This window comes from Ostrinia furnacalis, unplaced genomic scaffold (assembly GCF_004193835.3).
Source record: "Ostrinia furnacalis isolate ACB-3 unplaced genomic scaffold, ASM419383v2 OfSCF2396, whole genome shotgun sequence".
Taxonomy (NCBI): Eukaryota; Metazoa; Arthropoda; class Insecta; order Lepidoptera; family Crambidae; genus Ostrinia; species Ostrinia furnacalis.
In genome coordinates this window covers 13,587-85,675 of record NW_021132635.1, presented here as the reverse complement: position 1 = coordinate 85,675, position 72,089 = coordinate 13,587, and the positions used below count along the sequence as shown (strand labels likewise).

Sequence of the window (72,089 nt, the reverse complement as noted above, 5' to 3'; positions counted from 1 at the left end):
TCGAATGCGGTCCCACGCGGGGTCACGTTTCAGCATTGTCGCGCGCAGTCCAATCGCAACGCACGCCCCGCCCGCCGCCCGCCCGCCCCGCGCCGTGACAACACGGCTACTGTATGTGGGGCTTATTACAGCAATGGTATAGCTGACCAAATCTTTTGTTACTTTTGACCATTTATTACATCATGAAAGTCTAAAAAGGCCACCCTTATTTTCACACGGCCCGTATAGATACCATCAATTCAGACAGAAATCAAGTATGTATGTGATTTCAAGCTACATATTATTATTTTAGGCTATCAGCGCAAAAGTGGTGTAACCCACAGTTTTTAAAGTTGGCTTACTGCATGGAAACTATTGCATTGGAATATTAATTGTAACGAATGTATTTTACACCAAAAATCCGTACTAAAAAAACTGTGGGTTACACCACTTTTGCGCTGATAGCCTCATTTGAATTTCAGGCTATTCCTAAGTGTAGATCAATAAATTGAGCGTCCTTTCAGAACACATATTGGCCTCGGCTTAACACAACTTGTCGGCCCTAGCTCATTACTGAGTGGCCCTAGACTTGACCCTCACCCTGCCAAGATTAATAAGAAGCGAAACTTCCTAAGGTGTGTAGATCAGGGACCTTTTCACACAATTGTCTGCAGTCCAGGTATAATGAGACTTTAAAGGCCCTTCCTGGTCGTCTCCAAAACGCCTTTTTCAGCGCCTTAACGATCGTTAAGTCGCCACAAAGTGCTTTTTATATGTATACTTATGTATGTGTGCTATCTTTTAGTATTTAGGTATATGAGTAGGTACGTATGTATCCAGAGTAGGTAAGTCGATATTTAAAAAGCAATAAATGCACAAAACAACGAATACACCTCAAAGTTTGGTTGAGACTAACGTTAGCATATTCGCATCTACACTTAACCGTTGCAAAGGCTGCAAACTTTCCGTTAGTTAGAGGAATAGGTTGGTACATACATACACAGCACATCAAACTTCTAAGAGAAGGTACAGATGCAATCTAATTCAGTCAGTCTTACTTATCTCGAGCCGGATAACTGGTGGAATACTAATGAAGAGAAATGCGTTCTCTTGTAACACAGTCACGATTTTTATGACGAATTTGGCAAGTTTTTGATTTAGGACAGTTATGGTTTGGGACGTTTTTTGAATGTTTATTAAACGTTAATAAAGCATTTAAAGATTAAATCTGGTAAATTAACATTTAAATATTTTTATCGGCGTATACACATCTCTTTGCGCAAGATAAACGGACCTAAAAACAGATTCCACTACGCGCCATTTTTTTAAAGTTCAGTCACTATTAGATAATGTCTCTTTCACTTGCTTATTGCTTAAATAGTACAAGGCTTTTAAATGTCTTTGGCTAAACTTCCATAGTGATGGATTAATTAACCCTCCTTCTGGCGCAGTCGGGTAAAAATACCTAAGTAGGTACAATGATTGAATCTCTATCAAAGTTGAAATCAAAATACAGTCACGGAATGAAAAGGTTCGTCAGTTTTCAAATTGATTCCTTCAACGAATCGCGAGCACATATTACCTTTTGAAACTATGTTACAGAATAATCTCGAGTTAGAGAAAATAATCTTTAACTGTTCGTCAGTAAAGTTCAAAATTATTCAGATTAAAGTTGTTTGACGATTTATCTTGTCAAGAAAATTATTATGATTGATAAACTAAAACCTTCTTGTTGGTTCAACCTGCCATTATAATGTCTATTAAATAAAAAAAACTATTGTCAATTGGTCAATGTCATCATTGCATTGCACTGATGGGATAGAAAAATAAACAAGCAAAACCTTATTCGTCAGCAAACGTCATATTTGTTTAAATGTTAGCAGCACTGTTTCTTGCACTGTTATGTTGGCAGGTTTGACTCTTTGGTGCAAGCGAAAACCGACACTAAGGTGACGAACCTTTTCATTCCGCGACTGTACATGCACAGACTTAAACAATTTTGTAGGCCTGTCGTTACCTACTCGTTACGATTTTCGCGTAAAATAACTCAACATACATACCTAATTGAGTTTCTATCGGTTCACGTCTGGCTTTCTAAATCACACCGATAAGTTATTTAAGAATAGAAACGCCTATATTTTTTGCGCTAGTTCAAGCCGAGTCTAGCCTCTGTTTAGACACAAGCGGCCAATTATATTACCAGAGGTCAACGGTCAGAAATGACGATCCACGCGGAGCTGTTCTGAAACTTGACTCAAACTTTTGCACAGTACGAGAATATCGTTTACCTACTTGAAATTTTACGAAGGTATTAGTGAGAAGGGAGAGGTAGAGTCGCAAAATGCAAAATTTACGGAACCACTACCACTAGGTACATAATTTTCCTGCTGATTTCACTTCGTTTTATTTGAAGGATTACAATTGGTTGCTACAAACGTATCAGCAAAGATGAAGTGAACTAACCACGTCGCCAGATGGTACAGGTGCTGGTGGAATTGAGATCGTGAAGCTGCCCAAAACTTTACAATATGGGATGAACGGAAGGAAGCCCAAACCCTTCCAAGTAAGCTTAATATATTATGCTTGTGTGAGGAGTGGGCTTACCTAAATACAACATCTGTAGATTGTACCTTTGGTGTTATTCACTAACGTGTCATTAGAAATTATACAATTATCTTTGCTTTAAGAATCATTGTTCAAAAATAGTAGGTTTACTATCACCAGCGCCCGACCCCCTGATTTGAGATTTGCTTTGGTAATCAATTGATTGCTACTCCTCAGTAATGCTCAGGCCGCGTTCCTCGCTCGTGACTGGCACTCGTCGTATTTCACTGAACACTCGGAGTATCGCGGGGCTACCATGGAAATACATGAGCGACCCCATTCGTGATTCCGGGTTCGATTCCAAATGATTCCGTTAAAAAATATCCTCAAATCGGCATGAAAGTTGAACAAGGAAAACTCGTCACGAAATGTGACACAAGATAAGTTAAATCAAACCCCAAACAAATACATAACAAAATATAGGCGAACTAATAGACTACGTACTAGGAGTTCCAAAAACACTAAAATTGAGGGCTGATAATAATCAAAAGTCTACAAAACCATTAAAACACTAGATTAAACATTTTTCAATTTCTGCATTGCGCATCTCTTTTTAATTAAGTCTGTCGTACACAAAAATAATTAAAAAGAATAAATACTTTATGCCTTCTTGTGTCGTGTTTTGAGTCCATAAAGATTAAAATGAAGAAAATAAAGCACTCCGTCTGAATTACACCTCTGAACAATGATAAATGAACTACTTCAAGCCGCGATAGCATCACGGCAAGATATTTAATTGTAAAAACAGGCCCCATAAATACCTGGATTTGTACAAACGAGAACAGAAGCGTTTTATATTATGAACCATATGACATTAAAAATAAGGGTCATATTAAATAGGGTTGGCCGAGTGTACAGTCGCGCACGTTTGCCAAACTGATTCCCTGCGCGGGCGCAGTAAATTACGCAAACTAGCGCCGCACCTTGCGTGCAGAATACTGCAGCGACCTTATCGCCTTGTGGAAATACAAAGTAGGGCGGGGGTGGTGCAAAATACTTAAACACTTTGTATGCTAAGGACTAGAATTCATTTACAACTTAAATGTATGATGAAAAGCTTGAAATGCAACTTTTGTGGCTAACAGCTATTTTCAGGGATGAACTGAAGCAGCTTGTGCATTGGAGTTACTTCGCTATATTTGTTTTAGGTACAAACTGAATAATTTGAACCAAAAACAGTAGTAGTTAATGTGTGGTGCTTCTGCTCAGCACTTGCCAAATGTTTGTCTGAAAAAGCTCTCTATATAAAAAAGATTTTGATATTAGAAAAGCTGTGTGTATTAATAGTTAATAAGTGCGATATTGTTACAAAAACGAAATCTGATAATAACATGCGATCGACTGGACTTAAAAATCGGATCAAGTATCTACCCTATGTACTCGAGTAAGTACCCACTGCTGTTGTACAGTGCACATCACTAGAGCCCTCACACTGACGGAAGTCTGTTGAACCGTGGTTTACTTTGCCGCGCCGTGACTGCGGGTATCATCGCATCTCAGCAGATCGGTTCATTCGCTCCTCGTGGTGCATCTGATGCGAAGAACATGTTGATACATCGCCGTTATTTGGAGTCATTAATTCAAGTAAGTTTTGTGATTTACTAGTCCAATATGCAGGGTAGAGCCAGTAGAGCGGAGGCTAAAGTGACGGGCTGTTGAAAAGTCGACAATATCTTTATTAGCGTACAAATTGTGTTTGCGCGATGAAGAAGAAGAAGAAGAAGCGTTTATTTGCCAGAATACAGGTTATACCTAAAGTTCTTACAAAAAAATTTAGATGTTCAAATTTCATATCTGATTGATGAATAGACTTTTGCTTTTTCTAGGCTTTGGATTGAAGGTTTTGAACTATGGTTTCTACATAAAATCCGCTTGTTAATGTATCTGTAATATCTAGAAATCTATGCCAATCGAATTCCGTGGCAATGATTGCAATAATTTTGTAATTTATTCATTTGAGTTAAAGGTATTAAACGTTTTCCCTTAGCTGTCCAATTTGTGGCGATCGTTCTCACCCGCTATCACATCATCGCTGCCCTGCTCTTGTAGCAATCAGGGCCTGGCGTAATCGGGCATCGGTGTCGGCGAACACGGTGTCGGTGTACCGTCGGCGAGCGTCGGTGTCGGCATAGTGCGTCGGTATCGCCGATAAATCGCCTCGGACAAACGACTCCGCGGCACGCCAAGCTCTGGCTTGTTTGAACACAAAGGGCTCTGGCAGCGGGTAGCGTTGAAAGTGTTGGAACTAATTAGTACTAAGTAATAGTATCATCAGACAAAGGAAGACTTCACAAAAAGTGGTATTCATTGGCGTCTTCTTTTCTTAGTGTTTGGCTGATGTCTTAATTGTTTTCTATTTCAGCTCTACTAAGTACCTACACCATAAAGGTGCAAGAAAGTATTTTAATCAATCTGGAGAAACGAGATCGAATGTAACTTGAAACATTTTGTTGTTGGATGTGTCAGATATGAAACGCATTCAAATTAGGTTTTTCTTTTACATTTACGAAAAGAAATAGTCGAAAAACTCGAATATACTCGTAGTTCTAAGAACTTCGATGCTTTAGTTTAGACTAAATGTTGTGTAGGTACCTGTATGAGTGTAGGTTCAGGGTATCGTTTCATAACACAGGTCTAAGGATAATCTGTAAACAGATCCAGAACTGTACACCCGGTGCGCCGGCGCACGCTGCTGCGTCACGAGCCTGCGCGTAGGGGCTCTACGTGCAAAGACAAATAAGGAATAACTACTAAAACAAATATTTCCACTGGTGAAAACTTATAAGCCATTTGAAGAAAAGGACAAATAAACTCCGTGGTGCAATGGTTATTCACAGTAAATGGTAATACTTACCTACCATTTACAATTTATTCATAACTAGCTTTCCGCCCGCGTGGAATTTAGTCTGTCACAGAAAAACTTTATCGCGCGCGTCCGTTTCAAAAACCGAGATAAAAACTACTATCCTATGTCCTTTCCAGGGACTCAAACTATCTCTATGCCAAATTTCATCAGAATCGATTCAGTGGTTTAGGCGTGAAAGCAAGACAGACAGACAGACAGAGTTACTTTCGCATTTATAACATTAGTATAGTATAGATCACTAAATTCGTTAAGCTAAGCATATTATACAATAAACGTCTATTGACATTAAACGTCTAATGACCTGGTGTTTAAGAAATAGCCCTGTGTGTACTAAAATAAATAATATTTTTTTATAATACCATATCATCCCGTTCAAAATAGAGTAAAAAGTTGCTACCCTACCGAGTTCTCTGAGGTCGCGCGGGCGCAATCTGTCTGTCACGGGTACTCGCATTTTTCTGCGGAGCGGTATCGACGGTTACTTGGGTGACCACGAATTATGATAAAGCTTATAGATATCTTAATTTTATTCAGTGAAATTAAATAGAGTGTTGACGGTAATAAAAAACATTTAAAGGAACAACTGTAAGTAATTTATCAAAAACATACTGGTGTCACTCTATATGAACCACCAGTCTACGACTTAAAACCGTTGATGAGATAGTCACAAATGTCATAATAAATATATTAAATAAATAAAACACTGTCTATTATTAAAACCCAGGAAAATAAAAGTAAGTAAAGTAAAAGTGTTTTATTTGCCAGCAAAAAATTTACAGTCTGTTTATCTAGCGGCTGCTGCACTAAGCTGTGCTTGTGTCGCGGCAGCCTTAATACATGTTGCTTTAACCCAAGTACTTATCCGAAAATCCTAACAAGAAAATGTCATTCTGGACACATCAAATATTTCCCTGCGAGTCTACTCGTGTATCCCGCAAGTGGTCACACAACGATGGTCACAACAGCAAAACAACGCAACCGGCAGAGGTCGCGGCAATCTATCTGCAGTCCGTGGCATTTTTGCAAAACGACCAGCGCTGCCCGGGCCCGACTAGCCCGCACTATTAGCCGTGCCTGGGCACTCGCGACACGAAATAATAACTGGTACAATCGCAAAGAAAAGCGATCACATCTAAATTAGGCACGCGAAAGTTAAAAAAAGAATGGATGTACTTAATAGATGTCTATCATTCCTCGATGGACAAACTGCTGGCTGAATTTAAGTTCTCGCTAATTACATGGCAACAAACAAAGCAAAAGTATTAGAGCTACTGTATAAGAAAACTAACTGTTACATTTCAAAGGGGATGTTTCAAAGGAAGAGACACGCTGTAAAGTAATTAACTAATTACGTAACCAAAAGATTAAAATTATTGCAAGTGAAGCCGCGGGCAAAAGCTTGAACAAATCAATCTAGATAGCCTTTGGTTCTATAATCAAAACAGAATAACTGGAAGCTCTACATCGAACACTTAGTGAAACCTGTAGTAGAACTTTAGTTCTCCCCTGTACTGGACACGATCTTTCTTGGCATGACAGGGTAATACAGTAAAATATGGCCTCGTGCAGTTTAAAATGCCTTTGGAAGCGCAGTTTTTATTTCAGCCGCGCTTAATTACTGCGCTTTCGGTAATGAAGGACTGCCAATGCTACTGAGGCAACATGTTAATTTTGACAAATTGCCGCGTTCATTGGTCAGGAATATGCCAAGGTCGGGAGGAGGACAATGTATTAATAACACACATTGTGTCAATCACGCTATTATTTTAAACCTACGTTGATCATAAAATGAAAGAATGACGCGCTGCCTGCTTGCACAGTGAGACTATAAAGTTCTCCTTCTCTATCTTATTAATAATGCAGTATTTATAAACAATCATGAACCTGCAACCGCTGTTTGCACTGTTTACTCAACAAAATACTGTTTATATTTTAAAAATTATAACATTCACGGCATTCTAAACCACCAAGATACGGTTATTTTGTGAGATGCTCTACAACAGAGCCACCTTAGAAGCCGTTGATTTCTTTTCCCAGCCATATTTTCGAGTGAATAGAAGTTTGGAAAACGTATGATAATCGAATAAAATGGATCGATTTTCGTCGGTTTGTTGAATGAAAGTCTTTATCGCGTGATTATGGCAATAAAGCGCGGCGAGCAGCGCGGGCGCAGCGAGAACAGCGCATTACAGTATTATCTGGGCCGCTATAAAAATTCCGGCCATCCGAGACGGCTCACTCGCGTGGGCGGTATCGATGTCGTAGTTTATTAGATACGCTCGAAAAGAAAGTCCTGAGCTTGTAAGGATTGTCACAAGGTTATTAAGCAGGTTGGTGCCATAATGACTTTGGCCTATGATAATAAGCTTGATAATCATTACGCTCAGTTCACAATTTAGCAATTTATTATAGCCACGATAGCCGAACGATGAAGGGGTCGAATCCCACCGGGCCGCTCGACTATTGTGGTGAGCCTACTCGTAACACAAGCTCATTTAGCTTAACACGAGGGGCTAACGGGACTATTAGTAATTTGGGTAATACAAATTGCTAACAATCTTTAAAAAAAATTTAGGCAATTAATCTCACGTCATTTTACGAAAAATTACCAAAACGTGAAAAAAATCCAAGATTCTGAGTTGAGTAAAACAAAGTTATGTAATCTTGTTAGAAAAAGTATTATAAATTCACACTTTTGATGTATATTATATCCTCTACATTTTATAACCGTTAGAGAACCGTAACGTTAAAGGTAGACAACCCTGGAATAGAATTAGATTCCCTAATAAACGCCGAGCCCGGCTACATTAGCATACTAGCACCGGTTCCATTCCAATACCTGCCCCATCTCGGCTCAGTTCCAATTACCCATCTTAATTAGCCCAAAACTGACTTATGATTGACCCCGGCTTTCTCCATCGCATAATTCCCCCATCGGAACCAAACTTCTAATCGCTTTTGTTATACTTTTATGATAATACCAGCTTATATTATATGAAACGCGGATGATTTCAACATTTTTGTTGAATATTTATAAATTTTGAAGTCAATAAATAAGTTATTGGATGGTTATCACGGTAATGAGACGAACGCATTCCAAGCGAATAAGAAAATTAAAATAATGTATATCGATTTACATCATAATAATATTATCATCGCATGGTTTCCAATAACATCTCTTTTAACTATAGGTAGCATGCACTATAAAGAATCTTAACGAACGCCTATTATAGGCACTTAATTATATTTTTATAACATAATTTACCTTATTTCTTATTTATACAAAACGACTAAGTATGTATCTCAGAGCAAAAATTATGAATTATAAAATTTATGCACATTTTAAAAAATTATAATAACGTAACGATGAATTTAGTAGTATGTAGGTAGGTACTTATAATGTTCATGAACTATTTTGGATATTATCGTTTCATCTCTATTAAATGAACGCGGATAAAAATCGAAGGAAAAGACAAGTAAAAATTTAACCATTTAACTCGGGTCTTAATACGTTTGGCTCTTAGAATAAGTTTCTGTATTGTTAAGTATATTTATCCCAACAACGTAGCTACTGCAATTCGAATCAAGATGGCGATTTGACAGCCAATAAATTGTATTAGCTAAAACAGCCCGTAGCGATCGTATCTCCAGCCTGCTTCATTTCCACCGCAACAAGTAATGGATGCAGCCAGGAAGTGTTGGTAAGGAATACGAGTAAGTACGTATTGCTTCGTGAAATAGGCGGGGAAACAGTATCCTATCAAAAACAGGACCCATCACGATCACATTGTTCAAAATTAACATGGTAAATAAATAGTTATTAGTTATACCTACCTTAAATTAAAATCCCCCGCTGGCCTAGGCTTTATGAACACAAGCAGAAAAACAGCACGTAATGGCACGTAATAAACCTAGGCACTTACCTGTAAAGAAAAGAGAAACAAGGTTAATATAAAATTATGACACACTAGCTTTCCGCCCGCGTGGAATTTTTCGTTTTTTTTATAACCTATGACACTCAACAATAATGTGGCTTTCTTTTGGTGAAAGAATGTTTAAAATCGGTTCAGTAGATCCCGAGATTACCCCTTACAATTTAACAAATATACAAACACACAATCTTTACCTATTTATAATATTAGTAAAGATTTAGCATTTCGAAGAAGTGAAGGAAAATTGGCGTGAATGAAATAAACAATGAAAAATTATAGGAGCTACAAAATATAGTAGATGTTGGTAGGAAATAAGTAAAAAAATCTAATTTTAAAAATGTTACCTTATATTCAGTCTATCGTCCGCCGAGACTGCGTGAACGCCAGAAAAACAGCACCGATACCGGAACACAGCAAAGAACCTTACCTGTAAAGAAAAAATAAACTTATAGGTAAAACTACAAATAAGATAGGTAATTAGGTAGGTATTATAATTAAAAAATCATTTAAGTAAGTAGTAAACCGGCACATCGTACAAAATTGTGGAGGCGTGCGGTAGGTAGGTCTTGTAAAATATTGAATATGTACTGCAATGTAGTCGTAACACGAATAGGTACTACTACCCCACAATGATTTTCTGTATGACCGTTTCTAAATGTAATTTCTTTTTTATCTTTTCAAAATAGGTACTTTTCTAGTAAAAATGAGCTAAAATAACTGGCAGGATCACATTTCACACTGCAATACGTACCTCAAACATAAATACTTACCTCCAATAAAGTAGATCCAGAATTCACCACTGGAGCCAGCTGGAGCCATCACAAAATTTCACCATCACTGTACCACATTACACAGTAAACTTATGCACAAAGCTACCACCACTAAATTGACCGTTTTCCAAAAATATCAGGAGGTTCGCACGCGACGAACACTGAACGATGAATAGAACTTTTGAACAAAATTAATTTTTATTGCGATTTTAGTTCTACCTTCTTTTTACTTTTTATTGTTTTTTTTTTAATATAAAGTTTTACGGCTCTGGGTACAATCCCTTGCAATGTTTGAGCACAGATAATAAATCCTAAAAATCCATTATTAATTTTATGAAATTATTTTACCTATGTTTTAAGGCTTTTGTTAATGTTTGCACAAATCCATGTTTTTTTGTCATCGTCGTACCCTTTACTTGAAAAACTATAGAGCATTTCGTGATTGCCATAATATTTACTTACTTATCTCGTTACAAACAGTAGGCCTAGGATACGCCACACGATACGCGTTTATCGCACCATTTCATCCATATTGCGCGATAAGCCCATATATTTTGACGTCTAATTTTTGATTTTATCACGGCCCGCGCACCCTAGGCCGGCAGGACAGGTAAGGCTGATTTTCAAACAGGCATCCTGACATGCATTCCTAGTTATACTTATACCTAATAATTGTGGTGCTTAAAATCCATCTTGATTGTTGCAAGTGACAAAAAGCCGTGGAAGTGTGAACCAGCATGAATCATAGATACGTTCCTGACCGAGCGGTCACGAAGTCGTTACATCTGTCCTCACGCGATCTGTCTAACAATGTTCTGCTTGTTAACACTGGAAGCCCTTTACACATATTTACCACAACGTACCCTTCCTGGAACTAGGAATGTCCAAAGCTAACCTCGGAATAACTAATAATACTAAGCTAGCGCTATAGAAATTCTTAGCAGCTATTACCAGGTTCGAGAATCGAGGTTGTTAACCTAGGTACCCGATAAAGGGATCAATATTATACTTACTTATTAAAAATCCAATAGGTACAGTTTGCCTTTTAAGACTCATATTGGCTCTTGAAAACCGTTCTTGCATTATATGTAGGATTTTAAGGTTTTATTTTTATTTATTTTCTTGATCTTATTACAAGTGACAATCGGTCTCATAAAAACTAATAACAATTTCAATGAGCACGGGCAATGCCTTTAAATTTAAATAAATCCATAGACTGCTAAACGCTACCGTAGATTATTCATAGCTAGCTATAAAACGGACGATTATAGTGTAAACCGATTACAAAGCACAGCACAGAAGCAATCATTCAAATCAGCCGATTCGACACGAGTACGCCACGATAACGATTATTCGTTTACGATGGACCCGATAATCGATCAGATTTCACGCCGCGATGCGCGGTTAAACACAACATAATCGTTTTAATGAATAAAAAGATAAATTTCGCGAGGGGGATTCAATGACCCGGCGCACATGTTAAAATACACGCGAATATCTGCTTTATTTTTTATTGCGCGCCGTATGTTAGAGTTTATTAAATTGATCCGAGAGCCCACTACGTAATTTCGATGTATTTTTTCGTCTCTATCTGTCTTTCTCACACACTTTGGGATAGTATACAAGAAAGGGAGACATCAAACTTTAAATGTCGCATTCGTTTGGGCAGTATACCCCTGTTTTCATTGAGGGTAGTCAGACAATAGAGACACTTGTGCAGCTGACGTTATAAAAAACCTGCCAATGCCGGGGTATTATTTCGCCCTCACGGTTATTGTCACGACCCCGGGGATTAGCTAATGAATATGTTTGTTCAACAAGTGGGCAGACTGCTCCAAATGTTTAACTAAACATGTTACGGATTATGCAAATGGCGAATTGATAATTTTTATTCCAAAATTGAACGATCGACGATATTCAATTATGCTTACAAGATATGTAACAAGGATTTTGATTAAATCTTAATTCATGATTCATGGATCCTTCTTAAAATATGTATTTGTACACGTTTGATCCCAGTTAACATAAAAATTAAATCAAAACGTTTATCATGTATTAATAACATGCAAAAACTTTACCAACTTAAATTTTTTCATCACATTTTCATAAATGTCGATGTGGCGCGTTGATTTTCTTTTATACTCGTACATTCGATTTGAAAGAATCTAAGTAAGTTTTACGCGTAACTAAGTTTTACGCGTAGATAAGCAGGATTTTGTATCAAAAATGTAAGTATAGTCTTCTGTGCTGCTGTTGACTTTACTGACTGAGATAGAAAGACCGACTTAGCCGACAGGCCCACCCGGCCCAAAGTTAATAAGCAGAAAAAATATAAAGTTATTATTGACACGGTCATTGATTGATTGATTACTCGAATATGGGGAGATTTTAATCTCACAACACCTCGCAAAATAATTATAAATATCTTTTAATTTAATAGTCTGCAAGGATCAAAAATCCAGGCCCACACACAAGAAAACCTTATAAAGCAGAACAAATTGTTCTCTCAAAGGAAAAGCTCCTTAAATAAGTTCGTGCTTATTGCAGTCCTTTTAGAGCTGGTGCAGAGAAAGGCGCCTACTTAGCAGGAACATTACCGGTGAGCTACGGCACCGGCGCTAATGAAGCGATAGGTCGCGGGTCGCCGCGCGTTACTTATCGCCCGCGGGGACTGTTTCAATTTGAATACTGAAAATGTATAGAACTGATCACGTTTTGATACGAACAAAAGAAATGTCTAGCAAATTGAGAACCTGTTGGTTAGATAGGGGTATTTCTTCGGAGGCAAAATTTTCGATGTCTTTGGGTATAGTTCTGTAACCAACTAACAAAATGGCATGCAATATTTTTTTTCGTATAGCTTAGCTATAGCCCTATCTGGCGCAAATTACATTTTTGACATAATTGCTGTCTTTATACAAAATAAAAATATTTGAAGTGTGATTCTCTGATTCATATGGTGTGTCCGTTAGCCATTTTCCGGAACAAAATGGTTGATGTAGCATTTTCCTTTTGATATATCAATATAAATTAAAATTATTTCGAAAGCTAATGAGTTGTCCTTCTACAAAAAAAATGTGTCATAATTTTAATTAAGTTAGTTTGTTCGCAAAAAAATAAATAAGCAGTGTCCGGCATAAAATACTGATTCATATGGCGTGAGCTGTTCTTGACCATAACTGGTCAGGTTTTAGTCATGAGAGTCTGGTTTCTGGTGTGGAGGCAAGCCCATCTTGCAACGGATGAGCTAGAAGGCAGACGTGGAGCTGGTTGGCTTAGAACCCGGTGTGACGAAGGCAAATACTTGATTCATCTGTGCTTGGTTCAGGTGGCATGCTGATTACAATGCCTACTTTATAAAATTACATTATTGCATTAAAAATCTAATCTGTCTTTCTTGTGATGCTTTTGGGTTATATATTCATGTAGAAAAATGACAACACTGTAGTCTGTATGTATGACGAGTTTTGCTCGATTTTAGGCAAAAAACTGATTTATCTGTGCGTGATTCATATGGTCAGGGCCCTATATGAATCATAAAATAAATTAGTTTTTGGTCTTTCAAGCACCAAAAAAGGGTTTTTTAACTAAGAATGACATCCCAGACTGCATCTCACTTAAGACCAGGTGCGATTGCGGTCTTGTTATGAATAAAAAAAAACCTTATCATTTTTATGTTAATAATAATTTGTGTTTAAACAGTAAATAAGTAGTATATCCGTTAAGCTAGCAACCATAACACAAGCATATTCGTTGCTTATTTTGTAGCTAAATGGCGCTGTATGAAATTGCCCAACGATTTATTTATTTTTATTATTATTTCAGCTACACTTATGGCGTCCATAGCACATAATAATATACTGCTGAGCATAGGCCTCCAATGATTTCGAGATTAACTGATTGCCATTGCCACAACCTCTATAAGCTCATCTCACCTTCTTCACCTTGTAGGTGGACGTCTTAACAACAATAGCTTGGATAAGTGATACAGCTCAGTAGAGTCATCTAAAATACCTTAGTGCCATAAGATGAAAGTCTACATCCAGTGTGTGTTTATCAGTGATGACAAATTGTACTGAAAAGCGGCCTCTCACTGTAGGCTTACGAACCACAAAGTTGCATAGTGTACTATGGAGTGGACTATGCTTGTTTTTTTATGCAATCGAATCTGTAATGAGGAGATCCGTAAACGATCTAAAGTCGCATGGTGGCATAGTCCGATGTTTTAGCAAGCTGAAGTGATAATGGGCAGGACACATAGTATACAGAAATGATGGCTGATGGGATAGCACGTTTCTGGAGTGGAAGCTACGTGCCGGAAAGCTCAGTGTAGAACCTCCTCCCACAGGAAGGCGCAGGATGCAGGCCGCTACCAACCGGTCATTATGGAAATCATTGGGAGAGGCTTATGTTCAGTTGAAATGATTATGATGATGACAAAATATTATGGATGTATACTATAGTTTCAAAAAAATGTTTTTTCACGAATTATTGTGGAATCGTTGCATTTTTTTATAACAACAGATCATTGTTTTTGTTATAATAAGATTATTTTCTTAATTTAAAGCCAATTGTACATAAATATCATAAATTTTATTTCTGTTTTTGATTAATATGTAACAAATTCTGATTCATATGGGCACAAAATATTTGAACGTCGATATCTTGAAAACTACTTTACAAAAACGAGTCCCTTATCCAAATATATGTTATTGGGTGTACCTATTTTCATATGAGTCTATGTTACAAACCTAAAATTGAATTTGAAATTTGTCCATATGAATCAGCCGAAGAATGCGATTTCGAAGAAGTGCCCATAGCAAAATAATAATCCCTTTTGGCTTGGCAGTGTAGAAGGGAAAAAATATTTCCCACGACCACTACTGGTAGTGTTTTGGCACAATTATTTTTTTGTGTTTTTATCCGTTAGAAAGAGGAGACAAACCAGCTTGTCGCTACCTCAGTGCCATCATCATGCCCGTAGATGTAAGCCACTTCTGAAAAATTGCCCAAAAAAGTTTTGCATTCATATCCCTTTTGATGGAAGTTGGTTTTTTTTTAGTGCCCTATAAGTTACCTAGGGATTGCAATCCGGTCCGGCGGATCCGGTAATCCGGCGGATCCGGTGTGTTTTTGGACCTACCGGATCCGGTGAGTCTGCGCCGGATCCAGTGGCGGATCCGGTAAAGCAAAAAATACGCGAACGTGAACTGGGAAAGTCGAGCGCGCGCGCATTTGCCAGATCGCTGGACGTGGTGCGACACTACATTGCATTTTCCTTTGCAAAAAATAAATGCTTCTTGTTTTATTGTTTCTTAGATTAGGGATTTAGGAGTCAGATTATTTCTTAAAAAGAACCGAAGTTGAATTTATAAGTACAAATTTAAAAGACTGTTTTGTTGATTTAAGTCTGTGTAAATTACACTGGTCAACAAAATTTTGTAACAAGAAAGGTGCTTGTTAATTTTAAATTACCTACCTACCCTCAATTTATTCCCATATTTATTTTGATTCCATCAGGTCTAGTTTTCGTGTTACAGCTACTACCCACAAAATTAAAAATTAACCGTTTTTGTTTCACTTTCGCATTCAGAGAATTTGTTTATTTGAAGAGCGTGGTGTTTTGTTCTGTTTTTAGAGTTAAGTGATTCTTAAATAATGTTCAGAAAGTGCAAAAAAGATCCTGATAAGTTTTTTTTTACATTTGTGGTGACATTACTTTCAAAACTCAGCGAAAGAATTTGACACCGTCAGTAACTAAGTTATATGAACAGCATTTTGGCTTTTCCATCGGACAACAAGACAAAGTGAGGGTTCCACACATCTGTTGTGTTACATGTGTGGGTCTTTTCACTGGATGGACGAAAAGATCTCGATCTATGCCTTTTGCAATCCCTATGATTTGGGCGGAATCAACGAACCACTCATCTGATTGTTATTTTTGTTTTACTGATACAAAAAAGGTATTACAATTAAAACAAAAAGTAAAATTAAGTTAATTAAGGGCATATTTGTTGGCCCTCAAATCAGGCAATTGATTAAGTATGATATATTTAAAGAAAAGCTTAGTAATTTAGAAAAATCAGCTTGGGAATCTTTCATAAAAGTAACTTCCAATTTTCTAGGAAATCGCCGATCAAGTGACCTTAAATGTATTATTGCGGAGCTTTTATCTACTTATAAGGCTTTGGCCTGTAATATGTCATTGAAAATACATTTTCTTCATTCACATTTAGACTTCTTCCCTGAAAATTTGGGCGCCATCAGCAATGAACACGGTGAAAGATTCTATCAAGACTTCCACCATAGAAAAACGATATCATAGCAAGTGGAGCCCACGAATGTTAGCGGATTACTGTTGGACATTAAGAGCGTTTACGTCTAGCGTGGCATGTCAAGTTTAGGTAATTTCGATGCTATTTTTATTCACACTAAAATAATTGTGACTGTGTGCGTGTTCTCACGCTCTATAGTCAAACCAAAATACTTTGATCCACCATCGTAAAAGTGTGCCAGGCTGTCAAGTGACAGCTCAAGGAAACTATAAAATCTTCAAATCTTCCAACACCGACTCCATAAATTATAAATCATGGTATACATTAANCAATTAACAATTTAGACGACGAAATTGCCTAACTATTTATGCCTATAACATATTTGTAATATTACTGGTTAATGATTGTAACGAGTTGAAAAAGTACTGTTTTTGCGCCAAACGGCGTAAACGCTCTTAAAACGAGACATTCCTGAAGCAACATACAGGCGAAAATCATAAAAAGAAATTCATATTAATGTTGCAATAAATCGAAATAACTTCTTTTTGTTGATAAAAATTCAAAATTTCTAAAATATTATAAAATGGTATAACAAAAAATCTATTCGTATTTAAAACATTTCAATTGTATTTCTGGTATCCTTATACTTGTCCTAATCATAACCAGACAAAAGTTTTCATGTTACATGCAAAAGTTGTTTTTTTGTTGACTAGTGTTATTAATAAGAGTTTAATAGTATTATTACTTAAGTACTTTCAGATACTTACATACAGCAATAAGTGAGAGTCAGACTGATTACTAACTTTATTATTTAGAATTTTCATAATTTTATTAGTAGAAATAGTAACGTACTTACCAAAAATTACAATTAATACCGAAAAATATAAATAAAAGTGACTTTATTTTCCAAAAATACGTATTTTATTTTTCTTTTATGTACTATTATCAAAACTAAAAATCACTAAATACTAGACCAAGTAACTTTGCAATCCGGCCGGATCCGTCCGGATCCGGCCGGATTAGCGTCAATCCGGTGAAATCCGGCCGGATTGAAAATGATACCGGATTGCAATCCCTAAAGTTACCTATACCTATTCGGTGGGAAACACCAAAAAAAAACTGATGATGTACGGACTTTCTATGCCCATGATGAGATACCTACATAAACAACAAATATTACAATCGACTGTTACGCCTCTTGATCTTGAATACTTTTTCGAACTTAAGAGTACGCTTTAGCGGGACAGTCCATCCCAAAAAAAAAAAGAGTACCCTTCCAAAATGTTCATTACAAAAGACATTTTATTCCTACGTTTTTCCCAACTACCTACAAATTGCCTGGCGAGCCGTTAGCGACGCGCACGCGCAAGCGGCCGTATAAGGCGCGGGCACTAATCCGCGCAATTTGCTCGCGTCCACGCTGCGCCTGCGCGCTCTGTATGCAGCGAGCTGACACATTATCGCTTCGCGCTTTTTGCTGCTGGAATAAAAAGCATGTTCGGGACAAATTGGGTTTTTTCTTTCCTATCATCTGTAGCATATTGTAGAATGGAGTGCTTCATATACGAGTATCTCTAGTAAATTATAGAGGGTCGTTCTCCTGGTGATAATGACGACCATTTACAGTTTTCTGTATAAATTGATTAACTATTATCGAGGGATATAAAAATAAAACCGCCTTGTATAATCTATTTTCATTGATTTTAATAGACATGTAGGATTACATATACATATTTTATTCTCATCATAAAACTATATCATATGCATTAATTTACTCAGCTAAATGTGTCCTAATAGTGATTGTGAACAAACAACATTTAAATAGGAAACGGAGCGGCCAGCGAACTGGTTTGTAGGAAACTCAAGTCAAGTCGCTTCACAGGGCAGCCCCCTCCCCGCCCCCTTTCCTTATGTCATATCCTCTGTGTTAGCTACAATTAATAACACAATCAATTTGAACATTACATACAGACATTTTCAATGTGAGACATATTTTTTATTAGTTAAAATTTAAGTACACACAATAAATATTACCTACGAACTTACATTACTCTCTTAGAATTTATAAATGTTGTGCTTTTGAGGTATCGTTACGTTCGCAACGCCTACTTGATGTCACAATGCAAAACTTGAAATACGAATGGCCACCACCAGATCATCTACATGCTCGTCTGTAAGCGTCGTCAAAATGCGTCTCACACTGCAAAACATCGATCACGCGAACATCACTATCCGCAAATGCTTCCTTCACTAAATACTCCGGGAACCACTGGCAAGATAGTATTCAACTAAACAACAAAATAAGGCTTTAAGCCGTTTTGTACAATATACCATTCTTTGGCTATAACTCCTCTGAGAAGCGTAAAATATATTTTTTATAAAAGCTTTAAAAATGAGTACAAAATAACACACGCGCGTCCGCAATCTTCACAAACGCTTCCAAATAAAGCCACTTACCAAAATTATTATGCAACAAAAACTGCTTACTAAACTATACAATGTAACATTAAAAATCTCAACACATTGCACATTCGATTATTTTAGATTATGATAAACAATACTATAAGACAACGAAAAAAGTGTATAAAATAAATAAGTATACAAATTCACAAAGCACCATCAAAAACCACATACATAAATGAATGAGTCCCAACAACACAATGAACTGTTCAATACAGCATAACTTTGACGCGTGTCTTTGACAAACAATATGAAGACATAGAAACAAACAAGTAAAATTATAATCTGTGAAGATTGCCACGCACCAATATAATAAACCCTAGTGTTGGACACGAACACCTGCGGTACTCGAGTCTGCACGGGAGTAAGCGGCAACAGTATACAAATAAACAACTCAAAAATATAATCACAAAAATATTCCAACAGATCAAACCGTGAGGCATCCTTTCAAAGTCATGGTTCTTAAATAAAATATAACTATTTGTTTTTAAAAATAATGGAAATGAAAAAATATGGAAAGTATTTCGACAGTAAAACATTGATGCAACTTCATGTCATTCAAAATTATTACAAATTGAAAATAAGTATAAAATATCAATTAAATCAACGAGTATGTAAATAATGATAAAAGATGCCTCAGACAGATCCAATTATTCACCAAACCAACTATGATAAAATAAATACATATATTCTGTTTTAAATGATTTTTGTTTTCTAAAAACATAATTTTGTAATCCTTTTACCACATAATAATACTATATTATAAAAAATATATAACAAAAAATAGCGTGATATGTCAAGTTACGGCTAGCGTACATAATGCTTAATTTAATAATGGCATCGTACAGCGAACGGTGCGTTCGGTACTGGACATAGTCTCGGCCGGCTTGCACACGACTTCCAAATGTGGAACAAAAAACCATGATTAGCTATAGAGGGCGCTGGTTACTTTGGAATGACAGCTGTCAACTTTGTTGGCAGTTTCACAACTCACCAGCGCCAATGCCGCAAACGCGGACTACCCTGCTTTTTTGAATCCATAATATTGTTTATTCTTTTATACAGTTTCTTCTACATTTGGACATCGCGTGCTCCCGGACAGACGCAATAGCAAGTTGCAGTGGCCGGCGTTTCGCGACACCGCACAATTGTTTGACGAAATACAGTTTTTACAAGCTTTCATTTTTAAATATTGGCACTATGTGCTTTCGACAAAACCTGCAAAGGGAATTCTTATTGAACTTTATAATCATTCAACAGTTTTTTTATCTATGTACTTTAACATTTTATCACAAACAATTGTGCATTAATTTTCAATTTGATAGTAAAGGGGCGGAAATCGTGGGTTTGTATTTTTTGGACATCACTAAGAAAAATATCGTTGTTTATAAGCATCAAGTTTATGACATAAATCCCAAATAATTTGAAAGTTACATACAACACTTTTAAACCCAAACTTTATCAATTGTAACCAAACTATCGAAAGGAAGACAGTAAGTAAAAGCTTGGAAGAGACAATTGAGTCCAATGAAATAGTATGAATAATATTTTAGTGACAAAAACATTGACAAAACTCCAAAACTGGCGAAAAAATCAATGAAATCATGCTTTCTTTATGTCAAAAACCTTTAGCTTAATGTGTGATATTCTTCAACGATGCCCTATACCGCCGGCACTACGCGCACTAAGCTATGTGTACAAGCTATTTTAACAATCAATGAACGGCTGATGAGGTCGGTTGTGTGAGCTTAACCTTAACCTAAGAATAACCTTTAACTAAGTTAAATTCTGAAACACAAGCAGTATTCTACAGACGAGTAAAACGATGATATTTTCTAACAGTGTTAGTCAGAATCCAGAAAGATCTGAACATAATACAGTGTGAGTCACGTTAAAGTGTACATATGAAAATAGATGGAACTAGATCTATTTTTATCGACAAAAAAGAGGCCAAAAAATTTTTGAGATTTTTTTTCATTTTTTATAGAATTTTTTTTCTTCCAATTACTTGTTGTAAAGAAAACGTAATAACTTTTAAACTAAGCGGTATATCCTGATAAAATGAAAACAGTAATAATGCTAAATAACAGGCGATACTAAAAAAATACATAAAATACACAAAAAATGCCAACAAATAATAAAAAATGATACTTTTTGAAAAAAATCTGCTTTTAAATTCGTGTTTTTTTGGTTATTTGATAAATTTCTTCAAAAAATGCCCCTATAACCGGTGGTTTTTATTACTTTGTATTATTCTCTATCGTATTACCTTCGTAAAACCAAAATTCGAGTGTCCCTATCCCTATCACAACGTTTGCAATGATCGTCACCACCTGCCGTCAATTTCGAGCCCGTGGCAGGCCTTTTTGGAGTCAAATTCTATTGCTTATATCTTAGACGAACTGTCCACTTGCTAACAGCTATCCTACGAACATTTCTGAGCTCTTGCTGGACGTCGATACCAGTCAACTGACGATTTTATAGAGAGGTTGACATGAAAAAACGGTCATCCCTCTGCGATGTGCACCGGCGCTGTTCAGAACTTGGTCTCGGGATAAAGCCACCAGTCTCCCGAAAGCGTCTTAAAACTTTCGAAACCCAGGACTGGCTTATGTGGAGCTGACGTGCGACAGCCCGCTGGCTGAGCTCTTCTTGCAATAGTGCAACGATTTGTGCTGCTTCTGAAGGTGTAGAATACCAGGTAAAGTGTCAAAAGAAGCGGAGATGTGTAAGGATCAACGTGTGAAAGCAAAATCCGAAAACACGTGCTTTTATAGGGGGTAAATAGGCCGCAACTCGCGACGTATCAAAGAGTTGATACATGTCTTTTTCCTTACTTCTTCACACTAACCGGGATATCTTTTTAAATACTGATGTGATTTAAATAAACTTGGTATCAATTTAAAGTTAAAAGTTTAATCTTTAAAATGGTGTCACTTTTTTTGTTACTAACAAATTCGTTAGTACACAAGATCGCATGGAAACAACTTCATGTAAGTGATTCCATACTTTTGCTCGCGAGTGTAGTTTCATCTATTTTCATATGTACACTTTAACGTGACTCACACTGTATAATATGTTTCAAACGAAGATCGTAAAATCTGTGAAATAGAGCATCAAAGATTATCTCCCACAACCGACCACAACAGCTCAAAACCTGTTACGTTTGAGGATTTGGCACAGTCGGTGACAGACGCACAACAAGCGTTTTGTTCCTCCTTCCACTTAAAACATAAACTCTGATTAATTTAAATTACACAAGCTAGTTGTATGGCACATCGAGGTAACAATCCAAATCATTATGACCCATGTAGTCAACCAAATTCACGCTTGATTCTGTCCTGGCTTTATTTTGTATAATGTAAATCTGGAACATGCAATCTATAACAACTAACAATAAATACAAATAAACAACATCCACTTTAGTTTTAGTATAAATTATGGGAGGGTTACATGGTCCTTCGAGCCGGATACACTCATTTTACGTATAATAATCAACATGACCTACCAGTTTAATGTGCCATATAACTACGCCTGCTGCAATTCACTCAAACTATATAAAAAGTGGAAGATTTAAATATTTTTTAAAGAATCACCTGTATCTCATACATGAACCAAACATAACATGCTTTGCTGTCACCACTTCTAATATATAAAAAGACTATGTTTTATAATAATAATATTTCGAGTAAAAATAACATCTTCATAGTATAACGTATATCTCTATCTTGTGTTATGTACCGTTCTATTCATGCTTATGTGCTTTGTACATAGGCGATCGCAACGCCGAGACACTACAAGTAAAATTGTACTACATATTAACAGTTATTATTGTATGCGTTATTCCGATCTGATCCCCTGGGATAAGCTTTATTTATATATTTTCTATTGTCTATCAGATCTTCTTGCACTTCGCCACACTTTGAAAGGTTTATTAATTGATTGTGTAAACTTCATCTCTCTATTAATAGTTTGTGTAACATTTTTCGGTGTACCCAATTATGGGATCAAACCGGAACGACCCAACCGAATAAAATATTTAAGAATTAATAAAGATGAAAAAATCTCAAAAAATTAGATAAAAAAATTATTTCGAAAAAAATTGAGTTAGAAAAAAGGTCGGCAATGAGAACACGCGAGCACATCGCCTCAACAGAATCACAGCAACCATATTACGTAATGCATGGGCGTGAGAGTGGCGCGCTTTCATACATACTGTTCGCATATTTTCATACACACATGATAATAAAATAAAGTTGTATAAACGAATACATATTTTGCTGTGCATCGTCTCGTTCTGTCATAAACAGAAAATAATAGAAAATGTCGAAACAGAAGTCTTTTTAAAAACTGACATACAGTTAATTTCATCATTTTGGCCATTTCTCTTGGACCTTCTGATCTATTGGTGGTATACTTTGCTTTATGGAATTCCAATCGTCCCTTCTACCCTTCTTGCTATTAGCCTTGCCTGCCAGCGTGTATGAAAACGGCCAGTCACTCACACAACGTAAACGAACGCTAGTATGATCCGAATGACTACACAATGACTCGATTAGTACGAACCACAAATTAATCAGCACATACATTAACTTACGCTACAACAGAGAAACGGTCAGAATACGATACGTGAGTTCGGCGAGGGCGTCCGAGCGTGCGCAGTGGAAAAACTATATTTTAATAGCATTTAAACTCTTTCCATAAGTCTAATTTTTCCCTGCGCATGTTGTGGACAAAAATATCGATAAATCGAAACAGAAAGGACGTAAAACGTAGACCAAACTCAAAAATGGTGGACGATTTTAAACATCGAATTTAGGCCTTTGCGCCCTTTCTCAGGCAAAGTATCGACAGTAATGCACCCCCAAACTTTAATAAACGTTGATAAGTCCACTGTGCAGAATTTAGAACATAAATATACATAGGTTTAAGTACAAAACACATTTTATAACTGAAAAAGTATAAATATAATAATAACCGCAACCTGTTCATGACATTCACATGCACTTAGTAAATAAGAAATAACTTTATAAATAAACATTTACTACCTACTGGTAACATAAAGCAAAAATACATTGTGTACTTTTAGTACAGTCATCCACAAAAATATAATCAAATAATAATTAACTTGATTAAAAAGCTAAAAACTGCACACATTTTTGCCCACTACCACACGAATCGTCACCTCGCCATAGTGGACACTAAAGCGCTCGCCTTCCGAGACCACTCGAAAAGCAGCCTTAACACATAAATTACAAAGTACACATTCCACTATTGAACTCCGCGACTAGACCGACAAACTACGCGCGGGCTCGCCGCGCCGCTTAGTTAGTACACACACCGAATGTTAAACGAACTCGTTTATACAAAAATAACGCTTCAACTATAAAGTAAACGACAGACAAAAACAATCGCTTTAGTAACATGTCAATATACTGGGAACACGTACAGAGATTTATAATTTATATTATTTATATTATTATACACTAACAACTAGATAAAGCATTACATTTGTGCATTGATCTGCCGTCGGGTCGGTGTTGCACGATAACGACTAACGTAATTACAACTAAATATAATTCGATTAAAACGTAAACTTAACTTTGGTTTGGATCTATGAGCTAGGAATACTTAATAGATAATACTGCGGGGCGTGGCGAGGCACCGGCGGCCAAGCCGTGCGCCTGCGACGCTCAAAATGTTTGGCAACACACAACGCGCTACATTGCCAGTGCCAGTGTCAACTGAAAGCCGTGAATGGAAAATCAAGACGTTTTTAATAGTGACCAGACCAGAAGACGCGCTGTTATGAACTGACGAACATGTTGAGCGTAAATTCAACAATTATCAGGCGCCACGGCTTTAATCTAACCTTATTGTAGACGTTAGGTAATAATAAAGCGAATTAACAGATAGTTTTTGTTACCGACTGTACTTGGCCACGCCCCGCGACAAATAATACGAAGATTCGTCCGCTAGACTGAGATATCAGTGAGAATTCACGGCGGAGCTTCAGATCGCAATTCAACCCGATTGGAGATTAATAGGCTTTACATTTGTACTTTTAGTACTCATAAAAACATATAAAAAATATAAGTAGTAAAAAAAAAGAAATACTTTTTGCAAATCTCATATTCAAAGGAGACTGTGCACTTCTCAAATACTTCAACTTACTACAAAGTGTCACATTACCTATATTCATTTTGGACTTTATGATTCAAGTTTTAAAGTTCAAAATCTATACAGGTAACTTGTCATATTGTAGCCAGTTCATTAAAAGTGCGTGGTCACCTAAGCGTTATAAACTAAACATACGTATAAATAAGAGTTAGATTTAGAAGATAACTTAAATAAATGGTTAATACGAATTAGGGTCTACTATGAGTTCACGTGACACGTTTTGATCCGTCATTCATTTTGACACGAGTAGACCGAAGACAGTAATCTGTCAAATATTTAATCTACAGTGTGAACAAATTCATGTAATAAAAATATATTTTTCTGTACAACTTTGATGCTGAATCGAATGTTACGCAACTCTTGTAGAACTTTAAAGCTTAACAACTCGGTATAGAATTAAACATTAATAATGGCACGTAAACTCACCACAGGCCCAAAGATCCGTTACGAATACTGTATCGTTCGCGATGAGTATTGACGATGACGTCACAACGAGGGACTAGAAGCGGTCGAGCTAGGAACGGACGCGAACCCGACTGGTGTGGCGCGCACAGGGCACGTTTTTGACGAGCGATTAATACAGCTGAGTTATTTCAATCATTTTTAATTTTATTTAGCAATCAGCGAAGGTGAGGTCTCTTTATACTCATAAACTGATTGAATGAGATTGAACGATAGTGATGTGTAGCTGTCTATCATAGACACTGATGGAAAACCCATTTGCCCAATCATCAGAAGTATTGCGAGTATTCCAATTTCAGTTGATCTGATAGAATTAGAAATATATCAGAAACAGAATCGACTGATTTCGATAATACTTATGTGTGTGTTGCTTAGGTGTATCCTTGCTGACCGTATGTGTAATAGCAGTTCAAAATGTCACATATTTCTATAGAATCAGTTTAAGGCTTCAGTCAGAAATGGACTTTGTAATCCGCTCGTCAAAAACGCACCTCAGCGCAAAACCACTCCAACAAAACCCTAAAGTATAAAGTACCCGCATCAATGCCACAATGCAACGGCGGCGCAAGCGCGAAATATGACGGCGTAGAAGGTCGAAATGAGCGAAATTGCGCGTCAACTACCCTCAAGTCGAATCGAGAACGGTAGCTTAAATAAAAGAAGAATCAATCCCTTCTTAAGCCACACGGTCTATGTGGCAGTTAGAGGGATTCTATTGAGGTTTTTAAACGAATATTTAAAAAAGAGTATTGTAAAATTAAATGTAATGAACCACTGTTTAAGAGCGTAGTTTACATCAAATAAAAAGTTTTTCGTTAATTAAATGCCTTAAAAAAACGCTTTAATATAGCAAAAAAATAGTTTAAACGCGCATACTTCGGACCTTCTGCGCCGGCGCACGCCGCGCTGAGCGAATGGGGTTTACTGCGCGCCACAATATTTACAACTGCGCGGGTTGGGAGCACTTCCACCGGACTGTGAGCGCGCCGTCTCTAATACCAGCACGCAAGGTTTAAATTGCAATAACACTAGCGATCAAAAACAGAATGGTGTACATTTCGAAAGGCTACATCTGATCGACAGTTTTATAACACGATCCTGAAAAATAATTCTATTTCCAATATGTTTTTCAACTTTCAGTGATTGAACACTTCCCAGACAACATTTTAATGTATTTAACTTTTGGCGTATTTTTATTATACGCGGGATATAGAAACTAAATTAGACGCTCGTCCAATGGGACTTATTGCCGTGGTTTTAAAGACGGCGCGCTCGATATATTGTATTTAGTGAAATATGTTTGAATACCGAGCACCGCGCTCGGGCCCGCTCAGAACATTGTAAATAAATCTACCCTCACTATCCGCCCTGACGTCCGAGCGGGCGCAACTATATGGCATCGTACAAACTATAACTATGGCCGTGCCCCGCTGGCTAGTTCACTGGACAGAAGAACATCATAAGAAAACAATACGCCAAGTCCTTAGCGAGTCGACTCGCCTCGGGATCTAACGCCTGACTGATGGAGTTTTAATCTGAGACCCAAAATGTAAATAAAATATGTAGCCAGGATTTCTTTTTTTCGATTTAACGACAGCTGTTATAAACGATAGCAACTTCAGATAACCTAAATCTTTAAATATATATTGAGTATTGCACAATATATTGCACCAACATTGTTTTGAAGTTGTGTGTGTTACAAAATAATAATTTTATATTTTGGATCTCAAATTAAAACAACGTTAAAATAAGCCTGCTAGAACAAGTTCCTGAGAACCAACACGAAGTATCACTTCAACCATTCTGATTTTTCCAAATATCGTTACAACAACTCGTACTAGTTTACAAACATCCACCAGCAGACGCATTTTAGTCAGGCATAACTTCGACTACCGCGAGTAAGGGTGGCTAGCTACGAAATTAACATAATGGCACCCCCGCCAGCCTAAAAAAGCAATATGTACCGAGAGTCCACCGCCTGAGTGGAACCAATATTATAGATATGCTACATTTCACTGTAAACTTGCTAAACATTAAGTAATAAGTCCTTAGCCTAGTTTTGACAAACTTTAGCAAGTAAACTTTAAAACGGACCGACGGCCTCGACCAGGGGGCCGAGGCGCCGCTCCACAACATCAATGTGTATTATCTATAATACAGATTAACACCAGGGCCTCATGCCGCGGCCGCGTAGTGGGGCCCCGCCTCACCGGCCTAATGTCTCTAAACATTTAAAGGCGACTGTTGCATCTTTCAAGACCTACAGTTGGTGAAACGATGCCCCATTACGACTGAAAGACGGTTCAAAATACTTTGTTACGTTTGAAAGCCATAGTTTACACCAACGATAGAACGATTCGCTACGACGGTGCAAGCTATATCTAAAGACGTCCCCACCTACTTATCTAACGTGAAAACGCCTTTATTTTGTATTTTAAACTGACGCCGGCCGGTCATAAGGCCTGGTATTCATCTATTCATGTCGTAAGGCCTGGCATAAATACTATAATTAGAGGTATAACTCGGCGAGGGCATCTAGACCTTTCCTACAAGTATTTACATCTCTAAAAACACGTACATAAGATTCTTTTTAGACTGACATAACAATGTGTACATGTCTTTATAGACAATTATGGGTAATATTAATCACTGAAAGCCGACTTTTCTTTAGAACAACAATTTTATTTTGAATTTGGGTCTCTTGCTAGCAGCGGTATAGCATGAAACAAAATAGTTCTGTTTTTCCTGAAATGATTATTATGAACAGACTTAATTTCACCAATAGCTGAAAGATTTGTGTTACGATCGGAATATTTGCTAATAGCGGTCCTGACTGTTATTCAAATACCAAAAATAAAACCAATCGAACGATCAGTGATGCATATTACCCACGCCCACTCATAGTACGGAACCGCGTTAGACTATTACACTATCCCACGACACTAGCGACGTAGCCGCCAAACACGGGACTATTCCGTTTCTCATTTGGAACCGAATCAAGGAACGACTCGAGTATCGATTTGAAATGATTCGGAAAAATCAGAAACCGAAATACAACGTGAGCATCGCTCGACAGTTGCCGCGATAACAGACGCGGACTCCCGCTCCGTCAGTGCACATCCGTTAAGTTTTCAAACACATAACTGAGAAAACACCAAAAACTCAAATGTACATTTTCCCATACAAGGCGGTACTCAGCGACGGAGATCGGTCTCACCGAGTCTCACTAGACCCCCGTCGCAGCTTGTAAAGTATGGGAAACCGATGTTTTTTTGATATCCTGCTTGAGCCCTCCAGGAGGATATCGCATTTGAACGTCACCTTAAAAGGATGCGCACCGACGAGCTTGCACCTCGACGACACCGTTTCGAGTGCAAAGATCGTGACGAGATTCGTTTACGGCGATATTGGCTTCAATGCTGCAATCAACCCTAATGGCAGTAACATGCGGTCACAAGACACATAATGAGGGCTATCGTTTTAGCGCTCACCAGTTGGCGCCACTGTAGAGTAAGGTCCTGTCACTTGCTAGTAGCGAAGGCAGTGGCGCCGATTGGTGAGCGCGAAAGTGGTAGGAAGACTAGCGCATTTGCGCTCATCAAGATGGCGCCACTGTAAGGAGTAAAGTCCTGTCAATCGCCAGGGGTGCCAACTGTTAAGTATAAAAACGATAGCCCTCATTCCCGCAACATTGTGATTAATTCGCAAGGTTACCGAGCAATATAGCCGTCACTCGGTCGCTCGGTCCGCGCTGTGTCTCGGCAGTGTGTCGCGTCTCATCGCCCGGCGGGGCGTGGCGGCGGGGCGGGGCGGGGCGTTCAGACGGGCGGCGCGGGGCGCTCGTGCGAGGCGGGGTTGAAGTCCCCGTTCACGAACGAGAAGCCGCGGAACTCCTCCTGCGAGTGGAAACGGTATTGTTACATAACATGCAAATGGTTTTTTTATTTAGTAGCTAACCATTCCCTGCCAGGCTAGCATGCGTGCCGTGATAGAACCATATCTATGTGTACGAGCTATCGTACATTATTACTTGCACATTTCCTTTTTATATAGAATCATTTATTGCTAAGTAGGCATTAAACTGGTTTGACCTAGTTTCAATTCACGCCACTCCGACACTCAGTAATAAATTAGTATATGAGCAGCACTCAAACGGGTCGGTTTTATTTAGCACTCTTCGGAGTAACCCATCCCTCATCAGCAAGCATAGCATAGCAAATACTACACTATGATTTTAGACGTCAAAATGTATGGGCTTATCGCGTAAAATCTTTAAAATAACGCGATAAAGGCTTATCTTGGCGCGCATCCTAGGCTTACAGCAGATTAGCAATTTGTCTGTAAACTGGCACTGAATCTTCTTCAAATGCCATTTTACAAAGTATAATAAGCTCAAGACCATAACAGTTTTTATTAATTTAAATGGCAATGACTCATCACGTCAAGGAATGGAGTACACAATCCTCAAAAATAAGCATCGCATAGGAAGAGACATGACACCGTCCTCTCTTGTGCCCATTTTCACCATCAATCCGTAATTTTTTAAGTGACTCCTGTTATGTGTTACCATAGGGGTCACTTAAAAATTTGGGATTGATGGCGAAAACGGGCATTAATCTCTTAAAGCCCGGTCTGTGAGCAGGTAGAATTTTGTCCAATGACCCCAAGCTGCCCATCCTTGTCGCTCGCACGTAATTATGTTGCTGTCGCGCTCGCACACTCACTGCGGGCGCGCGTCGCACAGTCGCGACAGCAATATAATTACGCGCGAGCGATAAGGATGGGTAGCTTGGGGTCATTGGACGGGATTCTACGTGCTCACGGACCAGACTTTAGATTCGATCGTACCTGGTTGATGGTGCGCACGACGTCGGCGGGCACGGGCGTGAGCACGGGCTCCTCCTTCGTGAACTCCGCGTCGAAGTTCGCCGCCTCGCGCTTGCTCTTCTGCAATCACACACAGCGCGTTAATACTGCACAACTAACTTAGCTATTATGCTATTGTATGTACTAAGAATATCAGCTATAGCTTTAGCGTGCGCAATATTTTTTTCTTTCCGATTTGATCGAGCGTTAATAAATATCCTTGAAATTTAATTTATATTGCGCCATCTACTCCCAAAACTAACCCTTCATCGCACGTGAGGGACGGATCGCTACATGAAGCGATATAATTTCCTACGTACTCGCGTGTTGTGACCTGCTTCATACATGAAGTGTTAAAAATAAAATGAAAAATAAAAATGTATTAATTGCCTTCGAACCATTAGACAGGTACATTAGTGTTGGTCGCATTACGGTTACGTAGCGTCGTGTCGCCCCGCTTCATGACTTGTTCCGTCGCTCACCTAGGACAAGGGACCATCCAGAGAGCCTAGCATTTGACTAGTGCGAACAAGGCTTTACAGATCTTAGCAACCAGTTGCGATTGGTACAACTGCAACGCGATTGCACAGCGCCACGTTCAGTCACAGGTGGCGCTATAAGTCTATCACTTAACTGAGTCAGTGTCTGAGGTAAGGAAGCGACATGGGAGGGTTTCTTTGTGGTGGTCAAACGTCAAGGAGACTTCAGATTTATATGATCTGTCACGTCATATTATGTCAATGGAGCATTCCACGCGAAGCGGACAGGTAAAAAAAGTCGATGTTTCCGATTTCAGTAATTTTTGAGTATGTTCTACCTATACATATTATTGATACGTGTACCAAATATTTTTGTAATATAATGACTAGTTTAAGAGTTATGGGTCTTCGAAGTTTTCGGCAACCGGTTGGCATGCAGTACTTCAAAGCCGATTATGGAGTCATAAAATTATATATTAAAATAATTAAACCACGGGATTTATTACTTCATTTACCGTGCTTTTTAACTGTATTTTTGGAAACGAAAAAAAAACCACCTTGGGCCGGAAGGGCGGGCGCAGGCGGCGCGCGGCGAGCGCGTCCCAGTCCACGTCGCGGAAGAAGGAGATACGTAGGAGCCCCGCGGTAGGACAACGGGAAGCAGTCAGCGAGCCGCACTAGACTCACCACCTTGGGCCGGAAGGGCGGGCGCAGGCGGCGCGCGGCGAGCGCGTCCCAGTCCACGTCGCGGAAGAAGGAGATACGTAGGAGCCCCGCGGTAGGACAACGGGAAGCAGTCAGCGAGCCGCACTAGACTCACCACCTTGGGCCGGAAGGGCGGGCGCAGGCGGCGCGCGGCGAGCGCGTCCCAGTCCACGTCGCGGAAGAAGGAGATACGTAGGAGCCCCGCGGTAGGACAACGGGAAGCAGTCAGCGAGCCGCACTAGACTCACCACCTTGGGCCGGAAGGGCGGGCGCAGGCGGCGCGCGGCGAGCGCGTCCCAGTCCACGTCGCGGAAGAAGGAGATACGTAGGAGCCCCGCGGTAGGACAACGGGAAGCAGTCAGCGAGCCGCACTAGACTCACCACCTTGGGCCGGAAGGGCGGGCGCAGGCGGCGCGCGGCGAGCGCGTCCCAGTCCACGTCGCGGAAGAAGGAGATACGTAGGAGCCCCGCGGTAGGACAACGGGAAGCAGTCAGCGAGCCGCACTAGACTCACCACCTTGGGCCGGAAGGGCGGGCGCAGGCGGCGCGCGGCGAGCGCGTCCCAGTCCACGTCGCGGAAGAAGGAGATACGTAGGAGCCCCGCGGTAGGACAACGGGAAGCAGTCAGCGAGCCGCACTAGACTCACCACCTTGGGCCGGAAGGGCGGGCGCAGGCGGCGCGCGGCGAGCGCGTCCCAGTCCACGTCGCGGAAGAAGGAGATACGTAGGAGCCCCGCGGTAGGACAACGGGAAGCAGTCAGCGAGCCGCACTAGACTCACCACCTTGGGCCGGAAGGGCGGGCGCAGGCGGCGCGCGGCGAGCGCGTCCCAGTCCACGTCGCGGAAGAAGGCGTGCGCGCGGATGCCGCCCGCGCCGCCGCTCACGCCGAGCCGCCGCGCCGGGTTCTTCGTCATGAAGCCTGAGGACATAGATACGAACGTTGAAAAACAGTGTTTCAATGTGAAACAGTATGTTGTAAAAATAATATCAAAAGTCGCGGTGATTCGGGCAGCCCTAGTGATGCTCTACCTCTGGGCTTCGGCTTCGAAATTCAAACAATTTTAAGACTGATTGAATCTTAACTTGGCTTCCGAGTCGAGTTTTGATGTAGAATTCTGAGCGTAGTTGAAACACTATAGAAGCCACGATAACCGAACGGTACAGGAGTCGGACTAGCTGAGTCGTCATCCGAGGTACGCGGGTTCGATCCCCGCTGACGCTCGACTATTGTGGTGAGCTAACACGTGACACAAGCATATTTAGATTAGTACGAGAGGCTACTTTAATCAATATTATGGGAGACTTTTGTCCAGCAGTCGTTTGGTTTCGACAGACGAATTAAATATTTATCAAATAAAACAGATTCACTTTGCAGTTGCAAAGTTCTTTTTAAATAATGCCATGTTCAGCAAGTGGACATCCTGTGAAATGATGATCACAAAACGATGCTATTGAGTTTTGTTCCTTTTTTTTTCAACAAATAGACGACCACTACTGGCCATAGGCATCCCCCTAATTTGCCCTCATCCAGGCGCTTACAGCAAACTACAACTTACCGCAGTCTTTCATTCCGCAGTCTGCATCCGCATCACTTCTACGAGTTTTGTATCTGCTACTTAAGTTTGGCCAGTGTCATGACTTTTATAATATCAGCGACACGTTATCTGCCTCAAAGGACCATCGTCAGTCTCTTACCCTTGAGGATGGAGACGGCCTCCTTGGACAGCCAGACGGGGTAGAGCACGTCGTCGTGCAGGATGGACTCGAACAGGTCGTCCTCGTGTCGGGCTCGCAGGACCAGCGTCGGGGCACTCACCCTTGAGGATGGAGACGGCCTCCTTGGACAGCCAGACGGGGTAGAGCACGTCGTCGTGCAGGATGGACTCGAACAGGTCGTCCTCGTGTCGGGCTCGCAGGACCAGCGTCGGGGCACTCACCCTTGAGGATGGAGACGGCCTCCTTGGACAGCCAGACGGGGTAGAGCACGTCGTCGTGCAGGATGGACTCGAACAGGTCGTCCTCGTGTCGGGCTCGCAGGACCAGCGTCGGGGCACTCACCCTTGAGGATGGAGACGGCCTCCTTGGACAGCCAGACGGGGTAGAGCACGTCGTCGTGCAGGATGGACTCGAACAGGTCGTCCTCGTGTCGGGCTCGCAGGACCAGCGTCGGGGCACTCACCCTTGAGGATGGAGACGGCCTCCTTGGACAGCCAGACGGGGTAGAGCACGTCGTCGTGCAGGATGGACTCGAACAGGTCGTCCTCGTGTCGGGCTCGCAGGACCAGCGTCGGGGCACTCACCCTTGAGGATGGAGACGGCCTCCTTGGACAGCCAGACGGGGTAGAGCACGTCGTCGTGCAGGATGGACTCGAACAGGTCGTCCTCGTGTCGGGCTCGCAGGACCAGCGTCGGGGCACTCACCCTTGAGGATGGAGACGGCCTCCTTGGACAGCCAGACGGGGTAGAGCACGTCGTCGTGCAGGATGGACTCGAACAGGTCGTCCTCGTGTCGGGCTCGCAGGACCAGCGTCGGGGCACTCACCCTTGAGGATGGAGACGGCCTCCTTGGACAGCCAGACGGGGTAGAGCACGTCGTCGTGCAGGATGGACTCGAACAGGTCGTCCTCGTTGTCGGCCTCGAAGGGCGGCTGTCCGGCCAGCATCTCGTACACCAGCACGCCCAGCGCCCACCAGTCCACCGATGGACCGTACTCCAGCTCTTGCAGGATCTGAGGAAGTCATCCCAACTAATATTATAAATGCGAAAGTAACTCTGTCTGTCTGTCTGTCTGTCTGTCTGTCTGTCTGTCTGTCTGTTACGCTTTCCCGCTTAAACCTCGCAACCGATTTTGATGAAATTTGGCATAGAGATAGTTTGAGTCCCGGGAAAGAACATAGGATAGTTTTTATCCCGGTTTTTGAAACAGGGACGCGCGCGATAAAGTTTTTCTGTGACAGACAAAATTACACGCGGGCGAAGCCGCGGGCGGAAAGCTAGTATTCATATAATTGGTTCCGCAACATTGGACGCTGCTGTCGACGAGAGAGAGAACAAGACGTCGCTTGCCTCTCTAACTGACGTATCTGACATTTTTTTCGAAACTGAGTTATCTGACACCATCTTAATCAATTTCGCAAGACGAATCGATCTGTCTAATCGCCTGAAAATTTTGCAAAATGTCAGTTAGAGAGGCAAGCGACGAAGAGAACTGCTGGCAGTTAGTGAGCAATCATATCGCGCATGTGACAGCAATGGCTCACCTACTGGAATGCCTCTTAGACCACAAGGCATAGTTAAGATACGTACAGAGTTGGTCTCGAGGTCAATAAACAGATGATATAAAAGAAAAGTGAGCTACATAACCTTAATCCTACCCAAAGAAACATAAAATAGCAAAATATTATGTATTTTCAACATCGTCTGATGAAGTAATTTTTTTTTTTTGCAATATTGTATACAGTGCAACTTGATCAAATCTTTATCCAGTTAATCCACTATCATGACGTCTTCATCAATCAAGTTGTTATCAATAATTCCATTTTTTTTTTATCCACAACGAGGATTCCATAAACCCAATAAATGTCAGTTCACAAACATACCTCAGGCGCAATGTAGTCCGGAGTCCCGCAGAACGTTGTGGTGGTCGCGCCGTCTGAAACCATACATCACAACTTTATATCTGGTCCTTTAATAGAAGATGCCTATAAAATGAGTAGCTACAGGCCCTCAGCTCTCATAATCTCATGGTCACTGGGCAACCCTGCGCCGCAGCCGGCTGCGAACAGTCGGCCGCTTTGCAGTCCCCCTCTGAAACGCTCAGTATCATCATTGGGCCACATTAATCGATCAATCTAAGATTGGTTTAGAAAATGGAATAATAAGAAATATAGGTTTGTAAAAGACGAGATAGCAAGAATTTAAAAATATTGTGCTCAGATTAGTGATCTTCCTGACTGCCGGAATACGACTCTCTAATTTACTCAGAGGCACACGGAGGATTTGGCTTCTTTTCACCCTGTGCATCATAAGCCTTTTAGACTATTTTTTCACTTCTTCTGGCGCACGCACTAGCAATGTAGACGTGGCCACTCACCCAGGATGCCCTCCTTGCACATGCCGAAGTCGGCCAGCTTGCAGTGGCCCTCGCTGTCCAGCAGGATGTTGTCCAGCTTCAGGTCGCGGTAGATGACGCCGTGCGAGTGCAGGAATTGCAGTGCCAGCGTCACTTCCGCCGCGTAGAACCTGCATAAAACCGATACAGGTACTCATTTGTGGGACAAAGTGTAATCAAAAAGACATGAGGGAATTGGGGCTGTTCACTGACAATGCTGACCAGCGGAATAAATATCGCTGCATGATAGGGATAGGATAGATTTTCAAACACTCTGTGCGCAAACATTTTCTTGAACGCATCATGTCGTCTTGATCTCCCTTATTCTTTCCTTTTCTCCCTTATCCTCTCCTATCCTCCCTTACCTCTCGTCATCCATTTTATATAAATTACTAGCTGACCCGGCGAACTTCGTACCGCCTTAGCGTAGAGATTTTCTTAATATTTTTTTCCGTAAGAACCATCCTTGGACTTCCACAAACATTTAAAAAAAAGAATTATCGAAATCGGTTCAGCCGTTCACACGTGATGCCGTGACAACGCGAAACGGGTTTCATTTTTATATATATAGATATGTATGTATTTATGTATATATTTTGTATAAATATAGGTATATTATAATATTTAATGTATTATATTGTGTACATTTTTGTAGCTTTTTAGCACCGCCTACTAAATATCTCTGTTTTGCTCAAGGTCAGCTGGTAGAGAATGACGTATGGCATTAAGCTCGCCTTTTTGTACAGAACATTGTTGTGTGTGCAATAAAGTCTTTAAATTAAAAATTAAATAGGGAAAGCCAAACCTGCATATGGGCGAGGTTGAAGGAAGAATGGGTAGTCAAAGATCTGTCAGTTACGACGCTAGACATTTTCATTGTCAATTCATTGAGCGGTAATTGAGCTCAGTGTAGACGACGCTAAATGTTGATCACTGTTGCCGATTAATGTGTTATGCAAAATTGAGTCAGTGTGAGTAGGACCAGATCACACTCGCCTCGACCTCAATGCTGAGCGACTGCTGAATGCCGGAACTACGCTGCACGAAATACGCTAGTTTGAGGCATGCGTGACCAGCGTGTTATTTTCATACTTGAACAAACAAGGATTGATTCTACTGAATAACTTTTCCCAAGAGACTGAAGTTCAAAATATTAAAAAAATACTTTTCCACACAAATTATTATCAGCAATTTGATCTATTCCTGTAGGAAAAGTAGTATTCATGAAGTAGCATAAACATTTTTTGAGTGAAAAAAACATATTCTGCATGATCGAAGAGGGTGTGGCGTTGTTACCTAGCCCTCGGCTCGTCGAACTTGCGCGCGCGCTGTATCTGGAACATGAGGTCGCCGCCGTCGACGTACTCCATGACGAAGAACAGGCGGTCGCGCGTCTGGAAGGCGGAGTGCAGCGCCGTGAGGAACGGGTGCCGCGCCGCCAGCGCCAGCACGCGCCGCTCCGTCAGCGTGCACTCCACGTCGTCGTCCTGGATGATCGCGTCCTTCTTCAGCACCTTCACCGCGTACACCTGGGGAGATACACAATATTTAGGTTAAGAACCTTCGCCCACGGCGACGTTTTGTAGCGATGCAGTCGCGCTGATGTAGCGCGTTGGCATCACTTTAGTGCAGTCTTTCCCAAAGTGGGCGATAACGCCCCCTTGCGTTGCAGACTTAAAGGGGGGCGGTAAGAGACAAAAAATCGGGACGTTGTGTAGAGGCTTGGGAGGCGTCATCTACTAGGAGGATTCTTAGACACCGACTGAGCTCGACTCTTGACGACAAAAATGGGGGGCGTAAAAAATAATTTATTCTCAAAGTGGGCAGTAGACTAAATAAGTTTGGGAACCGCTGCTTTAGTGTGTTGCAAATGCGACTAACGCGTGTTAGTAGCGATGCTGTCGCTCGTTTACGAGGTCGCCGTGGGCGAGGGCCCTAAGATTACACTTTGCTGCCCTTTAGGGTGACTTCCGACTGTTGCATTTACTTATTATTTTGTTGAGCGGCTATTCTAATTCAATGACGTCCTAATATCAGTGCGATCGGTATCGATGTATTGTGATCGCCATTATTTTACAGTACGCCTCCAAGTCCAAGTAGTGTAGTATCGTATATGTATAAAGATATAGTGTAGTATACATATAAAGATGTGTAGAAGCGTTTCGTCCGCCTCATGACATATCTTGCACGTTCTTGATTAATACAGTCCCATAGTGGATGAATGCTTGTTTCATCCAATGTCCAGTAAAGGCTTGAACTAGGATGCGGATTTTGATCCTGCCCAGTCCTATAACAGCTTCAAACACTTTAGTTAGATCATTTATGAGAACTTCGAGTTGAGATAGTAATGGCATGTCTAACCATGTGTTATAGGATTTGTTTTGATAAAGGTTCTACAAGGCTCAAACAAGACTAAGTTCTAGGGATATCACAAAAGATTTAATATTAAAGATAATTTTATCACAAAAGAGCTCTAGACCATACCGTGTTCCCCAGTAACTAAACGAACAAAGAGCGTACCTCATCGGTGCCCTTCTTCTCTGCCAGCATGACCTTCCCGAAGGAGCCCTTGCCCAGCACCTTGATGAAGTGGAAGTCCTCCAGCGACACCTTGTCCGGCCCGCCGCCCGCCATGCCGTCGCCGCCTACGACACAAATACACTCTTTAACATTGCACATTACTAGGGAAGACCGAGGACAGTTGTAACAGAGGAGAGTGTTGTTACATTGAATATACACCACTACATTTTTATCACCGAAAAAATTTTAACAGGTTATGTATAAATAAATGTGTGAAAAAATAAAGCAAAAGAAAAAAAATAGTTTTTCACAGTTTATTTTTTTTATTAAATTTAGTGGTGTATATTATAGATTTTTGGAAACATATACGAGCTCGCAACAGCGCGTATTTGTTAGCTCGAGACTTGAACTAAAAAACGCGAAATGTTACGAGCGCGCTGGTAGTAAAATCGACAGTTACAACCTCCTTTGTTACAAATCACCTCGCTCTCCTCTACGTGGTAATAATCTATGATTTACCAAGACCAACCAAATATATGCGCGTTTAAAAACGGAAAATAACTAGCTACTGTACATACCTGATGACAGAGTTTTGAAGCGATTACGTGCTCATATATTTTTATATTTGCAAGAAATTGGGTATAAAATATTGAAATTGATCAAAAATGCTTACCCATCTAATAATAAACAGTTACACGTATGTTGAGCACAACTTTAAAATGACATTTCCGTATTAATCACTTTAAACCGGTGCAACGGGCGTGTAACTTTTATCAGTAAGGGGATAACAAATTTTGTCTATTCACTTATCACACAATCTGAAAAGCATCGATAAAAACCCAAACAAGCCCCCACCACCTAGCTATAATCGCAACATCGTACTATACGTCTGCTGTGGTCCGAATATCTCCGCCAGATCGTCCCAATGCGTGACAGTCGGCCAGGCGGGTTTGGCGAACGCACACGAGCCGAACATTCCGTTGCCGTTCGTCCCACTCGTTCCGTTTGAGGTCCAGTTCATCCCGCCGGCGGTCCAGCTGAGCCCGTTGGTCCAGTCGCCGCCGCCGAGCCCGTAAGACTCGAAGGTGCCGTTGGCGGTGAAGCCGAGAAAGAACTCTGTGCGTGCGGGACGACACAAGGCATGATGCAAACAAAAATAATGCGGCGGGTAAGACATTGACAATGGGTGGTGATGATGGTGGTGGTGTCTTTCAACATTACGCTTTTTAAATGCATAAAAACCATTCTCATTTTTGGAGTATCAACTCCGTCGTCAATCAGAAGTAAATTGTAAATTAAATGTGAGTGTGAGTGATATATTTCAATTACTTTCTCATACTATGACACTCGTCTAAATTATTGTTATTCAAGGAATCTACAAAAACTAAGTTCATGCTATTTACCTGAATGTGCCAGGAGGGTTATGTTTTTTAATAAACTAATAATTTGTTATTGGTATGTTATAGTCAAACCTCGAAGTTCCGGCACTCCTAGGTTTGACTAGTCAATCCTCAGGTCTGACTAGAAGTCTTAGTCAAAGCCCAAACATTTCGGCCTTTGACTAAATAATGTTAGTCAAACCTAGGAGTAACTTATTTGGTCAGGCAAAGGTCGAAACTCAATTTAATGAAATCGGGGTTTGACTAGTCAAACCTCAATTAAGACTTTAAACTAAACTATACTTCATTCTGATCTTGAACTTATTGCATAGGCGTTACGGTCGGTTTTCACGCGCACGCGCAGCTGTCTCTTTAGGTGAAGGTACGAGTAACTAAACTTATTTACTGAGGTTGTTTGTCAGTGTTTCTAGATCGATCTTGAAATTACAAATTTCGGGTTCTGTTACCTTAAATTAAAGGATAAAGAGTTAAAACGCGACCCTATTACTATGACTTCGCTAAAGGTTGTCTGTCACCAGGCTCGTATCTTATGAATCATTCTCAAAATATTTAGTTTTTTATTCACCTTAAAAATAAATAATTCAATAAAATACTTTAAATATTTAAGAGGGCTCCCATACAGCAAACGTGACTTGTTGCAGTTTTCTACTCGATATTAAAACGTAAACAGGTGAACCCTTGAAATATTCACATAATAATTGCATATCTATTTTAAAAAAATAATCATAAAATTAAAATAAAATAAATATTTATGGGGTGCTCCCATACAATAACAAAGTCTCACGGAACCCTTCGTGAGCGAATCCGACTCGCACTTGGCCGGTTTTCTATTTGCCGTCTACTTTTGAACGAGTCTGCCAGTCGTTTCTAGGTTTGACTAGGCAAAGCCCGAAACAGATTATTTTAGTTTCGGCGTTTGACTGAACAGTTTAGGCACTTCTAGGTTTGACTTAGTCAAACGCCGAAATAAGAATTCATTACGGGGTTTGCCTGAAGGCCGTGGTCAAACCTAGGATAGACCAGTCATTCCGCGAAGAGACTGCATATCGACCTTTGACTATGACAGGTACACAATCATCTCTTTATATTGAATGTTGAAAGACAATAATGGTAGACGAAAAAATGCAAAAAAACATCACATAGTTAAACAGATAAGGCAAATAATAAACATTTGGGAAAACTAGTTTTAATGGTAATTTTTGCAGCAAATTGAAATAAAAACATGCTGAATGTTAACAAAGACTTGATTAAGGGACATATAGCTTATGAAGCCGGCTTTAGACATGTGAAAACTTATGTTATCGGTGTTGTATACCTTTCGAGTAGAATAAAGATTCTACAGCAGCAACAATTACAACAGATGGGTGATTCCACTTATCCCTATTGGCTTGCCCCATCAACTGGAGATTGTAAACTTTTCTTTCACAAATCCCCTTTCAGTGCTAAGCACAGCTAGACCGTTGATGGGACAAGTCAATGGGGGTTAGAAGAACCAAAAAATGACAACTAATAACAAAATATCATCTAAAAGGACTTTTAAACTTATCCCAGTGACAAAAGAAACAAATGCCGCTCCAAAAGTAACACCGTCACTTGTTTTATCCTCACGTGTCTCGGCCGAGCTTCATCTCATTCACATAAGCATGTACACACACATCTAGCGTATACTGACTGACGTAAGTTGACTGACCTTTGTCGTCGTGCTTGTCGCCGTCCTTGCCGTCCGCGTCGCCGGAGGAGCCGAGCTCGGGAGTGCCCTCCATAAGAGGTGTGTTTAAGTACTGCGGGGAATAATATGAAATGTGAGACTTTGAAACAGCAGTGTGCGAGGACAAAAAGATTAAGTTATGATCGAATTGTTTTATTTTTCTGTTTTCAAGCTCTGTTGAAAATATGGATGTGCTAGGTTTACGCCCTTAGGCCCAGAACAGACGGTGAAACGCAACTGCAACGAAACTGCAACTTTGTGATGAAACTGCAACTTTGTGATGATTCTGATGAATGAAACTGAAAGTTTCAAACTGGTCGCGTCATGTGTGGTCTCTCAACGGACGCTATGGCAGAAACTTAGATGCAACTCAAAAGTAACTAGCAGTTGCAGTTTCGTTGAAGTTGCGTTTCACCGTCTGTTCTGGGCTTTACTGATTCTTTATGTCTAGATATTATAGATTTACGTCGGCACGAGTACTTAGAAGAGTTCCAAGAACAGCATCTTGCTTTTCAGACAAACAGGTTCGAGCCTATAATATTCAAACCACACCCTAGTGTGAATTTCCAAAATATACAAAACAATTTTTAAAATTTTAAATCAGTATATTCAGGATTTTGAACTAGCCAGTGACAAGTACGGGCTATACTGGACACATTTACTGAGTGACGTTTTGGTTACTATACCTAATTATCAATGTTATCTTTCCTTTCTTTCAAATACACTCAACATCAAATAAACCGCAACTTCCGACTCGGGATCCTTCTAAAGACACATTTTTGGGATCAAAACTTTTCCTTTAATAATGAGGTTTAGAACTAGGCTTTTAAATGGTGCCAATATTGGTGGGAAGTGTGGATGCATACGTTTGAAAGTCCTTGTCGCGGGAGGTGCGATTTATTTGACGTCGAGTGTAGTTATTTTCCTATTTGTATATCTCACCTTGGAAGGCCTGGGGCGGGGGTTCTTGTCGGGCGAGATGCCCATCTCGTTGAGGATCTCGGCCATCATCTTGGTGTTGATGCCGCAGTTGTTGGCCACGTTCTTCTGGCAGCGCTTGTGCACGTTCATCGAGCACACTGCAAGCAAACACCGACTCTGTCACAACCGCACAAGGTCCAACTTGATGAGTACTGTGCCCCGATTGCGCTAATTTTTAACGTCTCCAATTCATTGGCGCTTCTTCTGCAGTTGCGCTCCGTTTTTCATTCCAGCTGAGGTGCAAATTCGGTATCACGGTAAAGTTTATGCGCAAAACAGATTCGAACGAAGCTGAGCGTAAAACGCACATCAAATTAGGGACGACGTCGAAGTTCAAGTGTTGGTTGCACTACTTTTGACTGAAAATAATGACGTTTACTTTGTTTTGAAGAATTTTCTAAAGCCTGGTCCGTGAGCAGTACGTGCTCACGGACCAGGCTTTAACTTTAATCGAAGGGGCAGCTACTCTTTGTTTATGTCTATGCTTCGTTTCAACTAGCTGTCAAAACGACATCGCGATACGAATTGGCAAAACAGCTGATGTTTGTTCGTCGTCCGGACGCATTGAAGATTAAAATTTTTAGCGCAAAATTTTTAGCGCAATCGGGGCTCTGGTCGCTGAATGTGAAGCGCTTGTAGGAGTGCACCACGAGCGTGCGGCACTAATGTGGACTCTATCGCGAGCGCACAGGGTCCACGGTCGCTCACCCTCGCACTGCAGGCCCTGCTTGATGAGCCCGTAGAGCAGCGAGCCGCAGTGGTCGCAGAAGGTGAAACGCTTGTAGGAGTGCACCACGAAGCGATGTGGCACGTTGACGTTGAACCGCTGACCGCCCGACACGCCCACCGAGTGTTGCTATATATAAAAATTATAACATTAGACATTGGTCGCTTATGGGTCATTCTAAGTTAAGAGGTACTTTCGATGGCAAGGGCAAAAAAGTACCTTTTTTTTATTCTAATTTCCTAATTAACCTATTTATTACTTAAAACTAAATGTCTTCTACATGCTCACTTAAATTTATTACAGAAATGTACACAGTTTAGTCACAATAAGTTCTAATACAAGAAAAACGTCTCTACCCTGGGCTGTCCCAAACCCGACTTTATTTGTAAACCAATTATTATGAACGTATTAAAATTAAATAATTACTTCATCATCGTTAATTTTATACAGAACAATAACTTAGGAACACTGTCTTATAAGTCAAATTACATAAATTCCAATTTTTCATAAATAATATCAACGCCGAAATTTGTCCTCCGTATTTCGTGTCTCGTCCCCTGGCTTTTTGTTTTCGTTTAAAAGTCAGTTTTGTTTTACTATTTTGTGGAAGTTATGTCCTTTAGTGCATAGGATGTAACGTGAAGCTATCATCAAGCGGCGCATAAGCCGACTGCGAAGTCATTTTAACCGCCATTTCAGTCACGCCGCTCGCTCGGTGTAGAAGTGTTGAGTGAATGCAGTCTTTCCTCTGGTAAGTTTTATTCAGCAATTATTTGTTAAAATACTAATGTAAACTTCAATATTTACTATGAATAGTGCATACATTGTTACGTTTGGTTGTGAATTGCGTACGAGAAACACTTTTACGGCTATTTTAGATATTGATCGAAAATGTATCTCCCCTGCCGTATTTCCCCTGGCTTTTTTGATGGCAGGGGAGATTCGTAATGACCAGGGGAGATACATTTGTATGCGTTTTCATGAATACTTCTATATTTTTCTCAGGGTTCGAGGATATATATCAAGGGATATATATCAAGATATACAGGGTGTTTCTTGTAAGGTGTCAAGCCGAAGGCAGGTGATAGGTGAGGACTAGACCTATCGATTTCACCCCCATGTATGTTCTACGATTTTTCATAGTTTAGAAGTTATCGTCAATTTTGTGTTTTTTTCAAATTGTATGACCCAGTAGGCTTTAAAATTTTTTATCTTTTTTTTACTTGGTATTATGTATATCTTAGTTTTACAATTTAATATGACTTTTTTACAGAAAAAATGGCATCTGGAAAGCTAAAGCCCTTGAGAAAACCTGCCCAAATATGTAAATTTTCACCGTAGATACACCGTACACATACTATCGGAAAAAGCAGCAACATTAGGTTCTACTGAAGGTATAAAGACTTTTTCAGGCACAGTAAAGGTTCACCAAGTTACCGGTTGCGTATTTATACCTGACATTATAAAAAGTTTGAGATGCTTCTGTGACTCCAGCCAGAGTTATGTCATCATTTTGATTTGGGTACCTACTTTGGATTATCCACACACACATGCTAAAGTCACTGTTTCTGTGAAGGAAACTACGCAACATCTTTTCGTCCAAAATACCTCAGTGCCTATAGACGAAAGTCTTCAATCAAGCAACCTCAAGTGGCAAAGGGCAGGGCACATAGTACGCGGAACTAACGGCCGATGGGGCAGCAAGGTTCTGGTGGAGACCTCGTACCGGAAAGCGCAGTGTAGGACGTCCACCCACAAGGTGGACCGACGACCTCATAAAGGGAGCAGGAAAGGGCTGGATGCAGGCCACCACCAACCGGTCATTGTGGAAATCATTGGGGGAAGCCTATTTTTAGCAGTGGACGTCTTATGGCTGAAATGACGATTATGAATTGATGATGATGTTTCTTTAATCTCCTGGGATCAGGTTTTAAAAAAACTACCCTAACCTAACTTAAAAATGAGAGGGCAGCATATTTTTTTTGCTTTAATGAATCTATTGATGTCTTTGAACGCAGGTTTTACATAAAGATTTTTTTTAGTTACCTCTCAATTCAAATGGTTGTTAAAGTACAAGAAAAGTTTAATACTGTTTCAGAGAAGTTTTTGTTTCTTTTTATTTCGTTATTGACTATTGATAGTTGTTTTGATGGAAAGTAAAAGTAAGAACCTTTTTATGTTTTGTACCTAGGCTTAAAATACATTTTTGTTAACAAAGTTTGCTAAAAAATGAAAAGTCTGATTATAAATAATTCATAATTAAAATTAAAATAAATAAATAACTTGTTGATTCCTAAAAATACAGTGTTTTTAGTATGTCTATGTCTCTTCCCTGTCCATAAAGTATCCTCCCGTGTGCACCTTGTCTCTACCCTGGACTGAGTATTTACCCTGGTCGCTTATAAAACGAGAAAAAACCAACAAATTGACTGGCCACTTTGTAAACATTTTCAACTTAAAGGTTTCCATAAAACAGATGTATACTTAAGTAAAAATATTTAAAAAAATGCCGTGCCGGCGCTCCATACAACACATTACCTCTTAACTTAGAATGACCCATAAACAGTTTCCAATCCAAATATATTCTTTAAACACTGCTGCTTTTTGCAGTATATACTGCAAAAGACGCAATGCAATTGATGCATGTTTTTTAAAATACTTATCTAAGCACAGTATTTTCATTGCACATGTATTTTGCTAGTCAGCTCATTGTATCAAACCGATTCTTGTAGGAGCTAGTGATCCTCCTCCTAAAATACAAAGCCGACGTCCACATCATGAACGGCGAGGGCCGGACTGCGGGCGACATGTGCCGATCACGTGACGTCAGGCGGCTGGTCGATGCAGCGCAGCGGGCAGAGAGGCTTGAGAGAGAGCAGCGGCTGTTGACAGCGGCCAAGGAAGGAAAGATTGAGGAGATACAAGAGTTGGTGAGTAGAGAGGCGAACTGCGGCTACATGTGCAGGTCACGTGACGTCAGATGGCTTGACAGAGAGCAGCGGCTGTTGACAGCAGCCAAAGAGGGGCGGATTGAGGAGATACAGGAATCGGTGAGTCAGGGGTCGGACTAAGGGGGACATTTGAGATCACATGAAGTTTGTCGCTTGGTTGATGCGACACGGTGCGCGTAGAAGCTCGAGAGAGCATCGGCTATTGACAGCAGCCAAGGTGGGCGGATTGAGGAGATACAGGAATTGCTGAGTCGAGGGTTGGACTACGGCTACATGTGCAGGTCACGTGACGTCAGATGGCTTGAGAGAGAGCAGCGGCTGTTGACAGCAGCCAAGGAAGGAAAAATTGAGGAGATACAGGAATTGGTGAGTTGATGGCTGGACTAAGGGTGACATGTGCCGATCACGTGACGTCAGGCGGCTTATCGACGCACCGCAGCGGGTTGAGAGGCTTGAGAGAGCAACGGCTGCTGACAGCAGCCAAGAAGGCAGCGGGGCAGGAACTGGTGAGTTGAGGGCCGGTTGTTATAATTAGATTGTGATTAATAGACACAGTTTCCTATCCTTGAACTACTTGCTGGGACTTCTGCTCAAAAACAATCTTCAAGAGTCCCAATAACTGCCAAAGTAAGCTCGCACTTATCTTATTTAGGGCCGCGCATGATAAAAAAAAGTTAGCTCGCCTCTGCAGTCATCATTACCAAACGACTAGTGAAAATGGTTCCCCAAATTGCACTATTGAGGCTGACAATAGTGACTGAGTTTCTTGCGCTGCTTCNAGTAAGAACCTTTTTTTATGTTTTGTACCTAGGCTTAAAATACATTTTTGTTAACAAAGTTTGCTAAAAAATGAAAAGTCTGATTATAAATAATTCATAATTAAAATTAAAATAAATAAATAAAGTTGATTCCTAAAAATACACTGTTTTTAGTATGTCTATGTCTCTTCCCTGTCCATAAAGTATCCTCCCGTGTGCACCTTGTCTCTACCCTGGACTGAGTATTTACCCTGGTCGCTTATAAAACGAGAAAAAACCAACAAATTGACTGGCCACTTTGTAAACATTTTCAACTTAAAGGTTTCCATAAAACACATGTATACTTAAGTAAAAATATTTAAAAAAATGCCGTGCCGTCGCTCCATACAACACATTACCTCTTAACTTAGAATGACCCTAATATAGTTCCAAAATACTGGACTGTCCTGTCGATGACATTGACAGTGGGGCGCCACCGTCAATACCGGATCGCTGGTTCAGATTTTTGCCATGTTGGAAACCATATAGTTGAACGATGGTAGCGCCCGCCTGTCATTGAGTTTGGTGGGACAGTTCAGCGTGGGTCATCTACATTTGGACCTCCCTACACTATATCACGGAAAAAATGTTGGCCGCCGCGACCGGAGGGCTGAGAGTGAGTTAACATCAAAGGTCCTCACTAGTGAGCGCGTTAAAAAAAATGAAAATTTTAATTCTTGAAAGTTTCCGCTAGTGGCGCTGTACAATCCGTCATACATCCCAACTAATATTATAAATGCGAAAGTAACTCTGTCTGTCTGTCTGTCTGTCTGTCTGTCTGTCTGTCTGTCTGTTACGCTTTCCCGCTTAAACCTCACAACCGATTTTGATGAAATTTGGCATAGAGATAGTTTGAGTCCCGGGAAAGAACATAGGATAGTTTTTATCCCGGTTTTTGAAACAGGTGCAAACAGGTGCGCGATAAAGTTTTTCTGTGACAGACAAAATTCCACGCGGGCGAAGCCGCGGGCGGAAAGCTAGTTTAATGTAATTTTTTTACGCGCTCACTAGTGAAGACGTTTTATGTAAACTCACACTAAGCCCTCTGACCACGCGACTTGGTCGTTCAATGCGTGTGGGAACTAAGCACTTACGGGTACCTAAAGCTCACTGTATTATTGCAATAGCAACCCCTGAACTTATGAAAATTAAATTAACTAACACAAGAGATATTGTTGTGAGAATCACAAAAATAGTCAAATTGATGTTTAAGCCTTTAAATGTAATTACATAAAAAAATTGCATCCATAAGGCTTTTTACATAGAAAATAAGAAATAAACATAATTTGAAACTTGATAATAATGAATGCATCCTACCTCTTCCTTCATCCCAGGACACTTGGTGACGACGGACGAGTGGCAGCGCTTGTGAACCACGCACGTGCACACTGCAGAAAACATTGTCGTTTTATTGGTGTTGCAAGTTAAAAAGAAGTCTTTGGGAGGTTTCTCAGAAATATAGAGAGAATTACTGATTAAAGTTATTTACCTTGACACTGGTATCCCTGCTTGCCAATACCCCTGTAATCAAAAAAATCTGTTAGATATTTGAAAAATAAAAACATGAAAAATTGGAAGTATCGATAATCCCATGTGGAGATATTATCGATTCTGATTGAAGAATAAAATCTACAGTCTGTTTGTCTAAAAATAATTGTTATGTATCGATTTTTTTCCTATTTAAAAATCGATATATTTAAAGAGGGACATAATCAATTAATTGATAATCGATTTTTCAGCAACACTAGTAGTCTCTAGCTAAGTGGAGTGACGACTTGTTAGTCATCACTCGCGGAGGTAAATAAGCACAACAGTGGGTAGTGGGCAATCCCACCACCCACTCATGGCCATATATCAACCTCGCGGTTATTGAGTCGAATCGTGACTGTCGTGAGAGATGCACGCGTGCAATTCTTGACTCTACACGTTATTGACTCTAAAGTACGGCCAACGAGAAGCGATACCAAATGTAAACAAACCCAATGTCATTGTCATTTGGAATAGTAGAGGTGGGTTGCACCACCTATCTTTAACGGTAACTATGACGATAACTGGTGCTTTTTGTATGGAATTTGACAGATTTTTGACGTTTGTCAAAGTTAAAGTAAGATGGTGCAACCCAGCCTAAGGGTTTAACTTTGACATATTTTGGCGGGAGAACGAGCCATTACGACAAATACACAAGATGGGAAGAGACAGAATAGATTGTCAATGAGGGCTATCGTTTTAGCGCTCACCAGTTGGCGCCACTGTAGAGTAAGGTCCTGTACTCCTGTCACTTGCTAGTCGCGAAGACAGTGGCACCAACTGGTGAGCGCTAAAGTGGTAGGAGGACTATCGCATTTGCACTCATCAAGATGGCGCCACTGTAGAGTAAGGTCCTGTCAATCGCCAGGGGTGCCAACTGTTAAGTATAAAAACGATAGCCCTCATTCGAAAGTCGCATCGACCTTTTGTATTGCTTCTCGTTGGCCGTACTTTAGTAGGCTACTGCCTACTGGCAGTGGGCCGTGTGCACTGACCATATGAACTCGCGGCAGTGCGAGCAAAAGGTGGGCTGGCGCAGGAAGGTGGCCATGAACTTGTGCCCGTTGACCTGGTGCACGCGCCGCCGCATGGCGCCTCGCCGCCGCGCGAAGCCCGCGCCCTCCTTGAACTCGCGCGTCTGCCGGCATGTCTCCGCCGCGGCGCCTGCGCACACGGCGAATATGACAACATGTTTATAATATTAGTAACTTAGTAAGATGGTTACTTTCGAGGTCGACTGGAAGAGAAATAATCGTAGAAGTCCCTACGCAAAGTAACTAGGAGCCCGAGATACTTAATTACCACATTGCTCATATAAATTATTTTAAAACAAAGTTTAAAAAGTTTACTTTTTTTTGGAAAAAAAAACTTTCATGTTTATGGACATCTCAGAATTCAGCTCCAAAGGGGCCGTCCATAAATTACGTCATCGATTTTTTCAGATTTTAGACCCCCCCCCCCTACAATCATCCTATCGTCATTTCTTAATGACCCCCCCCCCTTCTCCCAAAATTGACGTCATTACCAGTTTGACAAAATTAAAACACTTGGTTACAGAATCACCTTTTTTTTTTAATAGATAGAGTGATTCTTAAGGAAGGTTTATATGTATAATGACATGTAAGTACCACGGGCGAAGCCGGGGCGGGCAGCTAGTATTATACATATGTAATACTAGCGGCCGCCTGCGACTTCGTACGCATGGATCCCGTTTTACCCCCTTCATCTACTTTACGCGGTTTAGATTTTTTCATACAAATGTTTTTTCCCGCTAACTCCCGTTCCCGAGGGAATTTTACAATATCCTGTTGTAACTAAGCTTTAAGTTTACTAAGGTACCTGCATGCCAAATTTCAAGCGTCTATCTTACGCGGTTTAGATTTTTTCATACAAATGTTTTTTCCCGCCAACTCCCGTTTCCGTGGGAATTTTGCAATATCCTGTTGTAACTAAGCTTCCCCCCCCCCTAATTTAGAATGACGTAATATATGGACGGCCCCAAAGTGTTTTGATATTCACATTAAAATTTACAAGTGCACACTGCAATATCTAAAGATATTGTAAAGCTTATATTTAACGTGGATCTATCTGCTGATTTCAATCGATCTTTCCTTCATTGCAGATCAATATTTCAAAAGAAATCAGCAACCAGATAGCATTATAGAAGATAAATTACATTAAACCATTAGAAAATATAAATAATATTATCATAATCTAAACTCAAAACAACAAGAATGTATGCCAATCTCACAAATTAAAAAATAATACCAGTACACAAACAACATAAAGTGAACTGCAGTAGGCACAGTCCGCAAGGCCAACAATAACACTCTTTGATCTGCTCGCGCTGTCTCAAACACAAATGCTCATTTCCCGAAATCATCAAAAACAAATGCGGCTCAAAATAGAGTTATTTCTTTGTCCCTGTCAACCTTAATTTAATGACAATCATTTTTTTAAATAATACCTTCAGTATTTTGTCAATGCATAAAAATAGGGATGTCTTATCTCATAAAATTAGAACTGTTTTAACTTTACAAACTGTGTTTACTATTATTTATTAATAGTGACCTAGTTAACTCTTCAGACTGTGACAGTGTGTCTAAAATTAGATAAAAGTTTACATAAGTAACTTTAAGTCAATAAATTCTTCTGGTCCAGCCAAGCCACTCTATTAAGTGTTAAAAGTAATGAAACCTAGAAGGATACAATAATTCAAATCCAAATATCTAATAATATAAATGGCAAAAAACACTAACCTTGAGAATTCCATTTCAGATTGATATTGAGATGCAATTTTCCATTAGGTTCTAGATCCACCTGAAATAGAAATCTTTCTTTAGTTTTTGTATACTCAACTATTATTAATTCCTATTCATAAATATGGGTATCTCCAAATTTGTATCATAGTAGTACCAGCTTCCCACTCATAAATTGTTGAAAGCAAGAAATGCAAATTTCATCCTAAAGTCATGACTCATTTCATAACTATAAGGAAAATGCAATGTTATTTCAACATCAGCAATGATTCAGTTTCAAAAGAGGTCAGTCTTCTATAACCGGCTCCTGAATGACTTATCCCACCTCTTCTAATCTTTCATATTTGGGATCCGGACAGGAGAATCTTCTAAGACGGTTCATGATTCACATCACTTTGATTTTCCCCAACTGATTCACTTGGATTCTAATAAGAATCGGTCCGATAATCACAAATTGCAATATTATCAAGTTTTACAAAAGATGTGTAATCACTGACAAGACTCAATATAGCATTAGATTAAAATACTGCATTAAAATAGACTTATCAGTCAAAACAAACATTACACTAGACCTTGATAACAAGTTACAAACATACAATTTGTATATCTTATCAGAAGATTAAGGCGGATAATGATAATAACAGTCTTATGCAGAGAATTTTTTCAGTTACATGCAAGACGTTAGAGATATTGACAGCTCACCCAGAAGTCTGAAGCATCCTTGTCTCGGTGCATAAGATCCTCAAATGGAATAGTGCAGTTTGCCACAAAGTCATCAGGAGGGATAGCCGCATCGTGAAACACTGTTATACCCAAGCTAAAATAAGGTAAAAAAACATTAGTAACAAGTCTTGACTTCCTACACAATCACACTGGTGTACTATGTATTAGAAGTATCAATGTACCTGGTGACATTATGAACTTCATGTGTGAAGGTTTCATTCCACACTGGGTCAAATGTTTTGGGTTTTGTGCTCGAACGGTCTAGGTGATGCTCGTCGGCGTCGATCGAAACGTACGGGTCTATAGGCTGATCGTCTGCAAGCACAACGCGTATTTACATATACACCACCCATTTTAGTAAACATGCTACGCCTTTTTCGTGCGCAATATTCAATGTTACTGAACTGGATTGCGACGCAAAACAATTCATTCGTCTACAATAGAGTCCCTGACGACGCATCAGAATAAAGATAGGGACTCACCTGGCTTCCCGAAGGTCATGTTATGCCTTTTCTGAAAGTCGGTCGGCCTCAGTCCTGTCGCCTCGCAGACCCGTAGCCGCACCGTCCCGCTGAACATGGTGCCGCCGACCAACGAGCCGTATCACCGAGACCGCGCCGCCACACGATCACTTCCACACTATAAACCCACTCAAAATCATTGAAGGAGCCTCATATTTCTGAAAAATTAAATAAAAGACATGACAGCGACGAGATCGGCCATGGATGGATATTTTACTCTATGGTCAATAATGGATTCCAGCAGTTCGATTTCCTGAAAAAGGTTTTACTTTGCCTATGGTTTTCATGAGGTACGGACAGAAAAAAAAATAGTATCATACGACTTGATTTTTCAATACCATGGTGGTTAGATTTCTAATAAGATTTTTGAAGAAAAATTATGGGATTGTAGTTACAAATAAATTTCTTCCTTCAAGCATGAAACTAGAAAACTAGTTGAAGCTGTAGTTCATCGCTCTACTAGACTAGAGTTGACTGATGGCCGTTGAGGCAGAAAAGTTGAGTGGTTAAGTGCTGACCAGCCGACCAGCCATGGGCTGTAGCCTGTAAGACGTCGTGTAGTAGTGTGGGCAGGCCCCCCATTACTTAGGTAGAACGATGACCTGCATGCGGGCAACGCAGACCGGTCGTAATGGAAATCCTTGGGGGGGCCTTTGTCCAGCAGTGGACGTCATTTTACTGCAATGAACTACAAGCGTATGAATAGAGTTTTTACAAGCTTTATTTTAACTAACAAAATCAAATGTATGAATTAAATATCATATACTTGGGTATTTCGCCAAAAATGGTCGATTTTGCCTAATTTCCTTGGCACGAATTTTTTTTTTGTTTCTAACTATTTTTATTTTCCCATTGCATTAAGAAGCAAAAACTAAGCCAATGTATCTAAAAGGGGTGTCATAATTCGTTTTAGAAACAAAGTTATGAGGTCATGAATTTTTGGTAGCCAAGGAAATTATTATAAATATTGTTTTCTCCAAGTTTTCTTCTGTGGTTTGCTTTTTTTTAATTCGACCCATTTTAGTGTACCTTCGCAAGCAAACATACCAATGATTATTATATCGTTATAACGTTTTTACACAACTAAGGAAGATAAATGCAGTAGATTGAGTTAAGAGTTAAAAACAGGTTGTGCTATATCTATTCTGATACCCATTTCTTAAAATGGAAATTTTAAACTTATTCCAATAAAGAAATACCAAAAATTTGACTTTACGCCTAATTAAAAAGGGTCTTTTATAATTTCCTAGGCCATTTTAAGCCACGGAAAACAAGGAAATTAGGGCCAAAGAAATTAGATTTATGCCTAAAAGACACCACAAACAAAAACCTATTTACCCTATCCATTTACTATTTAAATTATGGGTTAACCCCTACAGACACTACATTTGTGTAAATAAACATTAAAATTAATCCATTGTTTAGCTGCAAAAAACCGCCCAAAGAAATTGACTTTTTAGTAAACAAAAACCCAAGGAGGGACCTACTTACGCGATTTGTCGCGAAACTGATCAACGATGTACTGTCCTGCCTTGATGGTCTCTTGGGACGTAATGGCCGAGTTGTAACGGTGCAGTGCGTTACATTCTAAGTTTTTTCGTTTCGTTACTACAATGGTCGAAAAGAAGACCCAGGGAAATTATAATTTTGACCTGGACAAGAACTTAACTTCACTTTATTTTCTCCATATAAGTATTTGACATTTAAAGTTTTTATTTTTCGATAGCCAAACGTTTCTCAAATGTAAAGAGAGTGCTATTAGAATTAAATTACGCTTCAATTTGTTATAATGTGCCTTCATTTTGGCAAACAACAGTAATGGACAGAACAAGGAAATTAGAAAAACGACTTTTGATTAAGTTTTTCTACGGTTTTATTTGTAGTTTCTGCTATTGTAATAGCAAAAACAAATAAAACTTTTGATGAACTTTCCCATAAAAATAGTTTGATACATATAGATACAAAAAAACATGTGTTCGCCTGCCTGGACACAGAAAATTTACTGTTTCGGCGAAATACCCACTTACATTTTCAGATTTTCAAAGAAGGTAAAAAGGCAAAAGAAGAGCAAGAGTGCTTGAAAAGTATAAATTATTAAAAATATAGAAAAAAGATTGCCCATCTCTGAAAAAATCTAGACGATAACGTCGATAACACGCACACATTGCGTCGTGTCGTGCGATATTTTCCAATGATGAACGCAGCACATTTGAAAAAAAAACATACATTGACATTTCTTCTTGTCATTAATGACATCAAATGACATTTCCTGCTGATGGATGCCTGCTGTTTACTGTCAACAAAGAAATGAAAAGTTTTTAGTAATTACAAAGTGAATTTAATAATTAAGACATGGGATTCTTAACTATTTTGAAGAAGCTTCGTCAGAAGGAGAAAGAAATGAGAATACTTATGTTGTATCCTTTTGAAAAAAGTTGTAAAATAAGGTTATATTGTAGTCAGTTTTTTAATATTTTTCTTGACTAGATTTAATTCAGAGGCCTAGATAATGCTGGTAAGACCACGATATTGAAGAGATTCAACGGCGAGCCTATCGACACGATCTCCCCGACCCTGGGTTTCAACATAAAAACACTGGAGCACAAAGGTTTCAAACTGAACATCTGGGATGTTGGTGGTCAGAAATCTTTGAGGCAAGTAATTTAATTTGGCTTACATTAATAAAAATATTCAAGTACTATTAAAACATTCCACTGATCCTATGTATTAGCTTCAGTTTTTCACATAACTTCCAGAGACATCAAAATAGTGCTATGCTGCTGATTATTATTGAAAATCATTTACAAGGTGACTTGAAAATAAGACACTTTTCTTATATTAAAAATTTATAAGACTCATAACTAGAGATGAAACGGATAGTTGTTTGGCCGGATACCGGATACCGGATATCCGGCCAGCTGCTAGGCCGGATAGCCGGATATCCGGCGGCCGGATAGTTGGCCATTGTCTCGTTGCATGTCGTGACGAGTATAGTGCCGCACAGGTGCTTCGAAGTTCGAACGCGATCAGTGGGTCTATTAGTAGAATAGACTAGTCACACATTTGGAAAATCGAATCCGTCCGAACAGAATGTCAGATTTTGCCACTTGTCTAGGGGGCAGATCAATTCAATTTCGGCTGCAATCGTGAGTGTGTGATTGAATAGCGAAAATTTAACTATACTGGTCATCACAAAAATCGGCCCACCTACGTTTTACAAGAAAACTCGTTTCTACTGACACAGTCATGGTGCTCCAACAATATTGGTGTTATTTGGAAGCCCAATAAATATCCTTAAAGAAAAACACATTTAATTTCTTAATAAACGATTAACATAAACGCGATATACAATAAATGTGACTTGAAAAAAGACCTCACTTTGGGCTCACCTCTGGGATCAATTAGACCAATTTTCATGGTTATAAAACCAAATAATGATCTCACGTGTCCTCTTTAACAGCTGGATAGCGATTAATCCCAACTTAACAGTTTTATAGCTGTTACGGTCAAAGTGATAAATGCGAAAATTATGAATAATCGCCGGTTATTATGAATAATTACCACATGATTTGGTAAATGTGATTAATATGAGGTCATTTATGTGTGTATAAAACTAAATAGGCGGCTTAGGGGTGGCCCAAGGGCCACCCCCGCCGCACCTTAACCTATTTTTCACTTTAAATCAAAACATTATGTTATAGGCATCATGGAAGAGTAATATTATGCAAGAAACATTCCAAACTCATTATGCCAAATTATATTAATATAATATGATATCAAAACGTTCTAAAGTTTGGCTGTACACGAGCACGTACACAAGATGTTGTTCTCTTTTATGATATATGTTAGTACTAAGGTTGAATTATTAAATAATCACTGTTAAATGTTATTAATTTATCACTTTCACCGCGACTGTCGGTAATTATTCATAATAACCGGTTATTATTAATAATTTTCAATTTATCACATTAACCGTAACATAGACATAAAAGTCGGCTCAAGCGTAACTACCTATTTTTTGAAGAAGTGACCCTGGATTCTTCTACAGACACATTTTTGGGGTAAAACCCTTTCCTTTAATGAAATGAAGTTTAGAACTAGGTTTTTAAATGGTGCCAATATTGGTGGGAAGTGGGGATGCATACGTTTGAAAGTGCTTGTCGCGGGAGGGTCGGTCTTTGTGATGACCAGTGTTATAGTTGCATCATGTCATCAGACCATCAGTGAAAAAAAAATCGCCTATTTTTTTGGCAATATTTCGAAATTAACAGATATTTACTATATTCTATGTATTCGTCATTAGAGTGAATAGCCCAGAAAAATAAATTAGTTTTGAAAGGCCTTAATATGGCTTTTTTGTAACTTTTTGGACTTTAAATAAAAGCAGTCATTATTGTAAGCCATTTTATTGATATTTACCTCGAAGATTAATGTATTTCATTTTATTAATAGGAAATTGTAGTTTTTTTTAATATCCGGTATCCGGCCGGATAGTGAGTTACTATCCGGTATCCGGCCGGATAGTAAATTAGGGCCGGATATCCGGCCTACCGGATAGTTGCCGGATATCCGTTTCATCTCTAGAAAATTATGAATAATCGCCGGTTATTATGAATAATTACCACATGATTTGGTAAATGTGATTAATATGAGGTCATTTATGTGTGTATAAAACTAAATAGGCGGCTTAGGGGTGGCCCAAGGGCCACCCCCGCCGCACCTTAACCTATTTTTCACTTTAAATCAAAACATTATGTTATAGGCATCATGGAAGAGTAATATTATGCAAGAAACATTCCAAACTCATTATGCCAAATTATATTAATATAATATGATATCAAAACGTTCTAAAGTTTGGCTGTACACGAGCACGTACACAAGATGTTGTTCTCTTTTATGATATATGTTAGTACTAAGGTTGAATTATTAAATAATCACTGTTAAATGTTATTAATTTATCACTTTCACCGCGACTGTCGGTAATTATTCATAATAACCGGTTATTATTAATAATTTTCAATTTATCACATTAACCGTAACATAGACATAAAAGTCGGCTCAAGCGTAACTACCTATTTTTTGAAGAAGTGACCCTGGATTCTTCTACAGACACATTTTTGGGGTAAAACCCTTTCCTTTAATGAAATGAAGTTTAGAACTAGGTTTTTAAATGGTGCCAATATTGGTGGGAAGTGGGGATGCATACGTTTGAAAGTGCTTGTCGCGGGAGGGTCGGTCTTTGTGATGACCAGTGTTATAGTTGCATCATGTCATCAGACCATCAGTGAAAAAAAAATCGCCTATTTTTTTGGCAATATTTCGAAATTAACAGATATTTACTATATTCTATGTATTCGTCATTAGAGTGAATAGCCCAGAAAAATAAATTAGTTTTGAAAGGCCTTAATATGGCTTTTTTGTAACTTTTTGGACTTTAAATAAAAGCAGTCATTATTGTAAGCCATTTTATTGATATTTACCTCGAAGATTAATGTATTTCATTTTATTAATAGGAAATTGTAGTTTTTTTTAATATCCGGTATCCGGCCGGATAGTGAGTTACTATCCGGTATCCGGCCGGATAGTAAATTAGGGCCGGATATCCGGCCTACCGGATAGTTGCCGGATATCCGTTTCATCTCTACTCATAACCCTAGTACCAGCGAATCCAGACTTTCTTATATTCAAAACTTATAAGACACTCATAACACTAGTACCAGCGAATTGAGACTCAATAGAAACCAATTCTTATGCAACTGCTTAGGGTTCCATCACTATAGGTTAATGTTTCTTATTCACAGTAATAGCTGCTTATAAGATTATTGTCAGATTGTTGGGTGTGTGTTAATTAAAGTGGTTATCTATGACTCCAAGTCCATTTGGTGTAGTGGTTCAGAACGGACTACTATTCCGAGAGGTCACGGGTTCGATTCCTGGCCGGGTAGAAATTGAAATAATAAATTTTAATTTCTGTGACGGGTCTCGGTGATACGTTATGTATTTGCAAAAAATAAGTGTTTAAGTATGTTTACATCCGTTGTCTACCCATAGTACAAGCTTTGCTTAGTTTGGGATTAGAAGTGTAGTGTAAAAATGTGCAAGGATATTTATTTATTTTACAGTCTTGTAGTCCCTAAAATAACCAGCACCTTAAGTACAGAAGTTTAAATACGTTGTAAACATCGTTTGTCTTCTAATGTCTTGTTGGTAGTCCTATTAAATAAATGAATAAACATGTAACCTCCAGGTCATACTGGAAGAACTACTTCGAGAGCACAGACGGAGTAGCATGGGTGGTGGACAGCGCGGACGCGCGCCGGCTGCCGGACTGCGGGCGCGAACTGCGCGCGCTACTGAGAGAGGAGCGGCTGGCGGGCGCCACGCTGCTCGTGCTGGCTAACAAGGCAGATTTACCAGGGGCACTCACGCTGCAGGAGATTAAGGAGGTGAGGATGCTATACGCCTAGCACTTAATATGCCCTCCTCACGCACTGACTGAGTTATGACGTAACAAAGCACACAAATCTGAAGTCCCACTGACATTTGATGCCTCAATCTCCTTCCCATGTTGCTCCCATACCTCAAGCAGTTCAGGCACTGTCTGAGCTAACCTTCAGTATAAATTGATGTTTGTATTTGACTAACATGAGACAAATCACGGTTGATAGTGCTATTACTTCAGTTTTTAAAGTTACAGAACCAATAAAAGTTCACTCCAACATTATTAAACTAATATGCTCCAAATGAAATTGTCAGGCAGTGTTTATAACTAGATTTTGTTTCAAATAGCAATTCATTTACTAGGGCACTAACTAAAAGGCATGACTCATCATCAGCAAGATGACATCATGGATACTGCTTCTAGATCATGACAAGTTTTTGATTTGCTTTCGCTAAAAAAGAGACAGTGTGTGTGCTGTTTACACTGCACTCACTTCAACTCATCCCCATTTCAGGACTTGATATGACTGCAAAGACCCATCTGCAACTAAATTTCGAAAAGGTAAATTATCAACCGTTTATTAATATTTTCAGGCTCTGGACCTGGACAGCATAAAGACGCACCACTGGCGCATCGTGCGGTGCTCCGCTGTGACGGGCGAGAACCTTCTGGAGGGCATGGATTGGATGCTGGATGACATCGCCTCCAGGATATTCACTCTGGACTAACATCTAACACCACTGCTATGTGAACAAATCTATGTGTATATGAGACACAAACATTGTGTTTGCTCTAAATTGCAGGTGCTAGCTGGCCTTTAGACACCCCACAGACAACAGACTTTTTGTTTGGCCGATAGTTTGTTCGGGCTGTAAACGACATGTAAAAACGTATGGTATAGATGTGCGGATATTACACCAATTTGGTGTCGGCCGATTGCCCTTACAAATTGTAAGCCGACCAATCTAGTCTGTAGTTTGTGGGGTGTCATAATTATTCTTCTGTTGAAGTGGTTAGTCTTTTTAATACCTACAATCATTTCAATTGTATAAAACAGAAACTGCCTTGACAGCTAGCAGCCTGTAGCTTTTTTAACATGTTATTTTAAGGCTTGTTTTTGTTTCAATCTAATGAGGGTTTTCGCGAATGAAAGATCCGCTAGATGGCGGGACGTGGATGTGGGGTCTGACTGCTGCGTGATTGGTGGATTTTGACATATCTGTCAATGTCATGTCAATAATAACCAATCATGCAGCATTTGGACCTCGCGTCTACGTATTGCCATCTGGCGGATTTTTCATTCGCGGAAACCCTCATTGATATGAAACAAAACAGTTATTTATGTAAGTAACAAATTATTTTGTAAATGAAAAAGTCTTTTCATTCCATGACTTTACTTGAACGCTTGTAAACATAACCACAAATGCAAATGATAAACTGTGATTTATTCTTGATCTAAATTATTGAACCTATTATAAAGTTTTGTAACAAGAACACTTCAGTTTTAATTTGAACTAACCCTCATTAAAGGATTCCAATTTCACTACGAATATTATGACACTCGTGTGCTAAGTTGGTGAGTACAATCCAGGCAGGTAGCAGCCAGAACGAAGACGATGGCGAAAGTGCCTTTTCCTGTGATTTCGGCACTGTAGTGTAAAAGTTGTAAACAAAGTGTAATTACCAACTTAGCACACGCGTTTCATATGTTTCAACACACTTGCAGGAAAATTTTGTAGGTATGTACATTGTACATTCATTCAAGTTTCTCAAGAAAACTTTGGAAAATTCTTTATGGGAGGTTGCGTGGCACGAACAGTCTTTTAACTACAAATTGTAAATATGTTTCTCATATTTACTAATTAATTAGTGAATACATAATATTTCATGACAACATACCTATTATGTTGAAAAAATAAATAATTTTATGAAATCTGTATTTGTAATAATTAAACAATCTCATTTTATTCAACAAGCACAATAAATGTTTTCTATGTCTATTATTCATATAAAAAATAGTGTTTTATAACAGACTATCTGAAATAACCTCTATTTTAATAAAAAACTATTTTCATTAGCTTATGGTTATAATATTTTAAAAAGCATGCGTTATACACCCATGCTTTATGCTCTATTTACATGACAGTGTATTATGTATACTTAAAAATGGTGCTATAAGTCACTATGAATGTGTGTTGCAAGTGTGTTGAAATTTACTACAGTACACTTCAGTAAACAGGCTATGTAATGACAGATGCGGGAGTACTAGGAATGCTCAGAGTGTTCTGGTTCTTCGGGTTTTTCTTCGGCCACAGGTTGCACGTTGTTAACTTCGCTAGCGTCTGTAGTTTGCTCTCCATTTACTGTGCTGTCATTCACTTCAGCTTCTACCGTAGTATTTGCATCGACACTCATATTCTGATCTTCAACTTCTTGACTTCTATCTACAGTTTTAACTTCATCTGTTTCTGGAACAAAAATTTATAAGATACAAAATAAATGACTATAATAAAAACGTAATAAAAAAATATTTTTATGATTCTAATTTGAGCACAAAAAATAGTTAGAAACTTTTTATTAGAATAGAAACAAAGATTTCTGTTACCATTTTTAACCTCAGCCACCATTTCATCCTTATCATTAGGCGCATCATGTCTATCGTCGCCGTCGCTGTCTTCTTTCTCATCAGCATCTGCCGCGAACTTATTTCTTTTGTGTCCCTTATCGTCCTCGTTCATTTCCTGGTCCTGTTCCGCGGGATCCTTCTGCAGCGGCATGTCGACGTCCTTGTCGGTGAGCTCCGGATCGTTCTCCTTGGCGCCGGGGCCGCGAGGCCGTAGGCAACGCTGCTCTATCCGCTGGAGTTCCTCTTGCAGTTCTTGCCGTTTCTTGATCATGCATTCTGTAAAAGTTAATTAAGAATGTTAAATTAACCTTTACATAAATTAAGCCCAGGCACTTTCTGTTAATCTGTACAGTGTACACACTTTTAAAGGATAAGTTACTTTTTACATAGTATGCATGTCCTAAAAGATTGTGTGAAATTATTTACCTAAAAATTTTAATAGCTTTGTTTTAGTAATGACACATAAGATTGATACAATGAAAATGAAATACACCCAAGTTATCTATTTATCAGAGACCAAAAAGAGGATGTGGTAAATATTTTTATACTCACTGCGGTACAAAGGACCATATTTTGCTGTAAATTATTAATTATTAGTGCTTGATTAAAATATTAAATTTTTCTATTAATCATTATATTTCTGAAATCTAATTCTAACCCCATGGTTACATGTACCGTTACAGCATCGTCACCACTCAGATGAAAACATTGCCATTCTGTTAATATAAAAATTACTTACTTTCATGGAACTTTCTGCTTGAATTCAACTTCTCTGTGGCCTTTTCAGACATTTTCTTCGGTATCCAATAAATGTGGGGCTTAGCTTTGGTGAGGATAAAATTAGCGATGCTCTTCTGTGATTCTTCCCATTTCTCAAACTCCTGAACTCGCGCCATTTTAGCTTCCAAAGCCTTTATCTTGGCTTTCTTGTGTTCTCTCTCAGCATATAAGGTCTTTCGTTCTTTCTGTTCTCTTTCCTTTTCTAGCCGGGCCTGCTCTTCTATCTTGCGTTCTACTTGTGCCTTCTTGTCTTCCTGTAATTTATAAAATGTAAAGTGAATATTGTTAGCCATTAGACATAAGAAGATACTACAAGAGATGACCTCTTAATTGCCACAAACCAGATTCTTCATAAGATACATTGAAGGAATTTGTTAATTATTTGATATTTACACAAATACAAGAAAAATATTTAAAAAATATGCTAATACCTTAGTCTGTAGCACTATCTCTTCCTGTTTGAACTTTTGTAGTGTGCCTAGAAGTGATCCAAAGATACGTCTGTTACGTTTCCGGGCCTGTTCATCGTCACCCTGTGCTCTAAGCACTGCGGCCCGGGTGGGCAGCTCACGGCACACAGCAGAAGGCACTCTCCCCCTCTTGATTCCTGGTCCGTCATCTTCCCCATCACTGTCTTGGACTCGTGCTGATAACCTAAACCACATATTGAGAATGTTTCAGAACAACTTTTGAACCACTGACTGACCAAAGATCCTGTTGTAGCCAATTTTCAGTGCAATTTTAGTTTCACTGATAAAGGACTGCTTACATTAATCAATTAAATATTGAAATTAACAAAAACTCCAAATTAAACAAGCTGCAGTGACAAGTACACAATGCACAATCATTATCCCAATAATGTTTGTAATGATTTTCGATAACACTTAATGAATTCATTAATGAGTGATTTTTTGGCCGTCAATACACACATTAATACGAACAGTACCTGCTAAAAACCGTTTTAGTCTCATGTTTTCGTTTTCCAAATAATTGTTCTTCATTCTTGTAGTTATTACCGGCGTCTTGGAACGAATTCCGACCACCTGCACGAAATCCACTTTTGTAATAGTCTCCAGACGCATTGTTGAACCTGCTGTAATATATTTAACACGTCAGAACAAATTAAAATACTCACAAATTACTACATTTTGTCAAGGTGATTACTAACCTATCGTTAGAAAAACTCCGCCCTGAAACTTGAATTTTCTTGATGTTTTCGTCAATTTTAAACAAACTACTCTTTTCATTTTCTAATTGTGTTCGTAAAGAACTAAAAGATATTGCTACTTCCGTCCCCATTGTATTAGAAATACTGAATTTACGATAAAATCACAACAATTCCGACTTCACTTTGCTTTGCTTTGGGCTATTTTTTTTTATCGATCAACTTCACATTCACAGATTAAACACCGACAGCTTCAAAGCGTCAGGAGCGTTTTGTTTTCCATGTCATTTTTTAAATTTACTTATTATTTTAAACTACGACTAAGATGCATTCATAAATTATTCATAGGCGTAGTACCTATGTAATAAAATGCGTAAATTAGTAATATAGGTAGGTAATAAAATACTAACAGATTTCTGTTCGACAAGCGCAATATTTATTTGTCGACAGATGTCGCTGCTTGTTGCAAAAAACCGCGTATATTGGTTTAACATCTTATTCCGCTCACCGATAGATGTCGCTATAAGTCTTAAGATTCGTAGTAATAAATTATAAAATGTTATTAAATGCGTGAATTAAGTAAAATAAGTAGGTAGGTAATAATTTAAAATACTAAAAGTTATTTCTGCTCGACAAGCATAATATCTATTTTGTAGACAGATTGATGTCGCTGCTTGTTGCAAAAAACCACGATTTGATTAACATTTTATTCCGCTTAACCATAGATGTCGCTATAAGTCTTATGATTCGAATGAAATTATTACAAGTTTTTCATTTCCCCACTTTACAGAACGCAGAGATACCTAATTAATGTAACATATAAACTAATTGTGATCGCTAAGTACTTTTCAAGCTCAAAAACACAGGCTTTGTGTTCTCTAAATTGATACAGGTCAGTAGGTAAGCAACAACGCTCTTACAAGTAGGTAGGTAGGTACCTACTTAGCAGGACTAGGCACTAGCACTACCCATAGGAATGTTGGGTTTAAAATGTAATTGGTACTAAGACCAAGGAGACTTAGGTTTTGTAAGATAGGTACGAAGTAGGTTTATTAAAATTTCGTTTTTACGCAAACAATACTTAATTCCGATTGTACCTAAGTTATGAAAAACAGTTCAACAGTGAGTATTTCATTACATTCGACATTATAGTTAAGCTTGGCACTCTTTTAAGAAATTTGTTGTATAATGCCATTGCTTGTGATGATGGTGGTAGTCAGAAAGATATCGGACGCACCTTAGAGGTCAAGTCATCGCATGACCTAAACGCAATTTCGTTCAGTTATTTCAATTTCACGCCCGCCCAACCGCGCCCGCCCACGCGCTCTCTCCCGTCAGCGCTGTTATTTATACGCAATCAGCAACACGTCGCCGGTGCCATCTGACGAAGATGGATGGCGCAATTTAATTAAATTTATGTTTTTTTAGACTAGATTGACAGATTCTGAAAACCTTCTGAAAGTTCTCAGACAGGAAGTCTGAAAATTTTCGGTGTGACCTAAGTCTTCACAAATACCTAAGTAATGTTATATTTTGCAATTATTCTTCAAAGCAACAGCTCGTAGAGCTGATGGCCGTTGGGGCAGAAAAGTTTTGAAATGGTGACCAGAGCGGGAAGTAAAGTAACTACTTAAATGCGGCCAGCGCAAGACCGGTGGTTGTAGAAATAATTGAAAGAGCGGACAAAGGTCCAGGAATGGAAATCATTGGCTGAAAGGAAACGAACTTACTTCAAAAAAGACAAAATATAAAATAAACCTCATGAGTTCTTCCCAATGTTAAATGCAATAACGCCTCAGCTTTTGTTGAGCGACCTGTAAAGTGATGCGTCAAGCATCATTTTTCCTGAAAAACTTACCCTGCACAGTAAACACGCAGGTGTTCTTGTAACTTTTTACCATGCAAGTAAAAAGGAAGCGGTTCTTATTTCCAAACTTGTGTCACCCGACGCCGCCGTCATAACAAGCAGACATATTTGCTGAGGCACCAGCGATCCGTGGATCCTTTGTCGGAGAAAAAAGTAATTAGCTAAAATGCGCGCGCGCAGTAAATCCGTTCGGAGGCCGCCAAGCGTTCACGCGTGCTATGAAAAATGGCGCCGCTTCGGGACAGCCGCGGAGACAATTGGTAGAGCTATTTTTATTACGAGTGAGGGGAAGTTAAGTGCTTAATATCAAAAACTAACTTGGTTTTAAATTGTCTAATGTCCCGTAGTAACGGGATAAGGCGAGGCAGAAGAATAAGAAACTATCTTAATTGGTGATATAATGACGAAACCGCATGAATAAAGTGTAATTACAAGAATGTTTGCTTTAATAGTGTGGGCAGCGCCAGCCAGGACCTGTCGTTGTGAATTTTTTTGTGAAGGCTTTTCCGAGGGGACGTCCTATGGCTGATATGACAAATTGTTGTCCATTAGACACAACTTCCTTTTCTTTTTTGCTATTTGTTTGTGATAAGCGAAAATAGATTTAAAAAATATTTGAAAAATGATTTGAAAGGTCATGAAAAGTGAAATACCTACGTAACCGCTTGATTCTTTTGAAATTCAAGAAACTTAACCTATGATCAGATTAAAAAACATGCATTGATAAATAATTTGCAGCTTTCAGGAGTAGTTTAATTTGTTGATGCAGTTTTTTGCACATAAACATACTTTTATCCACTAAACTGCCTAATTTTGTGGTATACCGAATGACGTAAATATCCAACAAACAGTGTTGTGCGCTTGCCTGTACCTACGCACGCAATTGTCGCACGACGTTTGTGTAACATTTTTGTCGCGTCACGGTGCGTCGTAATTGATGCGCGGGCGACGGATAGACTGTTCGCGATGCGGTTGTTTGATACCGAACCTTTTGTGACGACCCAACGGTAATTAATTAGTAACTAAATAATGTTCAAAGATTTAAAATAACTACCAGTAATAGATTTAAGGAGTTTATTTAGTTATTTTTCTTCTTATTTTGAGTATTTTAAAAGTAAAATAATTAATTTTGGAACATTAAATAATTAATTAGGATAAAATTTTTAAACAGATTGTTAATCCTACCTACCTACCTTCTCGTACTCGTAGTTAGATTATCAGCGGCTGATTGGAAATTATTCTAATGAAACTTATTGAGGAATACATAAATATCGGAAACAGGCAGAGTTTTTTTGAGAAAAGTGAAACCGGAAGATGTAAATAAATATCTGAATGTAAATTGGTCCTTCGAGCCAGATAAATTAGTAGCAACTTTAATCAGTTTCAGTATAACAGAACGAATTAGTCGTCACAGTTAAAACACGAAAAGAGAACAACACAAACCATGAATCACTGGCCGTCTGGTCGATCAAAGTGCGGGCCACGCCACCGCCATTTGCAATCGTTTCGCGGCAAACCGCGCGCCGCCATCTTGTTTGTTTGTTTGCCTGTCAGCCTCACGACGTATTTGCCGGAACCGGCGCGCGCGATCCGCTAATAAAACGGTTATACTGATTAATTGCAGCTCCCATTTGAAATAACTCCGGCTGTCACGGCAAGTCTGCTAATGTCTCAGGACGACGGTGAAAATTAAAAATAATATGGCGAAGGAAAGCGCGTGGAACTAACGGCTTTATGACGGCCCAAGATGGCGGAACGAATGTTATTTTTTAATTCAGCTCTGGCCTGACGAATTGATATGAATCTTGCACAGAAATAGAAAGTCAAAATAATGTCTATGCGGCTATGCGCTATAAAGTTTAAAACATTCAAGATTTATAGTTTTGGCTATTAATTTATCATTTAAGTTTTAATAACAGTTTTTTTTCATTAATAGCTTATATACACTCAAGTAGAAATTGATTGATAGTATTGAGAAATTAACTGAAGTCCATTATTAAGGGCTGATTTTTCAATCGTTGGATAACTTTTCTGAGGAATAAGTTTGGCACATTGACAGTTTCAGTATGGGAAATACCTATGTCAAAATGAAAAGTTTATTCTTCAGATAAAAGTTAACTGACGGTTGAAAAATGCGAGTACCTACTTATTCAGTGTCTATAGAGCATTATAACGTCAGATTAGAATAATTACAAGATTTTAATTAAGGACTTAGCTAAAACATAACGAAATAAACAAACAAACAGAAATCCTCAATCTTCTCTAATGCTAAAGGCTCAAAACAAAAATGATCTGCGCTGGCGTCGGCGACGCGGCGACGGCAGTTTAGCAGCAGTTAGCGCGGCGGCGACGCGCGCAGGTACGCAACATGAGCGCGCAACAAGGTGTGTCGGTGCGCCGCAGGGATGCCAAGACTCCACACATTATACAGGGTTCAAGCTTATAATCTATACTAATATTATAAAGCTGAAGAGTTTGTTTGTTTACTTGAACGCGCTAATCTCCGGAACTACTGGTCCGATTCGAAAAATTCTTTCAGTGTTAGATAGCCCATTTATCGAGAAAGGCTATAGGCTATACAACATCATGCTACGATCAATAGGAGCAGTGCAACAATGAAAAATGTTGCGAAAACGGGTTTTCACGCGTAATAAGGCGCGGGCACCGCTAGTAATGAGTATTTATGTAGCCAATATAACTTAAAAAGTGGCTGCAAGTAATGTAACACAATTTTCTTTGACGAAACCTTGCTATAAAGGGTGAAGCGATAATAGAAAGTTTATGAAAAGACACTCTATTACTCGACAATTATTGTTGTACGTGTGTATGTCGTTGGTGTCATCTTTTTCAATAAATAAATAAATAAATGAAGAAATCCAACCTTGTGCATTGCAAGGTATCGAAGAAATACGGACATGAAGGGAGAGTTATACCTTGTTTCCTGAATCAAGAAAAATAGATGCTATGAAAAATTAGACAGTTTCGGGTGGATAGTAGGTGTGTCTTGGATTAGGGTCCGCCTTTGCCCTTCAGTGGGCCCGCCCCAAACAAATGCAGTTAACCATCACCCTTCTTTTATACTTCTTATCGTCCTTATTATTATTACTCCCCTAGTAACAAGCAGTGAAAGCCCTGTCAAGCTCAGCCAGCTCCGCTCGGTTCACGCCCATTGGAGTGAGGTGCGGTGGTGCGGTCGGGCTCGGATGCGGTCGCGTGCGCTTGGTGTGCGCCCAAATATCACTGATTTATTACTACGAGTATAATATCATAATGCTAATTGAACATTGCAGAAATATGCTCAGAAGTCTGAGTTTGATTTGAATGAGATAGCAAGTAACTCAACTTGAAAATGAGCATCTGACAACCCATAAAAGAGTGCTGAGAGAGAGAGACCCATGACCGATAAGAGCAGAACACATAAGTTTTTTTTTCCAGAAGGACAGAAAGAAACTATTATTTTAAAAGTCTCTCTTATGGCTTGGATTCAAAAGTTGCACAATGCTTAATTTGCCACGGCCTAATATCATTGTCTACCCGCCAATACTCGTACATGCACCAGACGTTCCGTCAATTATTAAGGGAGAGTCCGCTAATTTGGACCAGTTTTTTTCAATCCCATTTTACACACAGTTTTCTTTTGTTTTTGCTAATGTCCATGGTATATAATAAAAGATACATTATTCAACTTACTATTTCATAAGTATTAATTAACATGATTGTTGTATATTTAGCACAAATCAACAAAGTACGAGTTCAGAGCTTCGGTCCAATTTAGCCAACCGGTTCGATAATTTGTACCACAGGGTTACTAAATTGGATTTCAATAAATTTCAAGCCTATAAAAAAACTATGGCAAAATATTATACGATACATTCTTAACAAATTAGGAAACGAAAAGGAACAGTAGTTAATAACATAGACAATCGATATTGTTTTACACGTTATCACGATTTTGAGTACAAGTTTTGTAATTCCAATTATCGTAACGCACACTTGTACCTAATCTACTTTGCCAGTCTTTTGCTTTCATTTATTGTTAGTCAAACATAACTACGCTATTATAACTTCAAAATATGATTTACTAAAAAAAATTTCAAAATCCTTTGGTAAAGTTCCATACAACTTGATGTGGTACAATTTAGCCGACTAGGTGATAGTGCTTTTAAAAAATCGGTAAAAAATATAGCTTATAAATACCGAAAAATGTTTCAAATAATTGTAATCCACACTAATTTACGCTTCTAAATAATATATTAGAAACACCCTGTGATTAAATTTAACACAATTACAAACTAAACATGTATTGTCAAAATTTACTTGAAAACAATGAAAAAATACTTTTCAAAATAAAACACACGTGTTTGTTGTCACGGCAAAAACCACATGGCCGATATTAATTGATTTTAGTTGTGTATCGCTGAGTGTTGCAATTACAGACATTCAATAAATACTTTACGAGATATGAGGGTGGTACAATTTACCCGGCGGTACAATAGGTATACCGAACTCTCCCCTATGTCAATTAATGTTTAAATAAAATATGAAACAACGCGAACAACAATAGCGACCACAGCGTCGTATGCGCGCGCGCCGCCTGATTTACGAGCGACTTCAAAGGCGCAGATATAGAGCCCTTTACGAGGAGACAACGGTTTCATAAAGCTACCTTCGCGGGGCTTTACTTTAAATATTATAGGTACATTTATTTGCTCATCACTACAACACAAGTTTTAACAAGTGTGTTTGGCTTGTAACTCGGCTGTAGCAAAACACAGCTGCAACACAAAATGGAAACTATTTTGTGGCTGCAACGTCAAGAATTAATGCTACGTGTATCGTTATGGAATACCTACTTACCTAATCAATCACCAATCACCCATGGGCAATTTGCACCTTTTTGGAAGCTTTTTTGATGCGAGCTTTGGTCATTGGTGGAGCTTTGTAGTAGCAAAGTATAGTTGATCTTTGGCTTTTAAACATTGTTTCATTAGCTGCATACTTTTCACTTCTAATTCAATAAAAACATTTTAACTTTCCACTCTAAATGCCTCAGTCACAAATAGCGTTACAAAAATAGCGGCCGCCGCTAGACGCGATGCGGCGACGCGCAACGGGGCGCGCCGGGGCGTATCGCCGCGGCTGCGGAACGCTTTCATCCTACAGGGCTACTGGGAACCGCTGGCTGTCGTAAGCGATTGTGTTTGAAGTGCACTGAAATGCGAGTTAATATCTTGTAATAAATACTCATTATTTGCAGTTCATAACTGGTTTGATTAAAGGGACAGATAATTGAAATAGAAATTCTGCTGAAACCTATTTGTGTACAAATGGATTGAACTTTTGGAAATGTTTTCTTACTAGACAGACCTAAAGCCATATTGATTTGTTGATCAGCTGCCATGATTATTTAGTAAGAGGTCTTGAAAACGTTTTTATTTTGTTTTTGATCGAATGCTTTTTTTGTCGTAGCACTTTTCCGTAGTCTCCAAAAGTACTTGACAAAGGTACTTTTACTAACATTATTTTTAATAAATCGATAAAAATATCATCCACCAAGAGGTACGTGTACTTAGGTGGCATTGAAGACTTCTATAAAAAGAAGTACTAATTACAATTGCTACGGTGGCTGGCTACGAGAGTCGTAGCGCGCGAGCGTAGCGGCGCGGCGGCGTGCGACGGCGCGCGGCGACGCGGGCGCAGCTCGAGGTCTTACGTCACGAAAGCTTGGTACTATTAGCCATAGCTGGGCACCGTTAATCAAATAGTTAACTTCGTTAATTGTTAAACCGTTAATAAAAAAATTAACTTCGTTAAACGTTAAAACGTTACATTTCGCAAGATTTAACGCAAGTTAACGTTAATCGTTAATCCGTTAACACATGATAATAAAACGAAAAAATAATTGTATGCAAGGTTCAAATAATTTCGAAAGCTTGTATCGCGCATGGAATTTATTCCTCTTTTATGTTTGCGCTATAAGCTTTCGAAATTATTTGAACCTTGCATAAGTACAATTATTTTTTTCGTTTTAGTACAACTGCATTTCAGAATAAAATCTTGTTTTTAAAAAAGTTTAAAAAACTTTTTAGTAATATCTCAATCTCAGAGCCTTGGTTCACGTGATTCAATTACAATACAATTTAGCACCAAAGTGCTCGAAAAGACAAATCCAGCAAACCCAAACTCAGTAAGTTTCCACCGTTTCGTTTAGGAATTCCTATGGCCACCTCCTGACTCCATCATCAGGACCCTGGACATCATCTAGTACTAAAGTGCTCGAAAAGACAAATCCAACGAACCCAAATTCGATGCGATGCCGCCGTTTCATTTAGGAGTTCCTATGGCCACCTCATGACTCCATTATCAGACCAGCTACCATAACATTGTATTGTCATCGTACTTAGTCTTACATAAGTATACCAAATTTCAGCTCAATTGGTTCAGGAAAACTGGTCTTAAATTCAGTTGCAAGAGTTGTCCCACACATACAAACAAGTGTCGTTAGTGATCTGGTTACAAAAATTGTTGTTTTGGGTTCTGGAAGTTCTGGAAGCCCGAACGTACTTGTCAGAACGCGTTTTTCTAGCGTTTTTCAGCGTGCCTGCTGTATCTTTTTGGTAAATATAGTAGGTACTGGATTAACGATTAACGGACTTAGGATAATTTAACGGAAGTTAACGAGTCCGTTAACATTTTTTAAAGTTAACTTAAAAGTTAATCCGTTAATAGAAATGTTAACTTCGTTAATTAACGATTAACGGATTAACGAGTTAATGCCCAGCTATGCTATTAGCTATTACTTGTTCTGTGACGAAAGCCTCTGATTCACCGTCAAAGATAACAAGAAATACTTGTTTAATAAATTAAATAGTCAGAAAACCGGCGAGAGTTTTGTAAAATAATG

At 39.3% G+C, this 72,089-nt stretch overlaps 3 protein-coding genes across 4 annotated transcripts; 1 reads left to right on the top strand and 2 right to left on the bottom strand.

Moving 5' to 3' along the window:
- Positions 1-29,263: 29,263 nt before the first annotated feature.
- Positions 29,264-53,097, bottom strand: Pkc98E (Protein kinase C). 2 transcript variants are annotated; one of them, XM_028308214.1, is made up of 19 exons: positions 52,267-53,097; positions 51,967-52,099; positions 51,764-51,878; positions 51,062-51,122; positions 49,298-49,466; positions 48,265-48,296; positions 48,093-48,163; positions 43,009-43,156; positions 42,262-42,398; positions 41,302-41,392; positions 39,094-39,327; positions 38,212-38,336; positions 36,988-37,220; positions 35,674-35,822; positions 35,180-35,232; positions 34,122-34,308; positions 32,359-32,498; positions 30,377-30,475; positions 29,264-29,424 (listed from the first exon to the last, which is right to left on the bottom strand). In XM_028308214.1, exons 1-19 carry the CDS (start codon positions 52,361-52,363, stop codon positions 29,347-29,349), a joined length of 2,352 nt encoding a protein of 783 aa, XP_028164015.1. In that variant the 5' UTR covers positions 52,364-53,097; the 3' UTR covers positions 29,264-29,346. The 2 variants fall into 2 exon arrangements, with proteins under 2 accessions (XP_028164015.1, XP_028164014.1); XM_028308213.1 differs by lacking the exons at positions 29,264-29,424; positions 30,377-30,475; positions 32,359-32,498; positions 39,094-39,327 and having other exon boundaries at positions 33,351-34,308; positions 52,267-53,095.
- Arl2 (ADP ribosylation factor-like 2) lies at positions 51,758-59,787 on the top strand. The gene is made up of 5 exons (XM_028308216.1): positions 51,758-51,888; positions 54,341-54,722; positions 54,804-54,959; positions 58,553-58,751; positions 59,341-59,787. Exons 2-5 carry the CDS (start codon positions 54,658-54,660, stop codon positions 59,473-59,475), a joined length of 555 nt encoding a protein of 184 aa, XP_028164017.1. The 5' UTR covers positions 51,758-51,888; positions 54,341-54,657; the 3' UTR covers positions 59,476-59,787.
- A 264-nt stretch (positions 59,788-60,051) lies between these two features.
- On the bottom strand, positions 60,052-63,543 carry Pnn (desmosome associated protein-like protein pinnin). The gene is made up of 6 exons (XM_028308215.1): positions 63,322-63,543; positions 63,100-63,246; positions 62,585-62,807; positions 62,113-62,407; positions 61,353-61,649; positions 60,052-61,215 (listed from the first exon to the last, which is right to left on the bottom strand). The coding sequence occupies exons 1-6, from the start codon at positions 63,450-63,452 to the stop codon at positions 61,013-61,015; spliced, it is 1,296 nt and encodes a 431-aa protein (XP_028164016.1). The 5' UTR covers positions 63,453-63,543; the 3' UTR covers positions 60,052-61,012.
- Between the last annotated feature and the right edge of the window lie 8,546 nt (positions 63,544-72,089).

What these genes read in the sequence shown, in the direction of transcription:
- Pkc98E (XM_028308214.1), bottom strand. Translation starts at nt 52,363, where the DNA reads ATGTTCAGCGGGACGGTGCGGCTACGGGTCTGCGAGGCGACAGGACTG. An exon ending in AGGATGCTTCAGACTTCTGG is followed by an intron (nt 51,123 to 51,763) that starts GTGAGCTGTCAA and finishes TTTCTATTTCAG; the next exon opens with GTGGATCTAGAACCTAATGG. An exon ending in CGACAAGCACGACGACAAAG is followed by an intron (nt 39,328 to 41,301) that starts GTCAGTCAACTT and finishes CCGCACGCACAG; the next exon opens with AGTTCTTTCTCGGCTTCACC.
- Arl2 (XM_028308216.1), top strand. Translation starts at nt 54,658, where the DNA reads ATGGGATTCTTAACTATTTTGAAGAAGCTTCGTCAGAAGGAGAAAGAA. An exon ending in GAAATGAGAATACTTATGTT is followed by an intron (nt 54,723 to 54,803) that starts GTATCCTTTTGA and finishes GATTTAATTCAG; the next exon opens with AGGCCTAGATAATGCTGGTA. An exon ending in CGCTGCAGGAGATTAAGGAG is followed by an intron (nt 58,752 to 59,340) that starts GTGAGGATGCTA and finishes TAATATTTTCAG; the next exon opens with GCTCTGGACCTGGACAGCAT.
- Pnn (XM_028308215.1), bottom strand. Translation starts at nt 63,452, where the DNA reads ATGGGGACGGAAGTAGCAATATCTTTTAGTTCTTTACGAACACAATTA. An exon ending in ACTAAAACGGTTTTTAGCAG is followed by an intron (nt 62,808 to 63,099) that starts GTACTGTTCGTA and finishes TATGTGGTTTAG; the next exon opens with GTTATCAGCACGAGTCCAAG. An exon ending in AGATAGTGCTACAGACTAAG is followed by an intron (nt 62,408 to 62,584) that starts GTATTAGCATAT and finishes TATAAATTACAG; the next exon opens with GAAGACAAGAAGGCACAAGT.